Genomic DNA, 68,466 nt, shown 5'->3' with positions numbered 1-68,466 from the left:
TATTGCATTACAACGCTTGTAGTGCTCGTTGCTTCCCGCACTTGTATGCGCAATCATTATTTCCATCGCAGTACTGTGTTGTGCTGCTCCGTGCTGCGCTGCTGCCAGATCTTTCCTGCTATGTGCTTTTACATAGTGCCGTCGCTTTCGTTTTCATTGATCCATTTTTCCTCTTTTTACTTATCTGTTGCGACACTTGCCTAATAATGCAACCAGGAAATTGCAGGCGTGAATGCTGAGTGAACTTCTGTAGAAACCCTTGTCTACTTGATAAGACGCCGGGACAGCTGCGGTGTGCTCGCTGCACTTTCGTGAATCGGCATTCCTGCGGCCCGGTTTTCTGCGTCAAGATGCCATGCCTAGTTCTATTCTCTTGTTTCGAAGTAGTTCTGCTGTTGACGCTTTCATTGCTCATAATGCTATGTGTTACGGGTAAAGTCCAGTTTTCGGCGCGTAAGGAAAATCACAACGCATGTAGTGCCTACGAACATTTTGTACTTATTGTATACGTGCTCATTTTGTGCAGTGTGGTAAATTTGTTTTATGTTCATCCTGGAATAAAATTCAAATGTCTTGATTATAGCATGTTATCGCGTTTTTTCTTCTCTTAGAACAGAAGTACACAAACTGAGCAAGCATTATATAACCTTGATCTATACTTAAGGCACGCACGCCTACCTGCATATGTGCGACTCAATTAAACTTAGCAGTGGCGTTGGTAGAAATTGGTATCGGGGTAAGGAGTGGGCACGTTTTTTATATAAAAGGGGGGCCGGGGAGAGTGGTCAAGTGTCATTTTGGGCTCTGCATCCCAAGGCTGAAAAAAAATTCCGGTCATGGGGGGGGGGGGGGGGGGGTGTACGTTTGCCACCCGCTGCAATCAAAATAAACAACTGATTGCTTTTATACAGCAGTGGAAGGCATGATTACAGAATAAAGGTTCAGAGAAGATGCAAGATGCTTTTATAAACACCGAGGCGAATAATACGACAGTATGCTAAAGTGCGTTTCTCTAGTCACGAGTATAAGCTGGCGTTGACTTGAAGCACACACGCCAAGGGCTCGCCAACTTGCGTCAGATGGCAATGACATGAGCCCTCAGCGATCAGAGTCCTGCTAAGGCTATTTTGAAGTCAAATTTTCCCGCTAATGCCACCAAAATGACGTCACTTTCTGACCGGATCTTGCGTCACATCCTGTTTATTTTTTGTTCCGCCGAAAGTGTTCCCTCCTCACACAGATGGCGCTAAGCCCCATGAGCAGCTTAAGAGCCGCCATTTTCTGAACGTATGGGCTTCTATGGAAGCTTCGCTACCAGTTATATTTACCTTGGTAGAGGTGTTGAAAGCCGAGCCTAGTCCACCCGAGTGGCTGACTGTGCTGGAGAGTGTGGCGAGACTACCGCCTTTTTAAACCTTACACACTAGCAAGGTATGTGCTGGTGTTTTTTCACGTGGTGTAATTTTGTCGATGATTTACATGTATGTATTGACCCAAACCAGGCAATAAAAAAAAAGCGAGTGATCTGTGGACCTTTCTGTGTTGCCCACATTTGCGGGCGACTTCGTAATTACGCGTTATGCATCGAAAAAGCAGTCAGGGAGGCACCGGCAGGGAAGCTGTTGGAGGCTGTCGCGTTTCTTTTTTTTTTTTTTTTTTGCCTTGAGAACGCAAACATTGAAAGTACATCCGTGTTGGTTCGCATCTTGAGGGTTTCTCAGGAGGTCATTCCTGAAACGCTTCGAAACGTGCGGGCTGTCCTCAGGTTGAAATGGGGGAGAGGGGGGGGGGGCACTCGCGATATAGCTATACGCTAATGATCCTCTGGGACGCAGAGGAAACCTGCAAAAGAAAACAAAAACACTTAACAAAATAAATTGTATACCTGGCATTTTTTAACAGCAGAGCTGTTGCACCTGGCCGTAATGTGTAGCGCGTAACGTGTGTGGCGTGTAACGCGTTAAACATTGTCAATAAATTACCAATAAATTAGCAATGAATAATTAAAGTACCAATAAATTGCCGAGCGCTGGTGAGCGCGTGCCTCGCGGCGACCGCCGAGCGTTCTCAGCACACGCAAAAGTTTTAGCAAAAAAAAAAACTGTGAAACCTTAAAGGAGGCGGAGGAGGTAGCCTTTATTGTGGTAGGAAGACTCTACGTCAAGTGGGGAAAGGGGAAGTAGAAGGTGGGGGTTTGTAACTTGGGACATCTTATGCGTACAGTTCGACCCAAAACAGGTGGGCTCCTTAAGAATGCTGAAGAGCTAGGCCGCGTGGGGTGAGAAGAGCAGGCTCACGACTCTAGACTGCTCGCGCTAGACCGCTTTTTAGGGAAAAGTGTGCAATTAAAGCCAGCATGAAGGTTTCCAGTGTACGAGGGTCGATGTAAAGAGAGGTTGTATTTGGAGGAGGCTTGAAGGTTCTGTAGCGCGCGAACTTCGGGCAGTGCCAAATTAGGTGCTGGAGATTGGCGGGAGTGGGGAAGGCGCAGAAGGGACATCGAGGTGGTAGAGACGGGGTGTACCATTTACGGAAGGTCTCAGGGGTAAGGCTAGCATTAGCAAAATATTTGTTTATGAAAATTTCATCTGATCTTGGGAGCGGGGGCAGGGCGGATAAAAAGCCGGTTGGAGTCAGGGCCTTGAGGCGGTCTTTTTTTTTTTTTTCCTTTTTGTAACTTAGAAGCTGTATAGCTGGTGGTAATGTCTCAGTAGGTGGAGGAGCCAAGTCGGGTAGCAGCGGCGGACTCGAGGTTATACACTCCCGCGCAGCCGAGTGGGCTGCCTGGTTCCCCGGTGATGACTTCTCGTGTCCAGGTGACCAGTCGATGCGAACATGAATGCCGCTAGATTTTAGGATGGAGATCTGATGAATGATTTTGTTGGCGATGGTATAGACCCTATGCAAAATGCGCCCCGCCATCTCACGTCGACTCCGGTAACTAGGTCCGCCATTTTGGTACGGTCGTTTGAAACCGAAACCAATTAGCAAAAGATAGAATAAGGCGGGCATTGACCGCTCTTAGTGATGGACTACAATGCCGGAGCATTACTTCGTGCCGCAGAGCACGCAATGCGGAAATACCGGTTCAAATGGAGAAAAGGTACGTGAAGTTCCACGCTTTTGAACGAACTTTGTGACGCGAACTGTGCCCGCGCGAGCAACCTTTGTGACACGCTGGGCGCGGTGCGCTTGGAGCGAATATTTGTCGTTGGTTCGCTAAGCGCGGGGTTCCGTAGTCGCTGTCCGTATGAAAAATACAGCTGTGTTGGAGTTCTGTTGTGCAGCCTTTGAATTCTAAATGAAGCCTGAGCGTGCGCTGCATATTCACGCGACTGACAGCGGCGCTCGACCGGGAAAACAGTACCACACGTTGCCAAAATTAGGCTGTTTCTTTACTCGTCCCTGTGGCTCTGCGCCCGCTTCATTTCATTGTTAAATGGTAACGCTTAGCCCCTACACGAGCTTTTATCTTACCTAGGGCTGTAAACAAACTTTTCTTGCCGCACTACGCCGTCACGGCGCGGTTGAAAATTTCCTCTGTGGCGGGCGCGCACGGTATGGGAGTGTGTTGTTGGTTTCTTTACGTTGCATTTAGCCGCGTGTCGTTGCAGAAGTGGCGAACACTGTTTTATGATGGTCTAACGGTGGAAAATTCGAGCTTTTGCACTTGGTTCCCGATTTGCCGGGCTGAAAGATTTGTTGTTACGTCAAGATAACTTGGTGCCCATTGTCATTCCAGCAACGATGTATTTAATACACTCACTCCTCTAGTTTGTCACATGCTGCATGCATGCCTCCGACGTAATGATAGTGGCCATTGATGTAGGTAGCTGAGACAATTTTCAAGTTTTATTCAAAAAGAAAAAAGAAAACGGCCACAGTTGCATCAGGCCGCCGCGCATCAGCTTGAGTGCTTTTGCGTTTTTGTGGATATAACTGTGGATATAAATGGAACAAAAAGAAGCATTCGCGCACCCCTGCATGTCGCGGTCTAGTAAACACGACGTTGTCCAGCCTCTGCCTGCTTGCGAGATGACCACGGCGAAATGTGGCATGAATGCTTGCTGGTAGCTCATATGTGACCCTTCAGGTGCCATGCCATTCCTTGTTTCTGTCACTGTGGGGGGAGGGGGGGAGGAGGAGCGGGAGGGCAGCACAACTGGGGCAAAAAACTCATTCCCAAGGCTACCAAGTTTTCTCCCAAGCGCCTGCACGGCACTTTGTTGCTGCTCGCATTGCTCCTGTACTCCACGTGCATCGAACAGGCGCATTGGCAAGGGAATGGAGGGGCCATTTTATCGCGGGCTTCTCCAGTCAATGTTTTGGACACTCGCTGGCTTGATGCCCTGCTGTCTCGGACGTCCCCACTGTTGTGGCAGCTCAGTGCACGCAAGCTCCGGTGGCGCCTCTTAAAACCTTCGGCTTGCAAGAGGGCGAGTAGGTGCACAGCAGCCAGGATGTGACTCCATGCTCCACTGCAACCCGCCGGGCACTCGCACGATGCCTCCCCAATCGCCCCACTGTCCGTCTCAAAGGTGAGGCACACAACATAGGGCCGGCCACTTTTCTTCTGGGAGCGAAAGCAGCTGCACAGCACATGGATGAGGCCCAACCTTCAAGAACAGAGGGAGTATCAGTAAATAACACTCAGGGAAGAACAGGACTAGTCCGCTACAGTTTATGGTAAAGGGACAGAGCAGAAAGAAGTGGCCTCAAGGAACAGACTCAAAATGACCAGATTTTGTGTCTTGCTTAAAGGGCCCCTGAGATGGGGTTTTTTGGGGGGTCGATGGTATCGGAGCGCAACGGCTATTTCTTGAACTAATCGTGACGTGTTTGTGCGCTCTTGATTTAATCAATTTTTTACGAGCGTAAAAGCTACAAAAAACATCTTTTGTGTGTGGGTGCTTTTACACAGTCACACATATTTGTTTTATACCGGAGTGTAAAGCACTTACACACCGGGCCAAACCGGGCTTGACGCTCCTCCGTTCTCGGCGGAAGGATACAGTGAGCGCAGGAGCAACGACGCTTGCAGCCAGCGTGATCGCTCAGCACTCCGTGTCTGGTGTTAGAGTATCATCAGTTTTCTTTGCATTTGCTTTCTTGGACGCTGTACCCGAAAGGATTCTTTGCACCATCTGTGTTTCGAGCGTAGCCTCGACGTTGTTTCAGAGGTGGTAACGAACGGCGCGCCAAGGGAGCGCCGCGCCGACGACGAAGGAGGAGCTCCGCACGCAGCGCTTGGGCGACGCCGGGCACTGCTCGTGATCACGAGGCGCACGCTCAAGTGCGCTCACGCGGGCTGAATAAATCAGTTCAAGCCCAAACGCTGTCGCAGCTGATTCTCTGCGGCGGTCGCGACAAGGGCAAGAGCATGCTCATCCCGTAACGACAACTGCCAAAGAGTTTCATTTCATTCCTTCCCATCAAGTCATGATCGCAGGAAAGTGGGGTTTGCTGCACCGGCCTTCTGAATGAACCTGTTGCCTAGTGTCCTTAGCGCGCTTTACCGTTTACCGTGTTAAATGAAGCAAGAGTAGCCGTTTGCCGCTGAAAACGAAAGGATTGCACTCTGCGGTTTCTGCATTCCGGCTTACCTGATGATGATGATGCTGATGATTAGTGGCTTTCCCTTTGAATCGGGGCGTCGGTTGTCAGCAATCGACTTGCCTGTTTTATTACGTTTACATGCCCTACTCCCGGGTTAACCTATAGATTTGCTTCCTCCCTCCCATTTCTCCCTCTTTTCTGTTTTAAACTCATCGCCCCCACCCCCCTTTTTTCTCCCCTCGCTGTTCTAAATTCTCGTCCGCATGATTACTCCACCTGCGTACCCATCCCTTCCCTGCTTTTCCTCCACCACCACTCCAGTCGCCTCTTCGTCACCTCTATGGCCTTGAAGTTGAGGTTCCCCCTCGCCCCAAATCCCAAAGCCTCCGCCAGCGTCGTTTCCCCCTCACCCCACGGTGGCCGTATCTCTGTGCAGCTCCTGACAATGTGTTCTATAGTTTCCCGATCACTGCCGCAGCATGCACACGTTTCATCCTGCTGCCTGTAGCTACCCGTGTATGCCCGGGTTCTCAGGCACCCTGCCCGTGCCTCGAAGAGCAACGCACTGCCTCTCGTATTGCCATAGAATCCCTCCTTCTTAATTTCCCGTTTCTCTGTCCTATAAGTCTCCAGGGTTTTTTCCCTTCCATTCTCTCTGCCCACTTCGTCGTCTCTGCTGCCTTTACCTGCTTTTTAACTGTTGTGTAAACCCCGCTTTCCCCTACCGACTTTCCGTACCGCTTGGTCAGCTGTCTGGTCCTCCGTCTCCACCGCGTGTCCACGCTCCTCAAATACAGGTACTTAAACACCCTCGCGGCCCATTTTTCGTCCTCCATGTCACTAAGTCGCTCCTCAAACTTTATCTTGCTCTGCGCCTCCCTCGCCTCGAAAGACGACCAGCCCATATCCCCTTGTACCGCTTCATTTGTAGTTTTACTGTGGGCCCCTAGGGCCAATCTGCCTACCGCCCTCTGATTTACTTCCAGGCCCGCTTGGGTCTCTGACTTTATGCACAGAACCAAATTAGCGAAAGTTAATTCTGGTACCATGACCCCTTTCCAGACTCCCCTTACCACCTCGTATTTGCTGTATCCCCAGAGGGCTCTATGCTTCATTATAGCCGCGTTCCGTCTTCCTTTCGTCTTAAGGTGAGCCTCATGTGCCTGCGTGTAATCTTCGCTGTTGTTCAGCCATACTCCTAAATATTTATATTCTTTCACCCATGGTATTTCTACTTGCTGCACTGATACTGTTTTGTGCTCCTCGCCGTCATTAAAGACCATGATCCCCGATTTTTCTCTGCTAAAGGATAGCCCTAGGTGCGTCGCTTCTTCACCGCATATATCCATCAAGCCCTGCATACTTATCCGGTTGTCCGCCATCAACAATATGTCGTCTGCATACATTAGTCCCGGAACCCGTTGTTCCACCACCTGCCCGTTTTTCATGTAGGATAAGTCGAACCCCATCGTGCTGACTTCTAGCTTCCTTTCTAACCCCGTCATGTAGATCATGAACAGCAGCGGAGAGAGAGGACAGCCTTGCTTCAGACCCTTGTAGGTGTATACAGGCCTATTGTATGTTACCCCCTCCCACACTATTTGCACTTGGTTCTCCCGGTATAGCTCCCTGAGTGAGCTAATGAATTCTGCCCCAACTCCCTCGTCCTCCAGTATACTCCAAAGCCGCTCCCTGTCTACATTATCATGAGCCGCTTTAATGTCCAGAAAGGCTAACCACAGAGGTCGGTTTTGCATTTTCGCCACCTCTATGCATTGGCTTACCACGAATAAGTTGTCATCTAGTCTTCTGTCCTTCCGAAACCCAATTTGAAGCTCCCCCAATATCCTATTTTCTTCCACCCACTGCTCTAGTTCGAACTTCACTGCCTGCATTGCTAATCTGTACAGCACTGACGTGACGGTTACTGGCCTATACGAGCTTGGGTTTGTCCTGACTCCTTTGCCCTTGTACACTAAGTTCATCCTGCTCATTTGCCACGCGGCTGGTATTGCCTTTTCTTCTATCCTTGTTCTGATGGCTTGCAGTAGCTTTCCCTTGCTCTTTGGTCCTAACTGGTTAATCAACTCCATCGGTATCCCATCCGTGCCTGCCGCGGTATACCGGCTCTGCCAAGTAGCGACATCTGGCGAATTTGTCGCAAAGCAAATGACTCAAACGTTTGTTGCCCAGAACTGTTCGCTTACGCTTGAAATGGCTTGAATCTTAGACGTCTTAGATTGAACTCTCACAATACAATAATTTTTTTTAAAGAGCCGTATACTTCTACTGTAGAGATTAAAAAAATCGAAATGATGATGATGATGATGATTTAATGGTCATACCCTTTGCAACGGGTCGGCACTATGAGTGCTCTGGCCAACTAAAACAAACACAAAAAAACAGGGAAAGACATACAAAACATGGAAAGACACAAGAGAGTACACTTCGGTGTTCACAGTTTTGCATGTCGCGGTTGAGCACTCCTGCACGAGTGTCACACCAGACGATGCCACTGCACAATGCCTGCAGGCCACGCACACCGTAACCGAGCGCTCGAATGCGCGGTTAGTCTGACGCCTTGACGCGATTGTGCGCGACAGCCCACCATTGCGTTAGGCGCCGCTTTGTCACCCGGACACTCGATTCCCCTTCTGCGGTGCCGTCGCTGGCCTCTTCGCTATCGTCGCTCAGGTGGACAAACCCAAGCGCCACTGGCAGGGTGGCGCCCTCTCTGGGGTGCGGCGGGAGTTGCGGGCATTGGAGTACGATGTGTTCGATACCGTATAAACCGGAATATAGGTCGAGTTTTTTTCCAAAAAAATCCGCACAAAAGTCACCCCTCGTCTTATATAGCGGTCATTGGCAGAATGTAAATCGTTGTCTGGCAACAATGTGCAAGCGTAGTCCGTCGCCATCGCCATTTGTGTCGGACTGCTCTTTCGCACTATCAGGCCTTTATTTGATTTCGCTTTTCTTTAGTTTTTCGTCTTTTACTCGTCTATTGTACGTGCGTGCGTACATTTCTGTACGTCTCTGTACCGAGATGAGTGGCGGCAGTCGACGTCAATTCACCGCGGCGTTTAAGCTGACGGCGATTGAGTCACCGAGCAGAATGGGAATATGGCGTAGAAAAGTGTGCGGTACTGGCAGAGCCAGAAAGTTAAGCTGTGCGCGTGCAACCCCTTGAAACCGATTGTTCCGTGGACGTCAAGCGGTGCACCCCGAGTTGGAGAACAAAGTGGCGGACTTCGTCCGGGAAGTTCGCTCACGATCGCTCCGGTGGCCATGCGCGGACCGGCTCCGCGAACTGTACAATGAGTGGATAGCCGGCGACAACAAGAAGACCCATACGGGCCGGTTGCGACCGTGTCAAACTGGGTGTCCTTCTTTGGGCAGTCGCTGCCCGACGATATGGTTACACGAGCGTTCAGAACTGCTCCATCAGCAACGCGCCTGATGGCATGGAGGATGACAGTGCGAAGCAGTCATCCTCGGACGACTCTGAGAGCTCGGACGAGTGACTTCGGCAGGCACAGTGAGTGGCAGTGACGGACGGGTGTCGAAAATAAATATAGACATTGTGAGTGCGCTTCTCTGCGGAATTTTTTTTTGTCAACTTTTCCCACCTCAAAGTAGGGGATCGACCTATATACCGGGTCGACCTATAATCCGGTTTATACGGTAGTTTCTTTTTTTTTTTTTTTTTTTTAATTCGAAAGTTTGCCCTGCGGCATAATAGATGTAGGCGCTTACAGAAATACGAACAAGTTAGTTTCGTGTATAAAGTTCAGGAGTTGTCGGTGACACGGTCCATGCACCCAGCGTTGCAGGTCAGGAGGGCGGCCAGGGTGGAGACCGGTTGCACGAAGGTGCCGCAGGCGAACTTGATGCAATCCCGGGCAGGCCCAGAGCAGGTGCTGCACATTCACGTCCCCAATGGCAGTGGTGCAGAATGGACAGGTGGATCCGTATGGGCCGCGGTATTCCGATGGCCAGGAGGCAGTCACGGACGGCGTAAGGGCCACCCCAACGCGTAATCTCCGCAGCGCAACCTCCTCTCGGCGAGTTAAGTCGCCAGGGAGGTTTGAACCACACGGTGGTATGAGTGCTCGTGTGGTGCGCCGAAGATTTTCCTTTCGTCGTTCCAGGTGCCCGCGAGCGTCTTCGGGGAAAGGTAGTAGTGGCCGCATGACTGTGCTCGGGTGGCTAGCTGAGTCTGCCTCCGTATTGCCAGGCACAGATGAGCGGGGCACCCATTCGATGCGTATCTGCAGCGCCGTGCTTCTTGCCAAGCGATGAATGGCATCGGAAAAGGATGTCGATTGTGCCACGCGACGAATGTCATGTATGGCTTGCGTAGAGTCAGTCCGTATGATTAGTCGTGAGTACGGCCCCGCCCGGACAAAAGGTAGTAATGAGACCAGTCCATCATGTATTGCAGCTAATTCAGTAAGATACACGGGTGGCAGTGGATTGGCGGCATATGAACAGGTTTGGTCAACCTCCGGTAGCTGGGGACACACCAGTGCGGTGTGTACCATGCCATTTTTAGCGCTGGCATCTACATACGCAATGATTGCGTCGGTGTCTGTACAATGAAGATCAGAGACCTGTGCCGTGGCCTTGCGAGGGACTGGGCGACGGAGACGACCGATGGGTTTGTTTTTTGTCAGCTGTACTCGCAGCCATGGAGGGAGTTCCGACCCTTTCACAGTTGTATCTGCTACAACAAAGCCCATGTAATGGGCTAGTGCAGCAGCTGCACCGATGTTCGAGAGCTTACAGGTGCGGGCAGAACGGCGTTGATGTACCAGCTCATCGATAGTGTTGAGCTGGGCCTCGGCCTGTAGAGTTGGAACCGGGGTCATTCGGGGCAGACCAGTAACAGCCCGCATGGCATCTCGGTTAATTGCTTCGAGGCGATCCCAGTCCCTCATCGTAAGATGGTGGAACTGGGCCTGGTACACGAGTCGGGGTTGTAAAATAGACTGCACAAGGAGGCGAGCAATTCTAGTTCGCGACCCGCCAGCCTTTGTTGCTATTCTGCGTATCAGGTGGATTGTGCGTGCAGCACTCTCCTTTGCCCCCTTCACCCATGGAGCCGCAGATCCTGACGAGGCAACGTCGAGGCCAAGCACCCGTAGACTTAAAACTTCTTGTAGTGGTTGCTGATCAATAAACAACCGGACAGGTCGGTTCCCAAGTTCTTGGGCTCCACACATACGGCATAGCGCAGTCTGTACCTCAGGGGCCGAGTCATACCGCCGGCGGTACACCTGCGTTCGTAGTGCCGCCAGAGCCTTCTAGTAGTATAGAAGGCTCTGAGTGCCGCCATCTGACGCCGCCATCTAGTGGGAAGAATTAGGACCAAGTATTGCATTAACCAGAATTCACGCCACCGCTAAATATTTCGATATAAAATGAGTAAGATATATTGTAATGATTCCGCAGTTACCTATATTACCTTGCCCAAGACGATTTTGAAAGCATAAAAGAGCTATGCTAGTTCATAAAGGCATCTGAACCATTGGAAGCGTGGGAAGCTGGAGTAGGGGCGGAAATTTTGCTCGCTCATTCTAAAAAAAATTGTCATTGAACGCCCACCCAAATTTTAAGTACAGTGATATCAAGTGAAAAATACGAGATGGGCGAAATTTCGGGTCAAGCGCGGAAAGGACGAATAAGTGACCGCATATACACATGAAGAGATGATTCGGGTTTGTTTTGTTCACTCATCGGCGCTAAAGCCATGAATTTTACGGGGTGGGCGCGCGTCTTTCAGTAAATTGAATATTTCACCCGTAAAAGGGGGTGGGCGATGTTTCGGGGGAAGGCGTTCACTCGGAACTTTCCGGTAATCTAATCAAAACGCGAGCGTACATTTCGCCGGCGCAGGGGGCTCGCTACTACAGTCGGTAGAAATTCTAGCCTCTGTATCGCTATGTAGCGACGGTAAAAATAAGTCACCGTTCACGGAAACTCTAGCGCATGCAAGGTCGACTTCCGCAATCACCAGTCTCTCCTGCTCAAAGCCCGTAAAGACTGAAAACGTAGCTTAAAAAAAAAAGGGGACGTCGTCGTCTCATGTGCGACCCACTCGCTGAAGTAACCATGGTAACGACGACGCTCTAAACCAAACCGCCGCCGTCAAAAATCGCGGACATTCCGGCGGCCAACCATGAAATGAGTGCTTCGCCTCGGACGAGGTCGGACTATGTCGTCATCGCACGCCGCCGAGCCAACAAATAGTTCTGTCTCGTCGGGGTAATAACTTTTGTTAGCGTGAGCGAATATGCTTACTATTTTTGGACTTGTTTCTACAAGAACTATAGAGTAGATTTCTGACACAAACAAAAACACTTTGAAATCCATCTCAGGCCCCCTTTAACACTGTTGCAAGGGCAATAATCTACACCTCAAACAGCAATGATGTCAAAATTGTTTGTCAAGTTCGAGCGTGCAAGTATCTCTGCATGCTTTGTTAATGCATTTTTCAAGAGAAGGAAGTTTAACATTTAAAAACCTCAGCGTGGGTAATGATGTATACCAGTACCCGCATAATCGTGTTCGTCGTAACTTAAGCAAGCAATAATATGATTATCTGGAACTCACTTCCAGAATCTTTCGAGATAAACAGGTAAACATTCGGGCTATACCGATGACCCATCGAATTAAAGAAATCTTCTAGTTCAGTGAGTTCGAGCTAACGAGGTTTTACTGTAATATCTATTCGTGCACACCAAAAACATGCGCTTTAGAAACAGACACAACCACCCCACCACCAAAAAAGGAAAAGAAAGACACACAAACTGATTTTTCCGCAGAGCATGCGCAATAAATAATGAACACACACAAAAAAATTCCCCCGCATTTCCCCGAGGGGGAGAATGTGAAAGTGCGAATGCACGGTTGTCGGCCCGCTTGCGGCGCTTGCGCTCGGCCCCCGCAGCCCACCGCCTCGCCGCCTTCTCTTCCATCTCTTCCATCGGGTTTGTAGTATCACGTGTACACCACGCAGTTATCAAGCCGCTATAACGCCGCTGAGTCGCCAACGCACGCCGCTGACGACGTAGTTTGAATGCGTTAAAGATATAAGGCACGTTACTAACACTGATATCAGCGTGGGACATCCTAGTGGTTCCGGGTCGTGTTTTCCTAGCGGGCGACTTTAACTGCGTTGTAAACGCCAGCGACAGAGCAGGTGCTAAGGGTGTAGTGGATGCGTCGGCGCGGATTTTGAAAGCGGTCCTTCGAGAGGGCGACCTGGCCGACGTGGCCCTTCAGCGTGGGTGGTCAACCACCCGCTTCACTAGATGGCGAGGCACGTCACAGGCCCGCCTTGACCGGGTTTGCTTGACGGGGGACGCGTTGCCATTAGTGATCGATTACGCCGTAACTCCTGTCGCGTTCTCGGACCACGGCTTGGTGACATGTACCATCCGCGCTGAGCGTGAAATCAGAAAAAAAGCCGGCAGCCGTTGGCTGATGAACTCCACGGTCCTCGAACACGCGTCCTTCGTCGATCGCGTAAGAGGTGAAATTGAAGCAATGAGCACTGCACCCATTGATGGAGCTGCGTGGGAGCGCTTCAAACAGCACGTCAAAGATGCAGCAATCACAATCGGGCGACAGGAGGCGAGAGACAGAAGGGCGAAAGTAAATCGACTGGTGGAGTGCCTGCGCTCCCTTGTAGAAGCGGACGAGGAGAGGCCGGGGGAATTCTCTGAAGACATTCGTAACGTGAAAGACGACATCCGCACTGAGCTCGAAAAACGGTATTGGGGGGCTCTTGTGCGGAGCAGGGAGCAACGAGCGGAGTCCGAGGCACAACCATCGAAGCTTTTCGGCGCCTTCGAACGAGCAAGGACCACCACTAAAAGGATTCCCGAGGTGAACCACGCTGGTGGTCTTGCTAGTGGGAGCGAGGAGGTGGAGACGGCCTTCAGTGAATACTACGCAAGGCTGTTTTCCCCGCACGCTCATCTTGAGGCTCCTCCTCCGGAAGTCACAGGCGCGCTGCCAACGGTTGCAGAGGACGTAAAAGCCACAATAAACGAACCCATATCGGTAGAAGAGATCAAGCGCGCGATCAAGAAACTCTCAAAGAATAAGTCACCGGGGCCTGACGGCATAATCTCGGAATTCTATCAGGTGTTTCGTGAAGAGATCAGCCCGGTATTGGCGGCGGTCTTTGAAAACATCAAAAGCACAAAACTGCTACCACCCTCCATGCGGAGCAGTAACTTAGTACTCATTCCCAAAAAAACCTACCATAACACGCCACCCAACGTGGAAGACTTCAGGCCTATCAGTCTTCTTTCCACCGACTATAAAATCCTAGCCCGCATCCTGGCCCAACGCCTCGAGACAGCCCTCAGTAGTGTCGTGGGTCCTCACCAGACATGCGGGTTTAAGGGACGCTCCATCAACACCAACCTGCACCGCATGCGGACCATCTGTGAGGTGGCGGAATCAGGCAGTCACCCCTTAGCTGTCCTACAACTCGACCTTAAAAAGGCCTTCGACCAGGTTGACCACGCGTTCCTGTTCACGCTCCTCGGTCAATGTGGGGTAGGGGATACAATGGTCGAGTGGATAAAAATCTGCTACACCGCCATCACCACCAGCATCATCATAAACGGGGAGGTGGGGGCGCCCATCGACATCGGAAGGTCAGTCAGGCCCTATGTCCCCGATCCTTTTCGCATTGTATATTGAACCACTTTGCAGGATGGCAATAGCGTCCAAGTCAACCAAAGGCTTGGTTCTCGGCGACGAAGAGCTCAAGGTGTTGGCCTATGCGGACGATGTTGCGTTTGTGTGCTCCTCGAGAGAGCAGGCAGGGGAGGTCGTCGCACTGGCTCAGGAATTTTGTCGATTCTCGGGGGCCCAACTCAATCTTTTGAAGTCAGAGGGCGCATGGCTAGGGGAATGGCCCACCAAACCACAACAACTCTACGGAGTTCGATGGAGGGAGGCCATCACCCGCTACCTCGGGGTAAACCTAGAAAACCGCACAGCCACCGCCCCCAGGTGGCAGACGAAACTGGCAGCTGCTGGAAGGAACTTGGAACCCTGGAGAGCGCGACATATTGCCCTCTTATCTAGGGCACATGTCTGCAACGCCGTGGTATACCCAGCCATCTTGTACGCGGCCCGAGTCTCGACCATTGACGCAGGCTCAGTGGCCAAGTTACATCGGTTGTTCGCTGTTTTTGTCTGGCGATCCACGTATGAGCCCATGCGCCGCACCAACGTTTTCTGGAGCGCTGAAGCCGGGGGGCTTGGGCTCGTTAATGTAGAGCTTAAACTAACCGTGCAACGATTTTTGTACTTCCGAGATCACCGAGATGGCTTCCTCCAGGCGGCAGTGCAAAATGTAGGCGCTTTGCACCTCGCCCCTTGGCTCGCAACAACAGCGGAGCTCCTTAGTGGTGCCCGTGCAACAGGTTTTTACAGAGAAGTGGCTGGGGCGGTGGCCTTCTTACAGGAGCGATTCTCGTGGGAATACCTCTGCTCAGTGAAACCAAGGAAGCTGTATTGGGACCTCGTAGAGCAGACCCTCCCACCGCCCATGTACCGCCTGCCACCCCTTGGTCGGCCGAAAAGTGACGTCCTGCGGCGAGTACGGAAGCTCCCTATCCCGACTGGCTCGAAGGACTTTTTCTTCCGCTTTCACACGCGTATACTGCCTACCAAGGCAAGACAGGAGGAACGCGGGGTTTTTTTGCCGGGAGGGGCCAACTGTCTGCTGTGCGGAGGGAGGGAAACGGCCGAGCACGTATTCATGGACTGTAACACGGCGTTCTACTTCTGGGACGAGCTGCAGTGCTACTTCAACACGCGCTGGAGAATCACTTGGACAAATCTGAAGTTCCTAGACGCGGCCTCGGAACGCCCGCTCCTTCGCGACTGTGTCCACGTAATAGGGCTCCACTCGCTATGGAGGGCGAGAGTCGACGCCGTCGAATGTACTGAACGCCCCCCCCCCCCACGGCGTGGCGACACTTCGTCCAAAAGGCACAATGGGCAATTGCCGCCCTCGACGGGGATGAGGCAGACTCCGAGCTACGCGACGCACTGGATCGGGGAACGCGAGCACTCATGGATTTCAAGTCACAACAGCAGAGGAGATGGGACGCAATTTGAGGGCTAGCCCCGGGTAACGCTGGTGCCCAGTTATACCAAGAAATGGCTTTACCCAAGAGCTCTATTTTCTCCCTTCCATCTATCCCGTTCACTTCAAACTTTGTGCAATGACACAGTAGCCCTGTTGGCAATCTCTCTTGCTTAAGTTTCACAAACGCTCTGTGACTTCGCGGGCAATACTCCCCGATTGGCTTACAGTTACTTGGCAAAGCATTCTGACCCTCTCCTCGCATGATAGCCGATCGCCTCATTTTTATGTTTAAGTGAAGCCATATTCTGATGTGCTCGGAAACCACTGTAATCACTGCATACGGCTCTGTATACATTTGTAAATAAAGTTATTGTTACAAAAAAAAAGTCGCGTCCGTGGCTTAGTCGGTAGAGCGTCGCGCTGCGGCCGCAAAGTCCTCGGATCGAAACCTGGCGCCGGATGCTGTTTTTTTTTTTATAGAGAGAGGAGGACTGCGGACGCCGCCGCCGCCGCCGGCGGTGGAAGGTTTGGGGTCGCTTATAAAGTGCATTCGCACTTAAAAAAGAAAATTCAAGGCGTATGTGCGATTTTGTAGTTGACTTCGCCGCAAAGCACGATTGCTTTGCGGCAAACGCGCGGGCGGACGACCGTCACGGAAAACGGCCGCAACCTTTCCGTAAACATCATCGCCAAAAATCATCCCGTAAATTCCATGTACAGCATTTGAAAATACGTACCTAATCCACCCACTAGCGGTACGGTCTGGCGATTGTCGCTCTCCTCTTTCAGGGTTACTGCAACAGGGTCACCGCTACGCATTTGCGTGGTAAACAACGATGAACAAAGTGCTCTACAAATGCTCATACCGGTTAACTCGCGTCAAGTAAAAACAAAGAAGGATTTACTTACTGAGAGTCGCACGTGTTTGACCGCACCGATGAAGGCGAGCAATGCGCCTCGGTGGCTAGGCGGCATGCCCTGCTCCGCTGCCGCTCGGATGGGTTTTGGCGCGGCACCCCGAGTGGTATGTCTTCAGACACAGTTGGCAGCGCAGGCAAGTCCTTCGTCCACAATCCGCGGTCGAGAGCCGGCAAACACCGTCCAGTTTGAGCCATACCGCGTTACCGTCACCTACTCTTCCACAGACTTCCCGATCGGCGCCCGTGCCAATATGGCCGACGGTCTCGTTTACATCAGTGTTGCTAGATCACCAAGCAATTTCGCATAGGGTCTATTGGTCGACGTAGGACATTTTAGAGTCTGTAGGGCTTCGAAAGAGTCTGTCAGGATGCGTATCTGGGAAGGGACGGAGGAATGAAAGTCAAACATGAGGTAGTCAATGGCTTGAACAATAGCATGGAGTTCTGCTTCGAGGATGGTAGCACATGGAATATTAAGGGATCGTTTGCCTTGGATGGAAGGGAGGTCAGGAGAAGCCCATGCGGTGCCAACTAGCGGAGGAGAAATGCTCGCGTCGGTGTAAATGTCGATTTCGTGGGGCAGTTTACTGCTTCGGAGAGCGTTGATGCGGGCAGCGCGGACGGGGCGGGCGTTGCGCGGGACGGGATGGGTGGCCGTAGAGACCGTGACAGAAGGGCGGCTCCACGAAGCGAGAGGCGATGGCATGTCGGGGGGTTCAGGCGGCTTGAGGTTATCCCAGGCGATGATAGAGACACCTTAATGAGTTAATGTGCGCTTATGAAGGGATTGATTCACTTGCTCTTTAATTATATTTTCCAGTGGGGGAAGAGCAACTGCAGCTTGCAAGTTCTCCAGACGAGTATGTTTTGGTAGTCCGCTGATGGTGCGAAGGGTGGCTCGGTGCAGGTGTTGAAGCATTCTCATGGCCGTTTTGTTGAGGTCGTAGGTTTGGGCTGCGCAAGTTATGGTACCAATTGCGACAGCGTGGGCTAAAGTTTGGGTTGCTTTCTGGCTTGCTCAACCAAATTTGTTCGAGAGGCGATGTATGGCATGTTGAATTGTTTTCCATTTAGCTTTCAGTTTCTGTAACCATATTGACGGGTTGTTTTCGTGTCCGACTTGGATTCCGAGTAGTCGTATGGGTTTAAAACTAGCTGTTATAGGAGTACCGGCGAGAAGAAGAGTTGGGAGGTTATAGTGTGGAGGGGGTTTGTGGCCAAATACAGGTAAGAATTCGGTTTTTTCGGGGACTAATTCCAAACCAAGAGAGGCCAAGGAGCATTCAAGGCTATTTGCGGCGGCTTGGAGTTCGGTTTGCATTTCTTCGGAGCATGAAAAGTCGGCTGATTCAGTCCATATGGTTACATCGTCTGCATATATTGTGAATCGTGCAGCAGAGTCACCTTCGAGATTTCGAGCGACCCTCACCATGGCGAGATTAAATAGTATCGGGGAAAGTATGAATCCCTGAGGTACCCCGCGGTCAAGGTTGTAAGTGCGAGGAGTCCACCCTGGGTGAGATCCTTGAAGTCGTATTGGCCGAGCGTACAAAAAATTGCGAATCCAGATTTTTGCCCGGGTGCTTGGGTAGGCGTGCGCCAGTTCCTCCAGTATGGCACATTGGTTAACGCGATCAAAAGCCTTGCGTAAGTCAACTGCTAGGATCAAGTCGGGAGGAGAGTGGTTGTGATGGGAGCGATTGATCACTCCACGTAATAAAGAGCGAGAAAATGCCGCGCGCTCGTGAGTGCGCTCCTCGCGGCGACCGCTGAGGGTCCTTTGCTCACGCCATGGACAACAATTGAACGCTTAGAAAATTCCGCGCGAAAAATTTGATCTTGGGAAAATAGGCTACGGTCGAACAGCAGGCGACGAGCGGTAAATGACCGATACACGGTATTACTACGTACGTTACTAGCGCTACTCATGGCGCTACGTGAAGGTTGCAACTCTCGCGGATCCTTTATTTCCTGTAACGTTTGGCAAACGAAAGTATGCGTAGTACTTCCATCAAAGCGTATACCGAACGTCCAGAATAAAAAGAAAACGCGGGCGCGCAAAGCATGAACGGCCGACTCAAAACTCTACCTGCACGATAAAGTACGAGCTGACCGATTCAGTGCGCCTTAACTATACCAGCAGGGAAGAGTGCTCCGCGGCAAATACAGGGCTAGAAAATAGCTCACTTTGGGACCTTTTTAGTCCTACACATATTATTCGTTTCGTGGCTATGCATGCGATCGAGCTATAATATTACGGCGCGAAGGGAAGTCGACACCCGCAAGCGACTTCACGCAAGGCTCGAGTCATGCTTCCGTTGAGAAATAAAAAAATATATGTGTACGCTATTTCTGTGGTCGTCCTCGTATCATCTTTCTGGACAAAAAGTTACACGGCAGTATTTGGGCATCTTGGACAACGATAAAGGCCTACGTGCGCGTCGCTAACCCCGGGCTATCATGTACACAGCGGTATCCGGAGATCCGGGAAGCCCCCAACATGGCGGAAGCGCACGCGGTTCCCGCAAGAGGGCGCCAGTTTTTGCATAAGGTCTATAGGTTCCCAATTATTGTGTCTCTGAACTGAAACGAATTTTTTTAATGTCTAAGGAACATTCCTGTCTCGAGGTGAGCCCAAGAAATAAGTATACATTGAGTGGAACTTTCAAGTTCTTCTCTTCTTCCGCCGAGGTGTGCGCGAAAAAAAAAACGTGTAGGGACTAGAACTTTCGAAGTTCTTCTTTCGTAATCAAGTATTGTGTACCTAAATGTGTATTCATGGCTGTAACTTTCGCGCAACTTTAGACGGAGACATATACAAAAAGGGACACGAAGACCTGTATCTGTCTCCGTCTAAAGTTGCGCAAAAGTTACAGCCATGAATTCGGACTACCAACTAGCCCGCCTGACCCTGTTATTGTAAATGTGTATGTAGCACGTTTTTTTAAATGCAGAGCATTTCAGTAACTCACGATGTCACCCGCGTTGACGTCCGTAGCTAGGTAAATATAACTGGTAGCGAAGCTTCCATAGAAGCCCATACGTTCAGAAAATGGCGGCTCTTAAGCTGCTCATGGGGCTTAGCGGGCTTAGCGCCATCTGTGTGAGGAGGGAACACTTCCGGCGGAACAAAAAATAAACAGGATGTGACGCAAGATCCGGTCAGAAAGTGACGTCATTTTGGTGGCACTAGCGGGAAAATTTGACTTCAAAATAGCCTTAGCAGGTATCTGATCGCTGAGGGCTCATGTCATTGAATTTTTTTTTCTGCCTTGGGATACAGAGCACAAAATGACACTTGACCACTCTCCCCGGCCCACCTTTCATATAAAAAAACGTGCCCACCTTACCCCGATACCAATTTCTACCAACGCCACTGCTGGGTTTAATTGCGTCGCACATACGCAGGTTGCGTGCATGCCTTAAGTATAGATCAAGGTTATATAATGCTTGCTCAGTTTGTGTACTTCTGTTCTAAGAGAAGAAATAACGCATAGTCATGCTATAATCAAAACATTTGAATTTTATTCCAGGATAAACAAAACAAATTTACCACACTGCACAAAATCAGCACGTATAGAATAAGTACAAAATGTTCGTAGGCACTACATGCGTTGTGATTTTCCTTACGCGCCGAAAACTGGACTTTACCCGTAACACATAGCATTATGAGCAATGAAAGCGTCAACAGCAGAACTACTTCGAAACAAGAGAATAGAACTAGGCATGGCATCTTGACGCAGAAAACCGGGCCGCAGGAATGCCGATTCACGAAAGTGCAGCGAGCACACCGCAGCTGTCCCGGCGTCTTATCAAGTAGACAAGGGTTTCTACAGAAGTTCACTCAGCATTCACGCCTGCAATTTCCTGGTTGCATTATTAGGCAAGTGTCGCAACAGATAAGTAAAAAGAGGAAAAATGGATCAATGAAAACGAAAGCGACGGCAGTATGTAAAAGCACATAGCAGGAAAGATCTGGCAGCAGCGCAGCACGGAGCAGCACAACACAGTACTGAGATGAAAATAATGCTTGCGCATACAAGTGCGGGAAACAACGATCACTACAAGTGTTGTAATGCAATAGAGAAGGCACTGAGATAGACAATTAAAGCGACTCGTTTAAATGCGAGTGGTACTACGCTGAGAAATCCTAGAGTAATTGCCACCACTTGCTCCGAGCCAGCCTGAGGTGAAATAAAGAGATAACTGTGACATAACAAAGCTTTAGACCCATTTTTTTCGAAGCACCACCACGTCCCCTTACACAACCCCCGTGCACGTATTAACAGTACTATAGTTTTGCGTTACCTGTGGAAATTAGAGGTAAATAGTGCAGCGAAACGCCAGGCGTACGAGAGTTGCTGTTGCAACCTTGTAGAGCACATCGTTTCCGTAGGTACCGAGGAAAGCGCTTCGCTCCAACCGTTGGCAGCATCGTCCCGTAGTTCACCGTGCCCGCCGGGCACGGTACTAAACGTGTTCACCGACGATACAAGTCACCTCGCAACTCCACGCACAGCACAAATTAAGTGCACACCAAATTAACAAGGAAAAACGAATGCAAATGCGCACCACCAAAACACGCGAGGGGCGTTTCCTAGCAGACGAACTTTAGGAGCGCCTTTCCGAACACTACAAGGACTGCATGCAACGACATGTGCCATTCTTCAGAGGGCGCTACAAAAAAGTTTTTTGAGAATGACCAGCATTTTCATAAATTATTTACACACTGTGCCTAAATAAATGTGATTCAGAAATAAATATTGTTCGTAAAATATAAATGTTGTTTTATTGTTGAACAAAACTTGGTTTTTTGTTACTACTGTTTGTTCCCTCCTCACCTAGTCGCGCTTCAATCGCCACTCCCATAAGCCCCCATGCTGATGTCGCTGGCAATAGGTTCTGAACCGCTTTTCGCCCGAAGCTTCGCTACCATTTATATTTACGTTGTCCGTAGTCCGCATCGCTCCCCCTACACTATATAAAAAAATAATACTTACGGCGGCAGGTTTCGAACCCACGACTCTGTGGGCGGAACGCAAGGTACATGGTACTCTACCCACTGCGCCACAAAGCCGACACAGAATGGAAGGTCGAACACGCCTTATATCCTTGACTCATTCAACTGTCGGCCACAGGTGCGCCCTCTCCCCCGCGTCCTCATCGCCTCCTCTCCGCTCGCAACGCCCTCTCTCGCCGCGTTCGGTTCGGGCGCACAACAGGTGGGGACGTGCGCAACACCCTCTCTCGCCTCGTTGGGTTCGCGCTGAGCAACAGTCGGTTCGCGCGCAAGAACAGGTGGGGGCGCTCGCATCGTGCTCTCTCGCCGCGGTCGGTTCGCGCTTAAACCACATATGTCGTTCGCGCGCGCTCCGGTCGCTAACATCTGTGGCGTGATCGTGACGTCAACATCACGCGTTCGTGGGGGGCGCGATTTCGGCGCTATAACACTCGCTCGCGAGGGGCATTGGATTAAATTCGATTGGATTGGCTTGGCTTGGTTTGTATTTGGATTGGATTAAAGTGGATTGTGTTGCGTCATAGCCGCGCCACGTTGCGTCATAGCCGCGGCAGGGGGTTCACGGTACGTTTCACCATCGACTTCATCGACAATGCCTACGCTGGAAGACAACAATTACAACAACAACCAATACGTAATCCATACGACTTGCAGGCGCGCCCCCCGCGGAAATGCTCTGCATTTGATCGTGCCCCTCGCGAGGGGGATGTTTTTCCTATTGTACAATATTGTATGCCTAAATTTGCATATGTCATTTTTTTGCTTAGTCCAATACTGTGTACATAAAATGTATGTGCAATATATGAGTGTAGTACATGTGTTTTCATGACTTCGAATCGAAGACGTCCTCATATGAATTTTGAATAAACGCAAAGCAAAAAGAATGACCTACTGCCCCCTTTTTGTTTGGTGTCTGGCAGGCATTGAGGCAGAGCTGCCCTTCATAGAAGTTTTTTCGTCACATTTTTTAAGTTATTTCGAAGCTGAAACCGATCTTTTCAAATCATAATGCAAAAAAAATTTCGATTCAAGAAAATTTTGAGAATTGAATGTTTTTTTTTAGAAAAAAATGTGGAGGTGCAAGGTGCAAACTAGGGAATGGGGAATAGAAAAGTAATTAGGCTATATACCTAAAAGCATATAACGATAGAAAGGTGAAGCCTTCTGAGATTTGGGTGCACCCATTGTGGTGAAGGAGAAGGTAAGGCTTGGAAGAGTTCTGGCGACGCAGTTGTCCCTAGTTGACAAGGTAGTGACAGTGCAGTACAGCTGGTCAACATCGTCAAGGAAGAATCATGAATATGAAGTTTGAGCAAGGGCCAAATCTTCACTGGTTTGATAGACATGTGGTAGTTGGGTCAACCGCTAATGACAGGTGTAGACATTGGGTAGAACACTGCAATGAGATCTGGCTGCTGGTACCCTATGCCACTGCCCTTCCAGGGTGTTGCCTAGAAGACACATATGGAAGGTTGTGCGACCGGCAGCATCAGGTACAACACTGGGGCCTAATGTCGTAACTACACTGGATTTGTTGCAGCACTTCCTGCGTCACCATCTCATCACAAATGTGCACGTAGCACAAAAAATGCGTTGTACTGCAGTATTGCATCAAAACTCTGCGCCAGGCACTTGCAATACATGCCAAACTTAACTGTGTGCCTGCCCCTCTCAATTTCAAACATTTCAACAAAGATAGAAAAATAAAATGCACGGCGCGAACCTGTTTGCTCTCTGCTGCTAAAGGCATACCATTTATTGTCCGTCTAGTTAATAATGGTTACACTAAAATGTGTGCCGGTCCGCTCCCCCTGGCTGGTTTACAAGCTCCCCTATCCCTCTGTAGATATCCACAAATCTAATGGTCCTGTGCATAAAGTATTAGCTGTGCATAAATACATTAGCTACAGTTGCTTCTACCATATTGAACGCAATGAGGTGACAGCGGCGCTTCCTTGGCGAAAACAACCTGCCAAATTCTAACCTCTATTACTAAAAATATTTCCTATCAACACAATACATATTTGGATTCAGCAAGCTGACACCAAAACGACAAAATTTTGATACATCTTTCACATTCCAAAGTTTCTTCTATTTAATCCTACCTAACTGTGGCTTTAAAACGTTGAGAAGTTCATGTTCTGCAAAAATTTCCGCCCCGCATTTCGTGTCTCTAAAAGATATACACTCAGAGAATCAATCAATATGTACCACTGCTTTTCCTCACCACAGTATCTTGCACGTTCCTGCTTTACTCACATAAAGTATCAAGCGCTCTATTTCTAGAAATATGCATATTTGAATGAGCAGCACAACCGCTGAACACGATGGTTCTCCGAGAACTGCTCATCGGTAGCATATGATAGAGCACAGAAAAACTACAGGGGTAGAGATTTTCCCGGTGGAGCAACATCACAATGCCTACCGGAATTACGAAATAGACAAATTAAACGGCGGAGATAAGTCAGCTTCAACACTGAACTCACCGAAACACTATTCAAGCATTCAACCAAGAACAACTCGACGTGTGGCTCCGCGGATCCAACATGTTTACCAACGTGTTTATCAAATTTATTGCAGCAACTAACAAACTATTGAGCTACTTACTAACACAGATTAGCCAACAGCTATGCGGGCAGCTTGACAATGCTAAGCTTGAGGTATGCCAACAGAGACCAGAGTGATTCGAAAGGGACAGCGCAAGCCGCGCTGGTCGCGAAGCAGGCGAAGGCTCAAGCATGGCAAAGGTGTTCGAACAATTTTTATTTTTGTTGGCACGCGGCGTGCGAAATAAAAATAAAAACTGTTCCCACGGGGCGTGCGACATAAAAATAAAAATTGTTCCCACGGGGCGTGCGAATAAGGACACCCTTTGCGATGATGATGACCAAAGGCCTTTTCTTTGAATCGGGATGACGGCGTGCGCCGTCTAGCCTATCTTAGTTGTTTGAATTTAAGTTTAGTCCAGCAAACTCGGATTTCTTTTTAATTCTGCCCTACCGCTACCCCTGGTACAGTGTACTAGAAGGGGCAGTGCAGCGGCCGCCGCTCCACGCCCGACTCCCGCAACGTCGCCAGTAGCGGCGGCGCTGCGGTCAACCAATCTTCCTAGCGGGCGGGCCATGGGGCGGGCGAAGCGTTCGCGGTGCACGGCGGAGCGCGCCCGTGCGATGCTTTCGCGCGCTCCAAAATTACCGTTTTCAACAGTTTTATTTATATTCTCTGGTTACAACGACGAAAAAATTATATGCCTCTACCGGAGAGCCACAGCGCTCGCTGAAACACTCACGGCGCCGAGTGCGCCAAGCTGCATCCGCCGTAATAAACGCCGTAAAATTGGAAGCAAATAATAGCCCCGCAATTCTAATTCTTTCATCAAATGAAACACTTACAACGCAAGCTGCCCACAGTTTGTTGCATATTTTTAAGGCCAGCCTGGAGAATCCAAACATTTCGTGGATAAAAGCACCGAAGAATTAGTGGTAAGACCTGCAGGAAATCGTCAATTATGCACATGAGGGCGTGGGGCATGTATTCACGGAATAAGGAAGTTAGTCTTGCATGAATCCACAAAATCATTTTATTCTCAAGAGCTTGGTAGAAAAAAGTATTCAACACAAACACTGAAGCAGAAAGTATGCTAGGCAAAATGAAACAAATAGCAAAGTGACTACTCCATTCAAAAATAATGTTTTAGACAGGATGTTCGCAATTTTACACCACAATTAATCAAGAAAGTTGTGTATAGTACTGATATGTTAACAATGCATAGTAAAAAAAATGTTCACATACATATTACAATTACAGAAAATAGATACGAAACATGTTCACTTTCAGTCCCGCCGCGGTGGCTCAGTGGCTAAGGCGTTGCGCTGCTGAGCACGAGGTCGCGGGTTCGATTCCCTGCCGCGGCGGCCGCTTTTCTGATGGAGGCAAAAAGCAAACACGCCCGTGCATACAAGATTTTGCCGCACGTTAAAGAACCCTAGGTGGTCAAAATTAATCCGGAGCCCTCCACTACGGCGCGCCTCATCGCCTGCGTTGCGTCGGCGCGTTAAACCCCACAATCAATCAATCAATGTTCACTTCCATTAGTTAACAGTTTAAAGCTTCAGTAGCTGCACCTGTACACAAGTGCGGTGCGTTTAAAGGGGCACTGACACAAAAATTTAGCATCTTGTTTTTTTCGTTGCGATAAGTTGCTAGTGACCTACTTATAACCTGTAGAAACCTCATTTGCTTCAGCGTGCGACGGTTGTTTAATTAGAGGGATTTTAAATGCGGCCAGTCGCAGTTTCGGTTTCAGCGAGTGCCGCGAAACGATGGATTTTGTGGATTTTGTGTGAACAAAGCTGACCACGTGACCGTCGGAGGGATATCACAGAGCAGAGCCGCCGTAGCACTGTCGAATCCGCATCGACGGCAGTTTCTGCGAATGCCCCCACGTACTGATCTCGTGAGGCGCTTAATTAAAGAGCGACCGTGGATGTGACGCAGGCGCTGCGAGTGCAAATGCTACCGCGGCTAAAGAACGACGCGCGACGCTCGAGGCGGTGGGTGGCAAGACGCGCGCTGGGAGCAGCCGGCCGGTCTGCCTACAGGTCCGCCTACAGATGTGTTCGGCTCAGCACTGCGGCGGATATTCGAGTGCCGCTCTCGTAAGCGGTGCAGATGACAATTTTTAATGCAACCCGCCATCGCATCATTAACTCCTTTCTCATTTAAGCCACTATGGTCGGGACTTGGCGACAATTTCGTGCAGAGGTAACAAGCTATCACTCGAGCTACCTGCGCCGGCCTGGGCCACTTCGCGGCCGTGGCCGCCGCCTGCACAGCGACCGCGCGGCTAGCTCAGTGGGCTTTTCGTGCCTCCGGCGCGTTTTCGCATCCAATGGTAATAAACAGTAATAGAAACAGAGTGCCTGGAATCGCTGTAGAACTTTGGTCGCGGCCAGCTGCCCGATTAGCTGACGAAATCACGGCGCCTCCGCCGCCAACGATCGGGTCGTTCGTTCCCCAGCAAACCACGAAAGTCCATAGGATATCCACAAATGGTCACAATATCCAATGTCATTTCAGGACATTCATGTGATGTCCATACAATGTTTCACCCAAGATCATCTGCTTGCGGACATCCATGCGATATCACTGCAGGTGTGTTAGTATAACATCATTACGCGATATTGCTAGGATGTCCACAAAGTTACATTTTTCCTTACACTGAGAATTCGCATTCATAACGCGGTGTACATATGGGGCCCCAGCCACACAAAGTGTGTCTTAGTTCAAATCACCCCTCATCCCCGTCTTTCCTTAAGCTTCGAAATATTTTCTGGCCTGTTTCTAACTAATATTTTCAATGAAGAGCGGGTAGTTTTTTTATTTCGAATTTGAGCGAAATCTGGTTTCCTTTCTGTTTGATTCGGGAATTGCATTCTATATTTTAGGCTGCTTGATTTATGTGGATGAAGAACAAGCGGGACTGTTGATTTTCTCATTTCTCATTTTCTCCGAGCACTGGTACGCAGCCTGCATGAGTACGGAACCAGTATGGAGCCCGCTGAGTAGGCAGGACTCTTGTCACCCAAATTTGATGCTTTGGATGCGAGCAGGTGCATTGCATGATGCAACTCACGCGTCTGGGTGTTGTTTGTTTAGTTCTTGCGCGACGGAGTGGCGGGCCTCGTCCAGTAGATGAGGGTTACGGCCGCGTAATTTTGCAGCGTTTTACTGCATCGTGAATACCCTCGTTGGGTAAGCAGTCGAAGGCTTTGCGAATGTCCAAAAGGACGACAAAGGCCATGGTTTTTGGTAGCTTTCGCGTTTTATAGTGCAGAGACACGGTCAGCAATTGAATCCATGGCACTGCGCTGGCGGCAAAAACCCGTCTGCTGCTCAGGGTTCAAGTTGCAGATTCGCACATACTGTTAATTCGAGGCGTGCGAGCGCCATTGATTCGAGAATTTTGGAGGCAGCGCTCGTGAGTGAAATAGGACGAAAAGAGGAGAAAAGTTTGGGAGATTTGTTCTTTTTTAGGACGGGAGAGACAAGTTGGAGGCCAAATTGAGCAGGGAGGGTGCTGGAAGACCAGTGGAAGTTGCAAAGTCAAGATGGCGCGAGCGCTGCCTCTCGGCTACGTTTCCGATATCCTGGTATGTGATGCCGTCAGCCCCGGGCGCACTTTTTCTTTTTGCATTTTGAATGGCCCACACGAGCTCGGCCGCCATGAAAGGAGCTTCAAAAGCCGTGCTCGGGGGGAAGGAGGGAGCGGGCGCGCGCTTGGCGTCAGATTCTTCGTTTTGGGCTGCGGCAGGGTTTGCGCGAGAAAGCTCGGCCGCATTTTTTCCACTTGTATGGAGTGGGCGAGGAGGGGGGGGGGGGGGGGGGGGTTGTATGCCGGGGTGTCGGAGAGGGCGGCAAATGCCGTGCATTCGCCACAACCCCCCCCCCCCCCCCCCCCCCACCCCACCCCACCCCGAGCGCAGCATCTCCGTACTTGCTTGGCGTATCGTCTGACAAAAGCGGCGGCGGTGGAGAAGGACGAGGACCGGAGGAAACCATCCTCGCCCTCTCCGATGGGGAGCTGGGTTCCCGTGGTTCCCGCGCTTTTCGGTCGCTCACTCGCTCTTTGCTCGCCTGTTGTGACCACAATTGTCTCGTACTGAACTGCTCGAAGGACTTCGCGTCTCAAGAGACGGGAAATCGACGGCTGTGTTCGGTTCCTGTCTTCGGCTGCACCACACGGTTCTCAGATCACCGATCGGCTTCACTTAAAGGACCCGGCCGTATACTTCTATCTCTGTTCAAGGTATTTCTTCTTTGCGATTGTGATGCTACTCGCGACTCCAAATTACTGCTTGGTATTTTCTTCCAGTTTTCCATCTGAGACTGCCAGTGAATACATCACAAAAACTTCATCCCAGCCCCTTGATCAACGTCTCCAGTAGCAGGTAAGAAACTATCATAATGTCAGCAATAAGCTGAAGCTAACCAAGATATACGACATTTTCTTGCAGGACAACTAGCGTTTTCTCCAGATTCTGCCATTCCAAGAAGGGTACCTAGCATTTCGTTCCTTTTCCCTTTCTTCAAATGTATATTCTGCCGCCGCTGCTGCGAAGTTTGCTGCCGCTCTTTCTGCTGAAGAAACAAGATTTCTGGATCAAACAAGATTTCAACTGGCGGCCCAACTTCTCAGAAGCAAATTTACAGAAGACGTGAACATGAATCCAAGCACGTGCCTTCTTTTGCGTAATATTTTAGCATGCAGTATAGTAGACTAAACCTTTGCTTTTCCGGCCTGTTTCTTAGGTATTCTGGCAGCTCCTATTTTCTCTGGTGTTCTGTTTAACTTCATGATAACTTTTATTTAAAATCTTTTGTGGGTTTATTACATTTAAAGTTTATTCTTTGCTTAAGTTTTGCACGGCTTCAAGTTGAATCACATTGTTTATTTGGCACTGTTTTTATTCAAAAGCCGAAATCTTTGCTGTGTTTTTTCTCTTGTCTCATTTTAGCTGCACAGTTAAGAAACGATTCATTATGCACGCCTGTTGATGGTGAGTTTGTATGTAAAGTATCCGACCCGCCCGGTTGATTGCAATTTTCTTTTAGCCTGTCACTCTTTCAATAGGCAGAATGGTACGTGTAAGCAGCTGTTTCAATAATAGCTATTTAACAAGCGTTTAACTTGTGCTGTTTTTATTTTTTTAATGTTTTCTAGGTCTTGGACTTCCAGCAAGGTTCCTCTGGTGGATATTGAAATGATTTTGAAATAAATACCATTTTTCTTTGCAATAAAAATTGGGGATAGTTTCATGTCACTAATAATAATATATAAATAGTTATATAATAATAGTATAAGGTCCTGAGAATGCCTCCACATGGCATCAAATGGACATTATATGATGTCGTCCGGATATCTGTGAAATGTCCACAGAAAGTTTCCATGAATTTTAAGGACATCCTGTGGATATCCAGACGAAAGTATTTGTGGATGTCTATTCCGAGGCAATAGGGACATCGCCTGAATATCCTGTGGACATAACGTGGGCGTTCACGAATATCCTCTGCACATTGGATATCAGGGAAGTTACATTGAATGGACATCCACAAGATGTTTTATGGTTTGCTGGGACGCGTTCTCGAGAGCAGAAGCTCCGCCCTCCGGCCCTCCGATTGGAGCGGCGAGCCGGGCGAGCCCGCGTAAAACGCCGGTTGTGCGGAAGCGGCAAACACAAACTCGTGACGTGTTTGGATGTTGTTTATTTACAATTGCGCGTGGTCCTCTGCTGGCTGCTCGGTTGCGTTTCGCACACTTCAAAATTGATTTTAAATATGTTCTAGGCTGTATTCGCCGCTGATATTTTGCAGATGATGTATATGTGTTCCCACCAATCTATCTCCGACGTTATCTCGCCTTCAAAATTTTGTGTCAGTGCCCCTTTAAAGGGCCCCTGAGATGGGGTTTTTTGGGGGGTCGATGGTATCGGAGCGCAACGGCTATTTCTTGAACTAATCGTGACGTGTTTGTGCGCTCTTGATTTAATCAATTTTTTACGAGCGTAAAAACATCAGAAAGCTACAAAAAACATCTTTTGTGTGTGGGTGCTTTTACACAGTCACACATATTTGTTTTATACCGGAGTGTAAAGCACTTACACACCGGGCCAAACCGGGCTTGACGCTCCTCCGTTCTCGGCGGAAGGATACAGTGAACGCAGGAGCAATGACGCTTGCAGCCAGCGTGATCGCTCAGCGCTCCGTGTCTGGTGTTAGAGTATCATCAGTTTTCTTTGCATTTGCTTTCTTGGACGCTGTACCCGAAATGATTCTTTGCACCATCTGTGTTTCGAGCGTAGCCTCGACGTTGTTTCAGAGGTGGTAACGAACGGCGCGCCAAGGGAGCGCCGCGCCGACGACGAAGGAGGAGCTCCGCACGCAGCGCTTGGACGACGCCGGGCACTGCTCGTGATCACAAGGCGCACGCTCAAGTGCGCTCACGCGGGCTGAATAAATCAGTTCAAGCCCAAACGCTGTCGCAGCTGATTCTCTGCGGCGGTCGCGACAAGGGCAAGAGCATGCTCATCCCGTAACGACAACTGCCAAAGAGTTTCATTTCATTGCTTCCCATCAAGTCATGATCGCAGGAAAGTGTGGTTTGCTGCACCGGCCTTCTGAATGAACCTGTTGCCTAGTGTCCTTAGCGCGCTTTACCGTTTACCGTATTAAATGAAGCAAGAGTAGCCGCGTTTGCCGTTGAAAACGAAAGGATTGCACTCTGCGGTTTCTGCATTCCAGCTTACCGGCTCTGCCGAGTAGCGACATCTGGCGAATTTGTCGCAAAGCAAATGACACAAACGTTTGTTGCCCAGAACTGCTCGCTTACGCTTGAAATGGCTTGAATCTTAGACGTCTTAGATTGAACTCTCACAATACAATAATTTTTTTTAAAAGAGCCGTATACTTCTACTGTAGAGCTTAAAAAATCGAAAACATGACGTTGACGCCGCCATCTAGTGGGAATAATTAGGACCAAGTATTGCATTAACCAGAATTCACGCCACCGCTAAATATTTCGATATAAAATGAGTAAGATATATTGTAATGATTCCGCAGTTACCTATATTACCTTGCCCAAGACGATTTTGAAAGCATAAAAGAGCTATGCTAGTTCATAAAGGCATCTGAACCATTGGAAGCGTGGGAAGCTGGAGTAGGGGCGGAAATTTTGCTCGCTCATTCTAAAAAAAATTGTCATTTATCGTGCTCCTGATCATCATTTAGCAAGAATGTAGTGAACAACATCAACTAAGATTGCTTGCATGAAGCGCCGAGCACAGCGCATTTGCTGTGCCGTAAAGTTCCGGAAGAACGCCCACCCAAATTTAAGTACAGTGATATCAAGTGAAAAATACGAGATGGGCGAAATTTCGGGTCAAGCGCGGAAAGGACAAATAAGTGACCGCATCTACACATGAAGAGATGATTCGGGTTTGTTTTGTTCACTCATCGGCGCTAAAGCCATGGATTTTACGGGGTGGGCGCGCGTCTTTCAGTAAATTGAATATTTCACCCGTAAAAGGGGGTGGGCGATGTTTCGGGGGAGGGCGTTCACTCGGAACTTTCCGGTAATCTAATCAAAACGCGAGCGTACATTTCGCCGGCGCAGGGGGCTCGCTACTACAGTTGGTAGAAATTCTAGCCTCTGTATCGCTATGTAGCGACGGTAAAAATAAGTTACCGTTCACGGAAACTCGCGCATGCAAGGTCGACTTCCGCAATCACCAGTATCTCCTGCTCAAAGTCCGTAAAGACTAAAAACGTATACCTTAAAAAAAAAAAAAAAAAAGGACGTCGTCGTCTCATGTGCGACCCACTCGCTGAAGTAACCATGGTAACGACGACGCTCTAAACCAAACCGCTGCCGTCAAAAATCGCGGACATTCCGGCGGCCAACCATGAAATGAGTGCTTCGCCTCGGACGAGGTCGGACTATGTCGTCATCGCAAGCCGCCGAGCCAACAAATAGTTCTGTCTCGTCGGGGTAATAACTTTTGTTAGCGTGAGCGAATATGCTTACTATTTTTGGACTTGTTTCTACAAGAACTATAGAGTAGATTTCTGACACAAACAAAAACACTTTGAAATCCATCTCAGGCCCCCTTTAATACAGCTTCTACATCCCGCATCGTAACCACTGCCGCTTCTGCTGCAAGTTTCCGTAGTACAAACGTTCTCGAGTGGGTAACACCGTCGCGGTTTACAGTAAGAAATACTGCCTCTTCTACAGTCACATCCCTTGTGCCGGCGTCCAGTGAGAGCAAGACGTAAAACACGCTCCCTGTGCACCTTGCATCTCATGAAAAGTCCCGTACTGGTTGGGCAATGCCGCTCCACTCAATGACGCACCTGTCACAGCGGCTCCGTCACTTGTCGCCGGCTTGTCAACATATGCTCGTCTGCAGAACTCAGTAGTGCCTTTTTTTCACGGCAGGACATCCTCTTCGGGTTTCCTCTTTTTGTCGTTTCTTTTTGAAGGCAAGCGTTTACTTAAACATGGAGCAACATTCGGTAGAATCGTTGGAACAGCGCCCGGTGCGAGGGTCGGGCTCCCGCGCTCAACACGCACCTCTGTGCCGTTAATATGATGAACATTCCTTGACAATGAACATACAACAGTCCTTGACAATGAACATACTCCTTCTCAAAGTGTAACTCAATCCGGCGTGAGCCTCCTGTCGCTTCTGCGCAGGTTGCGTTCCCATACGCTTCTTCTCCCCGAGTCAGTGCTTTAAACGACAATTTCTGCGCTTGCTTGATTCGGGAGTACCCTGTGTTGCATCTAGGTGCGAAGCACTGATTCAGGCGTTGCTTCTGCGCCGTTTGTGAGCCGTAGTAGCTCACATTCACAAGCAAGGCTGCGAAACGCCGGTTCGGAAGATTGGGCGAAACGGAAGATTGGACGACAGCAGCGCCGCCGCTCCGTTCGCCACCAGCGGTGCCGGCGTACGTATGCGCCGCCGCCTCCGCCCGCTACACTGCCCCTTCTAGTACCCTTCTAGTACACTGTACCCCTGGCTGGGTTGTTATTTTATCGACTTCCCTGCTTTTTGCCAACAATACTCTAGCCGCTGCTTAGTAATACCTACTGCTGACCAGTTAATGCTTCCATCAATTGCGAAGCCCAGTGCCTCAGGAAGTAGGCATTTCCCCCCAATTCTATCCGGCTGGATCTTTTGCCATCCTATTACTATGTGGTCGATTGTTTCTTTATCCCTGCCACATACAGCACATGTCTCATCCTGTGACGAATATTTGCTTATGTAAGTTCGAGTTCTCAAGCAGCCAGCCCGCGCCTCAAAGAGCAACGCACTACCTTTATTGTTGTCATAAAAGTTCTCTTTAGGATCTCTTTTTTGCTTGCTCTGTAGATTCCCAGCGATCCCTTCTTTTCCATCCTTCTTTTCCAGTCACGATGGATGCAGCGCCCCTAAACGTCTCGACCCCTTTTTTTGCCTCACTTTTAATACATGGGCCCTATGGGCGTTTGAACCCATAGAGTTTCTTAGTAAGTATACGTTTGAACCACTCTATCTTTTAGTTCACTCTACTACAAATCTATATTGTTGTTGTTGGTAAACTTTATTGACACACAAAAAACAAAGAAAAAGACCCCCAAAGTCCGGGGTTCTGAAAGGAACAAAATTATCTATACAGACGGGAGAACCTGACGAACGTGAGCCACCAAAGCTCGCCACCAAATCTATAAACGTACACGCTGCGGCACCACCGCTCCCTCCCGTTTGAATTTGGCGCTGCCGCGTCCTAGAAGAGTGCATGCTCAGAGAGCAGCGGGGTGAGATCAAGTGGGAAAAAACCCATCGAGAAAGGAAAAGTTTTTTCTTTTTTTTTTTTTTCGCCATGGAAAAACCGCTCCCGGATCAGACGGTGACACGCTGTGGTGGCTGTGGTTGAAAACATGGTTGAAAACAGCATCCCGTGAAAATAACGTTGCGACTGGAGAGACACCTGCCGGTTCTGCGGGCAGTCTAGCCGGACAGCCGTCTAGCTAATCTAGCCGGCTACCGAGCGCTAACCACGTGGGAAGCGCTTCTGCAAATGGACGCAATGGCGGAACAAATGGACGTAAGTCGCTCTTTTGTCTTTCTGGCTACAGGCCATGAGTGGAACAATCGAGGCTGCAGGGCGGCCTGCTAGTGGCCTGCAGCCGAGTGGGAAACTTTTTGAGTGTTCATTTGCGGCGGCAGCGGGAACTGCACTCCCTCCCGCAACGCGAGCTCTCCACGGGCGCGAATGAATGATCTCGCAAAAGGCATCGGGTGTCTTTTTGCGGCGGCCGAATTCGGGGATCGCCTTGGTTTCCCGGGCCCCCAGGTAGTGCTGCGGCAGCTGCGGTTCTTTGCGGTTGCGCTGCCGTTCTTCGCTGTTGCGCCGTGCGAGTGAGGGTTCGGCGTGGCCACTGTCGGGGGCGATTCCTTTGTTTTGCTTCGAGTTGCCGCCGCCGGCATTCAACGCCGTGCATCGGCCGGCGCGCCGCCAGTGTCCTCTGTTGCGCCGCGCCCGCAGAGCAGTCACTGCGTCGTGCCAAGCCGCTGACGGCTCCGTGGACATCCTTGTGGCGGCTCCGCGTGTGTTCGCGATGTCAGTTGAGCGTGCTGCTTAGCGGCCATTTCTTGCCGCCGCCCTTTGGACGGCAGAAAGGAGCGTGCCGTTGGAAACGGAATTCGTTGTTACTTTCTTGGGTGAGAAAAGCGAGCACACCGAGTCTGCCGCAATTTTCAAGTTCATTGTCCCAGGGTTTCTTCCCTCGTGGATCACGGTAACGTGGGACTGTTCAGAGCGGGGAATATCGGCGTAAAATGTAACGGCCTTGGGCGCCGCGTGTTACCCGTGCGTCACCGTCACAGCGATTACGGAGCCATCGGATGTGAATGAACTCTTCGCGGCGCCGTACCGTCAGTTTTGCGCCGCCTGGTTGGCCGCTGCGTGAGAGCACCAGTGGCCGTGACTGTAGCTTGAGCAACACGTGGTGTATTTTCCATGACTTGCTTTTGTGGCCGAGTCCCAAGGGCTTGCCATCGGTGTCTATTTTTCTGTAGCATTTACGCTGGCCATTTTCCACTAACGGTGGACTTAAACTTGTTCCTTCTGAAGTAGAGGGCCAAAAGTACCTCCTGTAGGGTTTTGCATTATTGTACGCTGCGCTTTGGGTTGCATGGTTGGAGAGGACACACGAACGCAGTGGACAGCGCGAACGCAGGCTGATCCCCCATGCAAATGTTGTCCTGGTTTGTGCTGCTTGTGCCCATGCTGTCCACTTAGTTCGTATTGCTTCTCTAATTGCCGTGTAACTCTAAGCGCTGCGTACACCTCCTTGTGCCGTCAACTGTCCGGGCCAGTTTTGCATTACAGCGGTGTGTCGCCGCAGTGGTTTTTGACAGCGCGGGATAAACAGCACACTGGTCGACCGCGGCGCCCTCTCACTGCATTTGCCATTGAGGCATTATAATAAATTTTTATTGCGAAATTATGTTATTGCTTTTTCTTGCCTGAATCGTATTTCTTTTATAGCAATTAAAAGTAAAAAAAAAAAAAGCCTGTGCTTGCACTGCACTTGTAGCGGATGATTTGAGGCGTTCACAGACCTTAAATTTATTCATAGCGAAAAAGGATGCGAAGCAGCAATTTAGATTTTATGGTATAAGTAGGCACTGGTGTGCTGCCTGCCCCTGAGGCTTTCATCACCAAAAGGACGGCAGGCTAGAATTTCTTGGGACTATCTTTCCTGCGCTCCAGAGTAATTGGTGGTGGACCCACGTGGGTGCCTGTTGTGCCCTTCGAGGCCTGTGGAACTGACCCTTTTTCACTAATGGCTCGACACTGGTACTGTGCGGGTGATCATAGCCAATGCTTTGGTCTTGCGCCACTTGTTCATCCGGTGCATACCCGACGAAATGTTGGACCGCCTGGGGAAACTGTAACCCTGCTCTAGTAATTGTCAAAGAATTTGCCCAGAATTACCTGGGAAGCGTGTTCATCTCAAAACACTCGAAGTAGCCCCTGTGGAGGCCCAGTCTGGTTCATCTCGTCCTTAATTTGTGAACATTTTTAGCACTATGTAATGTTTTAAACATGTGACGAGGTGCGGGGTGGAAGCTGTGACGCCTTTTGTTATTTTTTTTTGCTCTGCAATTTGTTACTTTGTTTTTATTGCATTGGCGGTGAGTGCGAAAGCACGCCTCCGTGACATAAGCTTAGGGATTCTCGCAATTGTCATCTGCTTCTCTCGGGTGTCGCTCTCCCTGCTGTTTCTTCATGCGCGGTTTACTTTTGATGCTTGTCCGCACCAGATATTGCGCATGCACCACTTTTTGTCATAATAAAAGGCTTAAAATCACATACGCTAGCTCAAGGCGGGATTTAAAGTATAGCTTTTGATAACTTGAAGGGAGAGCATTTAAACTTTGACAGTAAACAAGGACGAGAAAGACTACAACACAGGTCGAAGCGCAGTGTAGTCTTTCTCGCCCTTGTTTACTGTCAAAGTTTAAGCGCTCTCTATGCAAGTTATACAGAACCAACTAGCCCCTACAGATGCCCTATAGCTTTTGATGCCGCTGTGGAAGAAACAACATTGCTGGCATCGCCCCATTCTGTGAAGCCAGTCCTGTGCGGAGCGCGAAGCGTCGGAGTGTGGCGACAGCTTCTCTATTCAGCAATCTTTCAAGCAAAGGGAACAGCCAGAGTCTGTTCTAATAAGCGAAACCGGCGAAAATGCAAGACCAAAACAAATTCAAGGCCTTCTGGGCATTGCGATTCCCTGTAATCGTACGTAAGGTAAAACAGTTTTTGCAACCCTACCGAACACTCCAACATATTCATCACATCACTTTACGTTGTGGTGGCATGGAAGTATGCCGACAGGCACTATAGGGAGCAAAAACTGTAGGTTGAGTTCCAAGTAACCTACTCTGTATAGGTGCGTGCTGGTTTTATACCTGGCTTCTAACCAGTATGGGGGCTTATTGAGCAAAAACGAGCCTCGTGTATGGTAAAAATACAGTTACACCATGTTTGCTCAGACCTGGAGGGATATTTCGGTAGGTTTCCCAGTTATAGTAAAAGGGCATCGAGAGCCGCCTTCAAATGCGTGTGGTAGCGCCGCGTTTGGCACTGCTGTTTCCACAGAAGAGCTCCGACTAATGTTTCCTCAGGACAGTGGAGTTAGGCGCAATTCCGAAATCTCGTTGCTATCAATCGAAATGAACTGAATTAGCGTCTCGACTGGGGCCAGTTGGTTCATTCTAAACTTAAACAACAGCGCAAATGACAAGGACTAAGAAAGAAGCACAGATAAGCGTTTGTTTCAGCAGCGCTTGTCTGTGCTTCTTTCTTAGTCCTTGTCATTTGCGCTGTTTAAGTTCAAAATCGAAATGAAATAGGCCGTACAACAGTTATTTTTCCATCAGAATAACGGCTGTTGTTGTTTTAAGTTCAAAATCAAAATGAAGTAGGCCGTACAACAGTTATTTTTCCATCAGAATAACGGCTGTTGTAGCAATCCTTGGCATTGCGAGTAAAAAAGCGGGCCCTGGTTTACAAAGCTAGTTGCACGTACGATATCGAAAAGCAGCTTTGGTTAGCCGGCACCTCGGCTGTCACATCGCTCTCTTTGAAGGGAATAAACCGCAGGGAATAATTCTTACTATACATTACGCGCAAACAGCTTTGTGAATATCAGCCCAGTATTTTTCGCCCTGCTGCACATCGAGAACCTAATTGTAAAAGGGATCTAAAACTAAAACTAAAAAAAAAGGGATCTAAAGTTAAACGATGCGCTAAAACTTGAAAAAAATTACGTGTCTACCGCTGTTTTCTACTTTCACTGTGCTGTTGAAACATTTCAATTTCAAGTAAACTAAGTCTACCGCTCTAGAAAAATAAACGCTTCATTTGGGAATGGAAAAAAAAAATCAAGTTTATGGGAGGAGCAGTTTTGTTAGCTTTCGTACTTCGCTGAGACGACGGCTGATATTTGTGTGGATGCATTTGTTACCACGAGCAAGGCTGATTTTTGTTCCTTGTGCGAGTGAGGCAAAAGACTCACAAATGTTTATGCCCGCGTGTACAACAACTCTAGTTACGTCGCAAAACTTTGAACAGGTCCAAGGGATGGAGGCGGCATTTGCCCAGTGCTTATATTGCAAATATTGGACGTGGAAGTTCAAGTGGTCAAGAATTTATAAAGCATTTTTTTTTTATGTAAGGCAAGTGTGTGCGTGTTTTTTTTTTTTTTTAGTCGAAATGTTATTTCCAAGTAAAAAGAATTTTGCTAGCCCAGGAACGTTTGCAAGCATGCGTATAGTTTGTAGGCTTCTAATTTCTTTTATTGCGCTGAAAAAAGGGTGGATATTGCTACCTATGTGGTTAGTTTCAAACGTGATGGCGACGACAGTACAGCGCGGTAGTGTAGCAGAGAAACCCGGGCGAACGCATCCCTGCGCCCAGCGGAGCACCGTGCAAGTGGCCGGAGAAGCGCGAGCTCCACGGACAGGTTCCCCAGCCTCCGTCACAGGCCGCTCGGAACTTGTTTCGGCGACTCTCCGCCAGGTGCAAACGTCATCAGCATGGAGCTACTTTGAACGACGGTACCTCGAGTGCTGTGTGCTTACGAAGCTTAGGATGTCGCCAAGGTGATTTTAAGAGCTTAGACTGCTTATTTGGATCAAATATGGACAAAAAAAATTTTGAGTGCAATTGGCCTTTAAGGGCCACACATATTGGCAAAAAGTACTTCGATGTGATCACAAATGTATAAAAACACAATTTCCCCCTTTTCCCTGACTCAGGATAGAAATTTCCGAAAATCCCGCCTTAGTGAGCCCCTACGCCATGTGACAAATGTACTTCCGTTATTTCAAGTGTCTAGGTGTAGCAATTTTGTTTGAGTGCTGATGAGTGGGGCACTTCTCTTTATCTTGGATTTTTCTTTGTCTGCGTTACCCTAAACTTTTCCACACTTGGGTAAACATGGCAGTGGTAAATGTGGAGACAGCAGTAGCTTGGTGTCCAAGGCAGTCCTTTTAAGGCGGCTGTTTTCCTGTGTTGAGAGGGGTGATTGAAGGCGGGTGGGAACAGAGTTTCTCAGCACCTTTGATGCTTTCTTGTGTGAAATTCTACTGCACGATGGGACGAGTGCGAGAGAGGACAGTCTCGGCTAAATTTTTTTGAGAGGTCGCCCGATGCTGCATGCAGCAAAAATCGAGTGGAAACCAGGGGAAGGAGAGAGAGGGGGGCTTTAAGGAGTCCTCGAGCACGGGCGTGATCGACAGCCCTGAGGGTCAGCCGAAGCTAGCCATTATGGCCGGTGCTCACCCAGGTGCTCTCCCAAAGATTTCAGCGGCACAGATGGCTGCTTGGCTGAAACATTGGAGGAGGAGGAGCTCTTTCAAATTGTTGCGAACAAGTTGTGCCTAAACGGGGGCAGTGTATGCGCGAGAATATGCGGCTGGCGGCGTCACACTCTCTCCTGGGTGTGTTCAGATAAGGACAGCCAAAGTGGTGTCTGACCATTTTTTGTTTGAGATGAAACTTGAATATTGTGTAGAACACTGCATCACCACCATGGAACTGGCATTAGTTTAGTGAGTAATGCCATTTTTGATTTAATAAGAAAATATTTCGAGCATGATCCGGCCGGGCTACTTTCCACAAAGCTTGGTGTGGCAACTTTAGGCAGAAATTTTTTTCGACAGATTTTGAAGTGAGATAAAAGTTTACTTTCTAGGAACTAAACACAATGTTTTTCAGAAAGCAATTTATATCCCCGGAAGCCTCTAAGTCAGACAGTTGAAAAGATGAAAAGGCAAACTTTTTGCAGTTAGAACTTCGCATGTACCAGGTAAAATGGAGAATACCCCCTTGACCACGACTTTCGCATGTCAAAAATTCTCAGTTGCAGCAGCGTACTTACTGGCATGTAAATGGATCAATTACTAATTATTTGTGATTAATCAGCGTCACAAACGTAGTATGGGTTTATGAGACGGCTAAGGCAAGGCGATAAAAAAATATTCTTGAAATAGCAACTTTACTCTGCAAAAGACACAAGCTGGAAAAAACAATTATTTTAATGCGGTACGCAACAACTTTAACAATGGGTAAATATGACTACTCTGACGAGTTTTCTTTAGATATGTCATTTTATTTTCCTAAAATTTTTAAAAACAGTCAATTATTTTCATTTTTTTACTGCAAAGTGCTACTGAACTGTTGATTGGACATTAAAAAAGGTGTTTAATGTGGCCTCATTTTGAGCTTTCTAGAATACTCAGTTCCTTAGTACCATTTTCACTAAATATTGCAAAAATTGAGGAATATTGTTTTTTTTTAATGGCTTCGAAAGTTGACCCTTTTTTCCACATTTTCATTTTTTGACGCACGTTACGGAGTTGTATTTCGAAAATGTTTTCTTCTAGAGCAATGAGCAGGCTATGAAGTATTAAGCAGCCCCTGGTAAGCAAGTCTAAATTAAATAACCAGACAGCTTAGACGGCCTACAACAACCAGACGGCCTACATGTAAAAAAAATTTTTTTTTAGAAGTCCACTTTTGAACGACATTGCTCTCGCTACTAAGTTTGAGAAATATTTTTTCAAACAATATAAACATGACACGTTCAATTTTTCTGAATGCAGCCGAAAAGTTTGGAAATATTTGGTAAAAAAAATTTAGAGCCTTCGGAAAAATTTCCACTTCGTGTTACAGGTGCCTAACGTTGCCACACCAAGCTTTGTGGAAAGTAGCCCGGCTGGATCGTGCTCGAAATATTTTTTGATTGAACCAACAATGGCGTTACTCACTAAACTAGTGCCCGTTCCATGGTGGGGATGCAGTGTTCTACACATCATTCAAGTTTGATCTCAAACGAAAAATGGTCATGGCACCACTTTGGCTGTCCTTATCTGAACACACCCTCCTGGTCCCCCAAGGCACGTTTTTCTTGTATTTTCCTGCACTAGGTGGCATCGGAGCAAACAGTTGGCAGGCGTGCTTCACGGGCACTGGTGTCGGTGTTATCCTTGCATCCAAGATTCTTATTTGTCTTGCCAATCTGCTGGTGCGTGTATTTGTTACCCCTGCATGAGTCCCACCTGGCTGGAAGCGAGACGCCGACCAGCCCAAAAAATTGTCACTGATGTTTCTGCTTCGAGCACGGAAGCGAAGTGGTTCGTTTAAAAGGTTGCTGCAAAAAGAGTGCGCAGATTTCCGTCATTGCGATTGCCAGTGTGGGATGTGGTCCTTGCGGCGATTACTGGAGCCCGTTTAGACGAGCCACTTGTGCGGACGTGTTGAGTGTGAGCGAGCCTTGCTGTTTCTGGCGTGCACAGCATGGGCGCCAGCCGCGCCCTAAGCCCCTGTGCTTCCTTTTCTAGGAGATGCGCTTAGGCTGCGGCTCAGTGAACGGCACCCAGGTGAGGAGGCCCCTCTCTCGCTCGCTGGGGGGTGCATGCTGCCACGCAGGGTTAGTGGCCCAACAGGTGAGCAGTCTGGGGCGGGGCACAGGGGAAGGTGCGGCACTGCAGAGCCGTTTGAGCCGCTCCGATTCACCGGTAGGCTGTGTTCCTCCAGCCCCGTTTACCTTGTGCTGTGACTCGTGTGCGAGCAGCTTTGAACACACTCCTGGGATGCCGCATTTGCTAGCGTGACTCTGACTGCCACTTGGTCAGGGGACCGCGGAGGAGGGTCGCCGTGCAGCAACCTTGCTGTTGGGTTCCTCGCTTGGCTGCACTGCACCTTCCAAGGAGGCCCAACCAGCACCTGCTGAAGTTCTGGGTCATCCCTGTGGCTGTGCGGTGGTGAGGCGCAAAGCGCGCCTTACTGCGAGTATTTTGAAAGTGAAGCAAGGGACTTTTCAGGCTTAAAATGCCTATGAATTACCGCAGCGACAACAGACCAACTATGAGAAAAAGCAGGCAATGTCACGCACTGTCTCGGGCAGTAACTAGTTACTAATAACGTGTTACCGGTAACTAGTTACTTTTTATGGTAACTGTATCGAGTTACTTCTGAGATAGAGGAACTTGCAACGGTTACTTCTTTATGCAGTGACTGTAACAGGAAATACTGTTACAGTTACTTCCGTTTCTTTATAAAAATTTTCCAACAGCACCACTCATTAAAGGCCGACGTATTCCACTCATTCAGACTTTCTTCTTTCTCATGCCCTCACTACTTTTCTTTCATCTTTCCGCAGTACAGCTACCCTCACATTTTATGAAAAAAGATCGCCAATCTTCCCTGCAGGAAACCAAAGTCGGATTTCAGTCTTACAAGTGATTTCTTGAAACTTTTCCTTTGTCTTGAGTGGAGCGGAAAGAAGAAAAAGAAACTGAAAATTGCACCCCCAAAAGAGGGAAATGCTAACTTTGAGGAACAACTCAACCTAAGTTACAATGAGTTTTGCAAATAAATTCCCCGACGTGTGCATCAACAAAACAGTTGGTGCAACAAAATGAGGCTTACACGATGATTGTTGGCATTGTGCTTGGGTGTGCCCCATTGTTAAGTTCCTTTGTCGGGGATTTTACCTCGTGCAATTTTAACCACCTAAGTGCATTCATACGTTTCTATTAAACAAACTGTATAATTTGCTGTGTGATCTATACTTAGTGTTGTACGCAGTAACGGAAAAGTAGCGACGTTACTTTTTCACACTTTCTGTAACTCTAACATTGTTGCTTTTTACCAGTGTCATGCCCATGACTGGTCATGCACTAGGCACCATCTCCTTTCAAAATGTGTGCCGCACTGACGACCGGGGCTGTTGCTTCAGCGAAGTGGTGCACTGCATACAGCTTTATTGCAGTCAGACAGCTATACTGTCAGAATACCGCAGTTTTCTCGCCAGGCTTGCCCAGCCTAGCTGAAGCTGTCGCCGTGCACGACCACTGTTACAAGAGCAAACCAGCCACTACTCGGTTATGCGGCGAGGCTTTGTGCACTGCATTGGCTAGTCGTGCTTGAGCGGCGCCCAGCTCTTGGGCCGCGGTGTGTCACGTGGGCGACGGGCCCAATTTGCGGGCCCACCTCTTTGCGTGCAGGGCTGGGATCCTGCTCCAAAAGCGTGCTAATTTGACTTATTGCTCCGAAACAGTCGCGGCGTGATGGCGGCTTCTACCGGGAGTGAAAAGGAGACTGCCATTTTCGGGGGGGGAGACGTGCGCACATGTTGTGCAGTGGACCATGGATTTGGCTGGCCGACTGTTGTCGACGGGTGCACGCCTTGCCTCCCCCGCTTCTCTTTGTGGCGACAGAGCACGCTTGTGCCAGAGTTGTGTTGCCTCACGCTTGCAGTGCGCAAACCCAACTCTTGCCTCTCCACCATGCACATGTCCTCTACGTTTAGCAAGAGGAGGAAAACATGAAATTCGCTGGAGCAGCGCTTGGCTCCACGATTGGGTGATTCGAGAGGTCCACCTGACCAATGAAATTTGCTGCGAGGGATTATCAAATTTCTGAACAGCCCAGAGGGCTGCCCAGCGAAGTGGTTCCTTCTTCAGTCCGCGCCGCCTGTGCTCTGTCCACCAGCTGAAGCTGGGTAGGCAGAGGGGGGCTGGACAGCAACATCTCCCATTGCACTGGTTGGTTAGTTGACGGGAAGAGAGGAGGGTGCTCAGGGCTAAAATCGCACACCGCGATTATGTGGCTGAGGAAAATTTGCGTCCAGCGTCGTAGTGATTCGGGTGCATTAAGTGAAGACGCGTCTGGTGTGGGAAGGAGATGCATTGCATGAGCTGTAGGGTGGTTTGTTCCCTGGAAAGGCCAGGGGGAGGCCTTGCCGCCGCCGCTTCACTTTGTGGCCACTTCGCTTTGTGTCTTTCGCAGCCAAATCTAAACGTCCAATCCCGGAGTTAACGTTCCTACTTGTGAACGTCGTTGCACAAAAACAAGGCATTACACAAATATTAGGCCAAAAATCAATACATGAGTGACATTTGCAGTGTTCCTTTATCAGGGGTGAGACAGCTGCGCATATTGCGCACTTTTGATTCAAATTCGTTTTCCTGCGCCAGGCTGCTCCAAAAGCTTAAAAATTTGTAAAAATTGCGTCAAACTGCTCCAACACAGTCTGAGAGCCAATGATTTTAACGCTCCCATCAGTTTCAGTGGGGAAAAAATGCTTACTGAACGCATAATTTTCCAGCACCCCCAAGGTGATGCTGTTTGTAGAGGTTCAATTAATTGATCACTCAATAAAAAAAACCGCATAAAATTGTCCCCAAGATAGTTTTTTTTTTTTCGAAAGTCACAATGTCGGGTTGCGAATGGTGTATTCTGCGAGTTTAAGTTTTGCCATGGAAAACAATTGCAAAGTCCTGTAGAAAAAACACTTATGTGTACTCAGGCGACAAACTACTGGTGCAAATTGATTAAAAAAATGGCAATTTTCGGAGTGCCGTATCTCCGGAACGACATTACTGGGCGCCGCCTTCTTGGTGTGGTGAATATTGGAAAACATGGCCGTCGGGCAAAGCAGTTGCTTGTGGTTGAGGCAGAGTGCTCTTTGCCGATTTCTACCGTGGTTGTGGTTGTAGCTGGGTTTACATTTAGTTGTTTGATCTGTTGAGGGAAGTTGCGCAACTTGAAGGACGGGAGTTCGTCAAAAACACTGTGGGGCCCGCGAATTCGCTGTATTTTGACCTCGAGTGCGAGGCGCAGTGCAGGCTATCAACGCACGCTAGTAATAATGGTTTATCTATCTGAAGTGAAATTTAATGCCAAGAGGGAGGTGGCTAAACATACCAACATTACTCAAATTGCGATCGTAGTGAACGCGCACCTTGGGGATTGAAGTGGGAGGGCTGGTAGGGTGTAACGACTGTCACCTCGCTTTGCGCAACTTTTGCCGTGGCTCTACGCTTGTGCGTAAAGCCGAATCTGGGATTACTTCGGCATTCACATGATAATAAAAATTTTTTACGATTGCTTAGTTTCTGATTCAATATTTTCAACAGCACTCCACGCTACCTATGCATAGAGCCTAAGAATTTAAAAATACTTTGTAAAAAGGTAGTACAGTTTGTACTTGTGATACTCTAGTAGAAAAAACTATTGAAAGGCTGTTTTAGTGTTATGTACGTGCGAAACCGATTGAAAAGTGCACTCCCCCATGTTCCCCCCAAGTTGCCAAAATTTTGAATTTTTAGGCTCCTAAAGTGACGTAATAAACTCGTCATTCTTCTGCTCCAAAATCGAGATTCCACTGCTCCAAAAACTGCTCCCAAATCTGATTCAGCTGTCTCACCCCTGCTTTATTAAAAATTTACGGATGCTTGCTTTTCGCGATATCAAATAAAATACTACATCAACTGCAGAAAAGCGTCGCCTGCTGTTGCCCACGCTACCTGGTGGAATTGAAAAAAAAATCAAGCAGCAGTGAAAGGTTCCACTAGATGGGTTCCGCATTCCGCTTGGAAGGCCCGGGGAGTGGGGCAATGGGGTTCCATAAACGTAGTCGGGTGCCTCGATTCATGTGCGTCTCTGCCGCACAGAAGTGCTGGCATCGAGCAGTGGAATGCATTTACTTGTCAGGGGTGAAAGTCGACTATCGTCTTGCGTCGACATTTGCAACGAAAAAAGCAGATACGCGGCGATTTGTGTGTGTGTGTGTGGGGGGGGGGGGGGGGGGGCTAAAAGCTTCTCTCAGTGCTTTTATGATCTGTGTGGCCCCTTTATTCTTTTTTTTTTTTCTTTTTCAGTGTAATTGTGTGTACTTGTAATTTTTCTCTGTTCAAATTTGATCCAAATAAGTAGTCTATGCTCTTAAAATCACCATGACGAAATCCTAAGCGTAGCGACGTTTGCACCTGGCGGAGAGTCGCCGAAACAAGTTCCGAGCGGCCTGTGACGGAGGCTGGGGAACCTGTCCGTGGAGCTGTCGCTTCTCCGGTGACTTGCACAGCGCTTTAACGACAGGCGCAGGGACGCGTTTGCCCGGGGCTTCTCTGCTACACCACCGCACTGTACCGCTGTCGCCATCACGGGTTTCAAACTCACCGCATAGGTAGCAATATTCGTTTTTTTTTTTTTTCAGTGCAATAGAAGAGATAAAAAGCCTACAAAATATTCACGCCCTTGCAGACGTTCTGGAGCTTGCAAAACTCTTTTTACTTGAAAATAATATTTTTACTAAAAAAGAAATAGCGCGACACGCACACTTGCCTTACATTTGTCATTCCTATGCATCTATTGCTGAAACAAATGTTTTATAAATTCTTGACCACTTGCACTTCGGCATCCAATATTTGCCATATTTGGGCTGGGCCAACGCCACCTCCATCCCTTAGACGTGTCCAAAGTTTTGTGACCTAACTAGAGTTGTTGTGCATGCGGGTATAAACATCTGTGCGACTTTTGCCTAACTCGCTAAGTGAAGCAAAATCAGCCTTGCTCGTGGTAACTAATACATCCACACAAATATCGATCGCCACCTTCGCGAAGTGCGAAAGCTAACAAAACTGATCCTCTCATAAACAAAAACTTGATTTTTTTTTAAATTCTCAAATGAAGTATTTACATCTGTAGGGCGCTAGATTTAGTTTACTTGAAAGTAAAATGTTTTCTACTGCACATGTCTCTAGTGAAAGTAGAAACAGTGGTAGATAGGTAACTTCTTTTGTGTTTTAGTTAGGGGTGTGCGAATATTCGAAACTTCGAATATTCGATTCGAATTTTTTGGTATTCGATTCGATTCGAATGACACTTTTATGGTTCGAAATATTCGAACCACCCAAAACTAAAAAAAAAAAAAATTCAGAGCGTGTCTTAGCAGCAAAGTGGCGAAGCATATACACGGCGAACGGTACGTGCTTTCGCAGACTGTATCGGTGTTGTTGTTTTCTGCTCGCGAAAACGCTCTGCGCACGCCCAACGCGCGCTGACACCGCCGGAAAACCACCCCCACGCTGCGCGCGGCGCGGCCGGCGGCGTCAACATGGCGTCAGCTCCAGCCGCGAAGTGGCGCGGGCGCTCGAGCGACTGTTTCTACCGCTCTTTAAAATGCGGCTCAAGGGAGACACGAAGTTGCTTGTGCGGTAAAGGAGCTGATAATGCATGCGAAAACGGTACTATAAAACATCATCCGCGGCGCTAGAAAGCGCCCGTAAAATATTTGCCGGGGTGCTAAGCCTAACCATCTCCGGCGGAGCCAAGCCGGCTGTCTCGTTCTCATCGCAAGTAGTCTGGCTCCTCCATTCTGCCGCGCGCGTCGTGCGTCATTTTCTGACCGAGGTAGGCGCTACCGCGGGCGCGAAATCGTCGATGCGGGCGTGAAAATACAGCGCTCGCAGAACCGACGCGAGCGAATCGCGTGCAAAAACGCACCATGCGGTTCACGCTTGACTGTTGCGGCGTGTAGCGAGCTTGGGCACAGTGAGTGGGGAGACGAGCGCGACGCTTTACGTGCTCCAGAAAGGACTGCTTTGCGACATGGGGGTTAAAAAAAGGCAGAAAAAATCAAGAATTTCTTCACGCGAAAGTAAGAGAAGAAATAAACGAAAACTTTTTTCAGCGCTCAATTTTTTGGTCTGTGTTGGTTCATACGAATTTCGGATGATGCGAATATTTTTCGCCGTCCCGCAAGATTAGTATCATCGAGATTTTACTGTATCAGCGCGCGGCAATGTGCACGGGCGCGGGCATGCTAGCCACTAGTGTCTCAACTGAGCGGCTACTGAGTGACGAGCAGGAGGTTGTCACTGCTCCCCGAACATGTCGAGCAGTTAACCTTTCTCCATGTTAACATTTAAGTGAGTGCAGACCTTAACTTGTTGAGTGCAATGATATTGTGTAATTTCTAATTTTACTTTGTATGATTTGTTGTGCAATAAAGTTGCAGTTTTTGTGTCTCTAGATGGTGAAAACTTTAATTTTACAAAAAACAATAAGTATTCGTATTCGAAAAATATTCGATTCGATTCGAACTTTGTTTTTATTATTCGAATTCGCTTCGAAATTAAAAAAGTGATATTCGCACACCCCTAGTTTTAGTGCATCATTTAGCTGTGGTAGCCGGCTTATAGTTTTAAATCCCTTTTATACGATTCTCGATGTGCAGCAAGGCAAAAAATACTGGGCTGATATTCACGAAGCTGTTTGCACGTAATGTATAGTAAAAATAATGCTTGATCTCCACCCGCGTGCGGTTTATTCACTTCAAAGAGAGCGATGTGACAGCCGAGGTGCTGGCAAACCAAAGCTTCTTTTCGATACAGTACGAGCAACTAGCCTTGTCAATCACTGGCCCCCCCTTTTTACTCGCAATGCCAAGGATTGCAACAACCGCAGTTATTCTAATGGAAAAAGAACTGTCGTACGGTCTACTGTATTTTGCTTGATAGCAACGCAATGTCGGAATTGGGCCTAACTCCATTATCCTGGGTTTAGTGGGAGTTCTTCTGTGGAAATAACAGTGCAAAACACGATGCTACCACGCACATTTGAAGACGGCTCTGAGTGGCAGCTGGTTCTAGCAGGGCCACTTGCATTCCATCACGTACGTCACGTCCGGCCGCCAGTACTGGCCGCCTTTTCTGTTCATTTTCGGTTCCAAAAACGCCAATGTCGCGAATCGTTTGTGTTGCTCGCGTTCATGACTGTACTATTAGGTGACATTATTTTTACGTTGTCGAAAGTTTGAGTGCAGTTGGCCTTTAACAAGTGGTCAAAGACAACTGGCTCCAGAAGCTGGAAAGTGTGCTCCAAATCTTCCATTTGGCTGCTCCAAGTAGCCACCACTGAGTTGGGGACGGCAAGAGCTCACATCGCTGAAGCGATAGACTCGCATGTCAACAGGTGCACGTTTTGTAAGATTTTACTCGTGTAGTTGGTTGTTGTCGGTGCAGCAGTGCAAAACACCACAGAAACGGGTCGTGTCACGTCCCTTTTGGCGCTGCGGTGCTGAGTGTTTTTCTTGGGGCCGACTCAGCGTGCATGCACTCCTTTCGGCCCACGGCGTTAGCAGGGCCCTTGCCGCCGTTGCAGGTGACCCCGCACAAGTTGCCTGAGCAGCAGAACCACGTGGGCGAGTGTGCGGCAGCGCCGGCGGCCGGCGGAGGCGGGGGGGCGGCGGGGGAGACGTCCCTGGCTGTGGGGGGCGGCGTGGCTGGCGGGGGGGGGCCCCGTGTACTGCTGGCGGTGCCAGAAGGAGATGACGGGCATGACGACCTTCCTGCCCGAGGAGATGACCTCCAAGGACTACTACTTCGACTCGTACGCCCACTTCGGCATCCACGAGGAGATGCTCAAGGACGAGGTGCGCACCGCCACCTACCGCAACTCCATGTACCACAACAAGCACCTCTTCAAGGGCAAGGTGGGCTGCACGTTCGACCACTCTGGTTGCATTTAGTCGCAAGTGCCATTCTGCTTTCGGCATTTTCCTTGCTGATTTTCTCACATTTCCGGTGAGACTTACAATTCTCGATTGGCTTGACGGCAGCAACTGTGCAGTGCACTGGGCTGTGGACAGGTCATCTTACTGTAGTTTGAACAGGGGCGGATCCAGGATTTTTCTGAGAGGGGGGTCAGCTGCTATCAGTGATGACGATGAGCAGGAGGAGGAGGAGGAGGAGGAGCCTTATTTATTCACTGAAATTTCGGGAAAGCAAAAACACAAGGAATATAACAAGTCATCAATTCACCTTTTTCTGCGACCTGAGTGGTCATCTTCTTGGAGGTTTAAATTCAAAAATTAAGGGAGGGGTCAGGACATCCGGACCCCCCCTCTGGATCCGCCAATGAGTTTGAAGAGCAAAAACCTAGCCTGGACAAGGTTTTTCCCAGGAAAATGTGGCTTTATTTGGTTGTACTAAGTTTAGTAATGTCCAAGTCAAAATTACTCTGCACCAGCTCATCGGGGTCCACATATTTGTTTCGACACTGCTGACTTCGCTCCACTTTGTAGCTGTAAGCTGCATATGCCTCTGCAACTGGTTCGCCAGTAGGAAGTTGGGGACATTGACTATTTTTCTTATTCAAGCTGTATTCAACTCGAGAAATGCATATTCGGAATTTCACAAATAATAAGCAGCGACTGAACAATCTGGAAAAGCGGCAAACATTTCATTTCATTTATTCAACCTTACATCGAAGTTGGTAGTTTCATAGCAATGTAACAATATGAAGGTACACACTGATTACAAGAAATAAAGAAAACAAACGAAAAGAACACTCATAACGAAACAAAAAAAAATACATGACAGGCGACAAATTCTGCGAGTGCAGTAAAAACACAACCATAAACGCAAGAGGTAAATGTGCTGTTGTGACGTATCATTTGGATTTTGAAAACTGGTTAGTTTTTTGCGAAATGTTTTGCGGTCTCTGCGAGAAACAATATTGTCTAGCAGTGCATTCCTGAGTGTTATGGCATGGGGATAAAATGAGCTGCTCATCGCCATTGTCCGGCATTTTATGGTGATGAAGGGGTGCGCTTGAAGGACAGGCGTTTGAAGAGAGGGTGTCCCGATCTGCTGAAGTAAAAGCAGGAGGCAGGTGCAAGGAGGTATGACAAAGTATGTACTAGTGCGGTCACGCTGATGCGTCTTGCGACGCAATGAAACGAGCTGTGCAGTTTTGAACGGCTTCCAAATCATCGGCGAGATAAGCTTGTGAGGGATGCCAGATGGACGGTGCGTACTCGAGCTTTTCTCGAGATATGCGAGTTTCTTTATGTCAGGAGATGCAGATCGCAAGTCACGTTGTAAGTGGCCTAATGTGCACAATGCTTCTGGACTAATGGTTTCAGTATGTTTCTCCCATGATAGTGATGCCGTCAGATGAACTCCTAGATATTTGTGAGTGCATGTGAGGTCAATGGGACCTGAATTAAGGCGGACGTGGCTTTCAAAATCAACTTTCAACTTCAAAATCAACATGGCTTTCAAAAACTGATTTCTATGAAAATTGGCACAGCAGCTAGAAATGCTTCTGAACACTATAAAAATTTCAAAGTAATATTTTTAACAGTTTTTTATTTATAAAATTTTCTTTTTGTTCAGCTTGTACTGAGCTTGAGCGGCTTATAGAACACGGTACAAAACTTGTTCGAAGTGCTTTGCACTCCCAAATGAATGGACGAGGTCATGACAGATTTTTTTTAGTTCTCAGTTTTTTGGAGGTTAACGCACAACAGCCATATTGGCTATGATCGACTACAGTGTAGACCATTTATAACGTAACCGCTTATAGTGCGGGACCGGATATAACGTGGGTTTTTGCGACCACCGGTTTGCCTCCCATAGAACTCAATGCATAAGCATACCGCTTAAGATGCGGTTGGCCAAAGCACAATACCGTTTATAGTGCGGTTTTTCGGCGGGTCTGCTGATCGACCGGCGCAGCTGGGGCATCGTTTTAGGGTAGCAAAAGAAAAAAGAAAGGATGAAATCGGCCATCTGACGCAGCGTGCACCCCTTGCCCTCCTCCAACATAGACACCCAAAGAAAAAAAAATAGGCACCCTTTAGTTCGTGCGTACCTGATAACCACAACTGACCTTGCTTGATGCACCTCGGAAGATAGCGACAGACTCCCCATCCGCGCGCGGCAAGTTGATTTTATTATTCGTGAACCGCATGGCCCGTTTTCACGCACGGATCGTGCACATCGGCGTTGCGCGAGTTTTTTTTTTTTTTTCCGTGCTCGTATTGACGATTCCGCGCTCGCGGTGACTTCTTCGCGTGGCAGTGGGAGGAGCCTGACAACTTGCACCAATGGGGAGACGCGTACCTAATGGTGGGAGATTCGAAGCGCTCCGAGCCGGTTAGCCGCACCAGAGAATCACAGATGTTTAGGCTTACCACCGCGGTATTTTTTGATGGGCGCTTTCACAAGCAGCGTGGATGGCAGTTTATATTCCATTTTTCGCCCACATTATTAGCTCTTCTCTTGCATGAGCATCTTCGCTTGCACCCCGTGCGGCATTTCAGCGAGCGGTTAGAAGCGGTTGCTGGAACTTACTGGAACTGCTTGCACCGCTTCACGGCCAGTGCCGACGCCATGTTGCCGCCTCTTACCGCGCCGCCCACATCACGCCAGTTGTATCCGCGCTGGCGTGCACTCCACGTTTTCGCGATACCAAATCTACCACGCGGTTCTTTCCCTTTCCGAACATTCGAGCCGCGCGAAGCCGAAGATTTCCACCACCAGTACGTTGCGCTGATAAACAGCCGCCTTCGACATCGTGAACACAACGTGGGGTAAAAAAAAAAAAAATCCCGCTGGCATTCTTATCACGTCTTGCGGCATCTGTTCATAGACGCTAAAAACGCAGCCATGGTCTTTCAAAACAAACACAACGGAAGTTAAAGCCGCGCTCGCCGTTTGTGAGACTGCGCTTTTGCCCTGCAGCAGCGGCTGATGTTAAAAATAATACGAAATATAGACCGTGCTTTCGTTTTTAAGTGCTGTGCGTTTGAGTGATGATAAATATAGGTTGACTTGAGAGATGGGTGGCGATGTGGTTGAATTTGCGCGTGTTTTGGTTATAGTGCGGTACCGCTTATAGTGCGGATTTTTGCGGCTCCCGCGACATACGTTATAAGCGGTCTACACTGTACTTGAATAAAAAATTCACAAAAAATAAGTCTGGAAGTCTGAAAAACCAAGAGTGCCACGGCCTGAACTGTTCACCAAGTAATGCAATGCAAAAAACGGAATCAAAATAGGCCCATCGGTTACGGAGAAATCCGTGGAACAAGTGACAGGTGGCGAAAAAAACTGTTTTGAGAAAACAGCTTCCGAAGTTGCAACATCAAAGGTGCACTTATCAAAAGTCGTCAGGGTGGTAGCCTTTCATGTCCTTTTGAACTGAAATTGGAGTGCCTTTTACAGCCTTTCTCCTTCCACAAAACATCATTTTCAGCTCCTCTGTGAAGAGTACACACTTTCAATGCAAAGTAGGTTGGCTGGTTCGTATCGCTGTATCGCACTGGGCAACTTCCCTTTGCAGTGTTGCCACCAGGGCAGCAAGTGAAGCACTCTGTTATTTCTTTTTAAATTAAATTTGGAAACTGACTTTAAGCTCCTTCCATGTTTGATAACCTTGCCTGGAGCAGCAACTTAGTACTCATACGTGCAGGTGTTGTTCATTACCAAAACTTTACATACCACAAAAATGCAAATGAGCTAATTTGAAGCTTGGTATAATATTCTGCATAACTCCAACTTCGATGCGTGCACTTCTTTTAGTTTTTTTGACATTCAGGGCATCCAATATTTCTCGCAGCACAGCCAGTATGCCCTAAGCTGTAGGTGTATGCATAGGTATTAATAATTTCCCTAAAAAAATCACTGTTAAATGCTGTGACATTAAGGTGCATTTTTAATGCAGAGAACAGCTTGTTATTCCTATGTTCCTAACACAAACCTGTTTGCATGACTACTGGAAGTGCACAGGAAACGTTGTGCAAGGAAGGCGGTAAGGCGACATATCATACTTTGATTATCCATGATATGGCTGGTCAGGTCGCTCTTGAGATTAAATTTAACGTCGCAGGCACTAGTTACAATTACTGGCGTTCAGTCGTAACCGGTTGTGCAGTCAGGTGATGCTCCATTGCGCAGCGGCTATTTCGTGCGCACCACAGTGTTTCACGCGTCGACACGCGTCCCAAGGCTAGCGCGCCCACTGTCAAACATAGCAATAACAAAGAGTGGAAACGTCGCAAATCCGACTAGAAGTTCGCTTCGCGAACCGCTAGCACAAGTGCGCACACTGCGTGTCACCCTCCGGGGTCTGGCGACGGTAGTCACGCGCGCCACGAAGCGTTCCGAGCCACACAACTTCCCGTAATCTGGCTCGTGATCTCAGGCATTCCATTCCCATTGTGATACCGTCCATGTTGAATACCACAGACTGAACAGAAACTTAAAGCAGTGAATATGAACTTCGAAACGCGCACTACGGTGTTCAGGCGGCCGTCATCTTGTGCTGCCGCAGCGACACCCAGTCAAGAGGGTCGTTTGAGCGTGCCCCGACCGGAGGGCCAATAGCGCTTCAGCATCTATTTCTAGCTTTGTTTGTGAGTCTTTTTTTTTCTGCCATTTGTGCGTTTGTGAATGAACAAAGATACAAGAGACGTTTGTAAATTGAGAATGAACGAAGATAAAAGAGACGAGCGGAACCGGAGAGACGATCGCTTGGCCAGTGTAATGATGCCAAAATGGGCGCTCCCAATGGCACCGTTGCGGAGCTACAGCGCTCTGAAAATCCCCCCGTCCCCCCCCTTTTTTTTGCGCTTGGGTTTTGTAATCGCATCTGGGAAAAGTATCTTTTTATGCCACTTTGCAATGCTTTTCAGTGGAAAAACTCTGCAGACGCAGAGAATAGGAAACATATAAGCCAGATATGTGGCTTTCAAAAAAACGATATTTTGGTAATTTCTCCGAAGTTGAAAGCCGCGTCCCCCCTTAATGCAGTAGGTTTCGTGTGTGGAGGTGTGTGTACGCGTGAAGGACATGACTTTGCATTTAGTGAGGTTTAGAGCCATATGCCATTTTTCACACCATGAAGCGGTGGTGTAAAGGGGGTTGCTCAAGAATGAAGGGGGTTACAAAGAACACAGTCATCTGCAAACAGGCGCAGCTGGGTTTTTATGTTACTGGGAAGGTCATTTACGTAAATGAGAAATGATAAAGGTGATAAGCCGGCACCGTGGGAAAGTGACGCTGGTAAGGGCTGACTAGTTAAGAAATGTTCGAGCCATTTTACAAGGTTTGGGGGGATACCAAGAGCGAGTAATTTGATGAGCAGGTGATCGAAGGCCTTGGAGAAGTCTTAAGAATATTGCATCAATTTGAATGTGATCGTCCATTTGCCGCTGTAGGTCATTTGGGAATTCAGCCAGTTGAGTTTTGCAGGAAAGATGCTTTTGAAAACCGTGTTATAAAAGGTAGAAAAAAGTGATTGATTCTAGGTAGGCCATAAGATTTGATGCTATGATATGCTCAAGGATCTTAGATGGAACACTGGTTAAGCTAATCGGGTGGTAATTAGTGGGGCTTTCGCGCCTTCCCGCTTTACGCTTTAAAAATTGGGACTATTTTAGCTTTCTTCCAATCATCTGGCAAGGTTCCTGTGTAGAACAATTTGCTAGATAGTTCTATAGTGTTCAATAATTTAGAATTGATGTCATCGCAGCCGCCCAAGGATGATATTTTAAGAGAGTGGATTAGGTTGCATACGCCATCCAGGTATACTAGTATTTCAGGCATGATCTGGGAACAGAAATCCTGTATAGGTTCAACAGGGGAGGTATTGGGTATGTGAAATACAGACGTGAAAAAGGTATTCAGAGCGGCAGCTGTTTCCTCGGGGCTTATCGGTTCATTATCAGAGTCGGCAAGATTTATATGGTTAGTTTGTGGCTTTGCAGGAAGAATATAACGCGCCAGAATATATTTGGGTTTGAACGAAGGATTGTAATCAGGTCAGCAGAAGAAAAAAAAAGATTATCCTTGGCCGCAATAACTGCCTTTTTGTATTCAATTTCACACAGGCGACGGCGGTTCCATGCTTCTGGGCTATTTTTGCTTTTCGCTGTTTTGTGGAGTCGTTTTTTTTTTTTTGTGTGAGCAATGATTTTAGGCGTTTATTAAGGGGGCGGACTGGTTTTAGAGCCATTTTTTTTATTTACCAACCAATTTTAATGAAACTGCACTGCGTTATAGAGTTTTTTGTGCTTATTTCAAATCTGCTATTAAATTTTTTGTAAGTTGATTATATTTTGAGTTAATTAATGATTAATTGCCATTATTTTGGGTCACAGTTACAAAATAACCACTTCATTCAGAATGGCAATTACCACGTGGCTAGGCAGACAAATGACTAAAGAATACTACATAGGAAGAACTTTTTTGATTCAGCTATTTTTGGTCGTTTTACAACACAGGGAACTTCGCTTCTCCCGCGCTCTGCCAGAAATGGCTCGCACGTGGTGCCAATTGAACACAGTAAAAATTTTCCAAAGCCTCCATTTCAAAAATTTGTTTCCAACATTGTATTCTCCACACATTTCGGTATCAGAAACAAAAAGAATTAAAGTTGTACCTGCTCTGGTTGCCAAGATATCTGAGGATGAAATGCTAGCTTTGCATTGCAAGAAAAGTTCCGTTTCACCATCGAATTCTGCGCTAACTGAGCTGTAGAGTGCACTTTAAAATGCTATTATATTATAATAACAACAAAATATGATGCCTTTTGATGAGGAAATTTACAGACTGATAGAAAAATGTCCGTGAAGGCCAAAAATGCCATTTTTGAGAAAACGCTTTTTTTGACCGTTTTTCGGCCTCAAAGACCCAACTGCCCCCTTAACTCTTTCGCTACCGCAGAAAATTGACCAATTTTGGGGGGTCCAAGAAAACATTTTTTTTCCTGCTAAAAAATTATTTAGGCACTAATTGCAGGAGCACAAAATGCAGATTATTTAACGGCCTTTCCAATAACACCAGTTTTTTAAAGGTTTTCATATATTATAGTTGTGAAAAAAAATATCAAAATCAAAAGTTTTGTCAAGTTGTCGAAAAAAATGATAAAAAAGGAGTTGTGTATATCAAACCACCGGTAGTAGAAAAAAATTAGAATATACATTTTGCAGGGAAACATTTCAAAAACACACCCTAAAAAAAATGTCGACTTGCGCGGAACAGTTTTTCAGATATAAAAAAAAAATGTTAGCACGCACGGTGCTCGCGTCATGCGGTGAAGCCCAACCTCTAATTCAAACTGTGCAATTTTGGGTGGTTCTTTGGAATAAATCTGGTGGTTTGACGTTATCAGAGGCACGAATTTGCCCCCACTTAACGTAAAAACATCTTGTCAATGGCTGACTTTGCATTTACAGCGAGCACAATATTTGGGACAAGCACGCGATGCAGAAAAAAACATGCATGAAGTTGAAAACGGAACGCCGTGGCTGATGTTTGTTGTCGTTCACGGTCAGTTATCTCTCAAAACATAAAGCTGAGCTTTATTATCATCTTCTTACTCGCAATTGTAGCCTTGCTCGCAAAAATGAGGTACGATGAGCTAGAATCGCCCCCTGCGATCTTTGGCCGAGTAGCAGTCGCGCGCTAAAAAAGATCAGCACAACGAGCCTCCTCTATTGCAGCGCCACCTAACATTTTTCAAATGAAACAGTACAAAAACTTATCAGAGACTCCGTCTGAATAGACAGTTCAACTAAGCAGCAACATTAGACACCCGGATATACCCTCGCATGAAAACGAAACTGGAAGGCGAACAGCTGGCAGTGTAAGGCCGGTTTGAAGCGCTGTCCTCGGCGGAACAGATATCTGGCGACTGGATGTGACCTTTTGACTTGCATCTGAAGTTCTTATCGCAGAAATCGGGTTAGGGTGGGGGGAAATGAGGAGCGGCGTGCTTTGTTCGAGGATCAGTCGCGGACGCTTCAGGCGCCATGGCAGTTAGCCTTGAAGTTGGGTAACTGCGTAGTTGCGCTAAATATGAATTTCGCGATGCAGAAACGAAACCGAAACTGTTGTAAACTGTTTGGGAATGATCCCGGGGTAAGTATAACAACCAGAGTACTTAGGACAACTTGCGCAAAGGCAATAAAACTGCCTAAAATCATAAAGTAGCTTTGCAACCAGGCACTGCTTGACATTTTCAGCCGATTTCTGGGATTATTACTGTCAGAGCGTGAACCTGACGATTGAAAATCGTTTGCTAGTTCCCCATTCACGCCCTGATAGCAAAAAACAAGCGCTGGTGCAGAGTAATTACGAGTTGCACGCATTCTTCGTTGGTAGCCTTGAGGCGCGATGACCACGCCCCTTTTCCACAACCAGGTGATTCAAAAGCGTGTCAAAAATCACGTTTCCGTTGCAAAAATGAAAACAAAACTGATTTTGAAAGGCCATTTTCTGATCTAACTCCGAACAGCTTTACTTGTTCGAGAAACGCCTGGAACGCTATGAAAAGGCGCTCCCAAAAGTATCGATCAAATTGATCGATTTTGATAGGCGCGGTAGCGAAAGAGTTAAAGCATGGGTTATTTGAGTTGGACTTCACAATTATTGTAGGAATGTATTTCTTTTTGAAGCTCAGTAATGCACTTTTATAAAGTTCCCAATTATTCTGTAAGATTTTGCGAAGTTCTTGTAAAAGCGAGCAAGTTAACTCAAAATTTCCCCTGTTGTAGTATCTTGGTTGTACAGACAGACAGACAATGAACTTTATTGAATGTCCTGAGGAGCACTGTAGGTGCTCTTTTTTTCGGTGGAACTGAGGGGGCTGTATGAGGAAGATTGTGGTCGCTAGTTCGCTCGATACGTCATCAGGGGAACTGGTGAGCAACAGATCAAGTGGGTGTGGTTATTGCTTGATGGAGGTTGAAATGAAGTACCAATTCCAGGAATTGTTTGGATTCGCTGAAAGACGATTGATTAGGTGTTGAAAGAAGCCAATTGATATGCGGATAGTTGAAGTGACCGAAAAGAAATACAGATGGGTCAGGAAATTTATCTTTTATGTTTATAAGATAATCACAAAAAAGTGGACGACTGCCTGGTGGCCTTCAGCAATTGCCAAACGCTGATTTCACCGAACAGTTATGTACACAGACCCACGTGAGTTCTAGGTTAGCATCATGGCAGGTGAGTGAAGATGAGAGGTTGCTATTGATTGCCACAAGAACCCCTCCTCCTGTCCTATCCATGCGGTCACTATAGTATAGCGTGAAGTTCAAGCAAAACTTTGAGGTATTCACTGTCGTTCGTTAGCCAAGTCTCAGAATTATTACCACGAGGAACGAATTAGCGGGGCCTTGTGAAGGCTCATGATAATTGAAAATAATGGTGGAAGAGATGAAGGCAGCTTACTTAGCACCTAGCAACGTGCCAATTCTACGTGCTGCTCCCTAACCAGCTCTTTTGTTTGTTTTCTGAATCGGCTAGCCCCAATGCGTGGTCCTCATCCATGTCGGGATTTGGGGGTGGCAAGAGCCATCCAGATGTGATGCTGTTCTTGAAGCCATAGACGGCTTGTCTTGCATTTTTATGCAAAAGTTTTGTCACAGAGGATGGGAAGTGCATACTTTTATTTTGAGCACGTTTATTACTCTGCATATGATCATTTATGAGTGCATTTACCTGACGTATGTATTTATGCAGCAGTTTATTCTAAAAGGGTAGCTATTGTTACTTGGTGTTTTGCATCTTGCATACAGCTCCACAGCCACTGGCGATTGGCTCAGCCCTTGTGGATCTCTTCCTCCCCGCAGGTGGTGCTGGACGTGGGCTGCGGCACGGGCATCCTGAGCATGTTTGCGGCCAAGGCGGGCGCCGCCAAGGTGTTCGGCATCGAGTGCTCGGGCGTGGTGGAGCACGCCGAGCGCATCGTGCGCGAGAACGGCCTCGCGGACGTGGTCACCATCGTCAAGGGCAAGGTGGAGGAGGTGACACTGCCCGGCATCGACAAGGTGGACATCATCATCTCCGAGTGGATGGGCTACTGCCTCTTCTACGAGTCCATGCTCGACACGGTCCTCTACGCGCGCGACAAGTGGCTGGTGAGGATGGGGAGGTTGATAAACTGTTACAGGGGTAGGGGAAAAAGCCTAGCAAGGTACCAAGTTCAGAGTGCTTTTCAGTTGTAGTCCAAGGAACACACTACAGGGAATGACATTCTTCGAAATTTTCTTGCACGCTTCTTTTTTTCTTTCACAGAGAACATTGTTTTCACGCGATCCCCGTAGTACATATCTGAATCTGCCATAACTATCTCGTAAGAAAATAACTAGGCCCTAAAATGAAAATTCCAGACTGTCTTGAACTCTTCAAGGATAGAAATAAAACAGACAGGGTCAAAATCCGCCCGTGGTTGCCATGCTGTTCTTTCCACAAGCAACGAAGAATTTGTAAAGAACAATAATGAGAAAATGGCTCGTTAAGTTTTCGACGAATTCATGATTTTCAAACTGCACCAGCAGCATAGCCCTTGCTGTCCTTGCTTGGAGACAATCTCACAGAACTTTGCCCTTTGCTTTGGTGCGTCTGGGATGCCTTCCTGGTTCATTGGGGGTTTTCATGTACAGGCCTTCAGATGGCAGAAGCATCAGCTGTACGCCGGCTGTCCCACCAAGTTTACTATGGGCTACTAGGGTACCTATACTTTACTTGATGCTTGCTTAATGCGTAGCTGTTTCCAAAATGAAGAGTAAGGCACGGTTTATTTTTATGTTAATGTGCCAGCAAACTTTCAACTGATTTCATGGTGTCATGAGGCTGTTCAGTGTTAAAGGGACCCTGCAACACTCTTTGAGCAGTGCAAGTAAACCTGCGTGACACTTGGCTTACACTACCAGAAATACCTGAGCCAAATATTACACTTGCATGTGAAGCGGTGAGCGCGCAAATCACCATGAAACACGCGGAAAAACCAACCGCACTGTCTTCAGTTCTCCTCATTATGCACCCCTGGCATGGCCTAAGCGACGTCATTGAGGCCATGGCTGTCCAATCGGCTGTCACTGGTCAACTTCGCGGCTAATTTCTCGCTAAATTCTCGATCTGCCATTGTCAGTGCTGTGTACGAACCTCTTCTATGCCTGTACCTGCAGGCACAGTTTTGCTGTTCCTTTTGTGTTTTGAGTGCGCGGAGTTTGAGTGATGACCTCAATACTTTCCTTTCAACAAAACCACTCGAGAACAAACGTCTATTGCTTCAAAAACGCCCTACCCTCCCGAGCACGCGCTTGCGAGCAGGCACCCATGCCTGCTTTTTTGTCCACGTTGCGGAGAAAAGGAGAAAATTTCCCGGCGTGTGATGTATCGAAGGCCGTAGAAGAGAACGCCACGAGTTGCCCTTTTCTCAGGGAGAGAGCGCGCAGCTTCCGTTGCGTTGTTTGCGGTCGAGTTTGCGGTCTCAAGTGGGAACAAACAAAGTTCCCACCTGAGATACATGTATCCGCCACCGCCGCAATGTTCCACCGAACCAGCCCCAACTGGGTCTCCGACGAGACTGTCCCGACTCCCGCGTGCACACGTTTGCGCCGCCCGCGCCCGCGCGCCTATCCATGCCCGCACAGATAGGTGGTGCCATCTCTCAGGGGACGCTGACGAACAAGCGGAGCGTTGGACCGGTTTCAGCGCACAAGTCTCTCCTGAAGCGTGCGCTTCGGGAGAGACTTGTTTTTAGAACCATCGAATCACATGGGGAGCAGGATTGTTCGAGGCTTGTGGCGTTAGGGTGAAAACGCTCTGCCTGTAAGATGCGGCACGAAAGATAAAGAATGGAGCACTCAGATAACAGAGCCCAGTGCGGCCGGCAGTAAAAACAAAACGTAAACAAACCCAATGCAAGGTTCGTGACAATACCGTAGATGCACGATGAGCGCGGCTGATAGCAGACGGCTAGATGCCACAATAAACATGAGCTTATTCTTCCTAGACTGCCAAAAGTGGCGATTTTTACAGATTCCTTAAAGGAGCACTGACACGAAAATTTTATGTTACACTTTAATTGCTTTTATCGATGCTTAATGGTCTGGCGAACCTGAAACAGCACTTCAAATACTTCAGCGCGCGATAGTTAATTACATTGAACGGCCTGAAAATCGTTTGTTTCAAATTCCCACGCTTTCATCCCGAACGGCGCATATGACAGACTCCTGGCCTGGCCTCACCGCTGTGTGCGGACATCACCGGTGCCCGCTTGAGAGGGTGCTGCGCCCGCTTGCTGCTCGTGGGGCCGCCCGCGTGAAGTGACGTCACGATTTTTTGACAAGTGCTGTCGCGTCACTTCTTTTGGCTTCACAGGGAGATGTCACGCTGATGTCCATTTGCCACTCCGCGCGCTGCTCCGTCGGCGCGATAAATGAGATCCAGTTGAACTATGAGGAAGCGAACTGTGCAATAATATTAACGCTGAAAATTGGTGTCAGTGCTCCTTTAAGCGCCATACGTGCCACCGCCCTTGTCCCTTCAAAGAATGCAGCTGTAGGTATGCTAAAGAAATCGACTGTGCTGCCTTACATTGGGCGTTTGTTGGATACCACGCCACATTGGCATTCCAGAGAATGAAACTGTCAATAGGGCAGCATGATACCAAGCATTGTGCAATAACTGAGTTTGAGATTCCTTACCAGGACCTACTAAATACTATACGAAAGTCATTTACAGTGTACTGGCAAGCTGCATAGGACAGAGAAACTGAAACTATAGGTATAGTTACACCTAGTGAAACCATACCCATGTGAATAAAGAAGTTGCAGACACAGAAACCTTTTTTTTTTTTTTTTAATTTTATGTCGACTGCGAATAGGTCACACTGCTAACAACACGGCTTCCTGATTCCAAAACAACCGAAATTCGTGTGGGACTACTCTACTGTAGTACATGGTCTAATAAGCTGCCCACACCTTGAAGCAGCACGCATCAGGCATAACATCAGACACCACGCATTACATACCTCTGGTATTCCTTTACATTCTATGCTTTTACTTAGTGATTGGTGTATGTTAGTAATATTTTTCAATTTTTTTTAGGACACTGGCTTTACAAATTTGTTTTAGCTATGTATGTCTTTGAGTTCTTTTTCAAAATGGTTTTAATCTTCGCAACACCTTGAATAACATCTGTTAACCTTTACCCTGTGTTTGGCGCATTATAACAGAAAGGTTATTGTGCCAAAAAACATCATCATCATCGTCACCAAATACAGGCGGTTAGCAGCCTCTGGCGACTGTGCCGCCCGCTTTATTTCAGAGCACGACTCTTCACTGAGCCGTTTAAAAGCATATTCACATATTTACGAATTATCTAAACTATCACTGTTAAATATCAATCAGCAGAACAAAAAACGGGCATAAAAATACGAAAGGTAAAGTGGCTACGATTTGAGGCATAGAATATTTTTCGCGTCCTTGAAGCACGCGTTGTGGTGTGTCATGCTGCGCACCTGTTTATCTCAACGAAACACTACTGTGCCATTGATATAAATGCGAAAGCAGTGTATGGCTGTTACGCGCTCAATCAAAACATGAAAGGGTTTGTACTTGTCTCACCGAATGAAATGAATGTCATCAGAATGGCCTCAGCGCTTCGAGAGCGCTCACACCACTTCTTTTCCTCTGGTGCACCCACCCCCTTGCCACTACAAAACAAGGCCTTTTCGGTGAATCGCTAGGACCGTATAAATTGTTACTGTTTCATGCGTCGAGAGCACGACTACAGACGAAATGGGGGTTCAAAAGTGCGCCTCTTGGACGAATAGTCTCTGTGGTTGACCATCTGTTTCATGAGCCAGTGCCTGGGTCGGAGTGGCCCCAAGAGGAGGTTGCGTGTTGGTGCATGCGCTATAAGAGGTTCTCTGTTTGGACGGATGCCTTGCAGAGACCCGGGGGGCTGATGTTCCCGGACCGGGCGACGCTGTTCCTGTGCGCCATCGAGGACCGGCAGTACAAGGACGAGAAGATCAACTGGTGGGACAGCGTGTACGGCTTCAACATGAGCTGCATCCGCAAGGTGGCCATCTCGGAGCCCCTGGTGGACGTGGTGGACCCCAAGCAGGTGGTCACCAACGCCTGCCTGCTCAAGGAGGTGGACCTGTACACGGTGCGCGTGCAGGACCTGTCCTTCACGTCGCCCTTCCACCTGCAAGTGCGCCGCGACGACTACATCCAGGCCTTTGTGGCCTTCTTCAACGTCGAGTTCACCAAGTGCCACAAGCGGACGGGCTTCTCGACGGCCCCCGAGGCGGCCTACACCCACTGGAAGCAGACCGTCTTCTACTTCGACGACTACATGACCGTCAAGAAGGGCGAGGAGATCGCCGGCGTCTTCAGCATGAAGCCCAACCCCCGCAACAAGGTGGGTGTGCAATGGTGGCTCCAGCAGGGCGTGGTAAAGGAGGCGGCTGCCGACATTTCCCGAGCCGTCCTCCTGGCCAGGCAGCTTCTTGAAGGGTCCCCTTTCCGTCCTCTCGGAACGTGGCTGTGACTGGGCTCGACGCGCACTTGCCTGGCATTCGTTGCGGCTCGGCAGCAGATGTTGGTTGGCGTGCCGCCCTGGCATCTTCGTAACCACAAAAGGGCTAGCATTGGCTGTGAATGGCTGAAGGGAAAGAGGCGAAGAAGACCTGTGCGCGCTGTTACCGTTAGTCGCGAACCAGTACCAACTCGGCCAGCCGTCCATTCTGTTGATGGAGGTGGGGTTCGTGACCGATTTTAGGGGTCGAAGAAAACATTTTTTTATGCTAAAAAAATTGGTTAGGTGTTAATTACAGGAACACAAAATGCAGATTATTTAACACCAGTTTTTAATATTTGGGACAAGCACGTGATGCGGGAAAACGGGCATGAAGTTGAAAACGGAACTCCATGGTTGATGCTTGTTGACGTTCACTGTCAGTTATTTCTCAAAACATAAAGTTGCGCTTTGGCGGAGTAGCTGTTGCGCGATAAAAAAGATCGGCACCATGGGTGGCACGCATTCTTCATTGGCTGCAGTGACCACGCCTTTTTTTCACACCCGGGTGATGTAAACGTGTGTCAAAAATCACATTTTTGCTGCAAAAATTAAAACAAAACTGATTTTGATAGGTCATTTTCGGAGTTAACTCCAAATAGCTTTACTTGTTCCTGGAACACTATGAAAAGGGGCTCGCAAGGTATTGTTCAAATTCAACTACAGTGGAATCTCGGTCATGGGGCGGCAAAAATATTCGTATCACCCGAAAATTCGTATCATCAGAAAACGAGAAAAAAATGGAAATGTGCCGCGCATGCGGCAGGCGGCGGCAACGTGGCGGCGGCTCTTGCCGTGAAGAGGTGCAGGTAGCTTCAGCGACCGCTTCTAGCCTTTTGTTAAAACGCAGCTCAAGATGTAAACTAAATTGCTCATGTGGTGAAAAGGAGCTGACAGTGTTAGAGAAAGCTGCACTATAAAATATCCGCGCCAAATATCCGCCGCGGAGGTGGCCCAGCCAGCTGCTGCGCGCGCTTTCAAACTGCCGCCCTGAAGAGCGCGCCTCCCCATTGGGCGCAAGTCGGCAGGCTCCTCCCACTGCCGCGCATCATTTTCCGAGCGAGGTAGAATCGGTAGAATCTGACACAGGGGCGAAACCGTCGACACGGGCTTCAAAAGAACGTGCGCTCATCGCCGACGCGACGCACGCACACGAACTCGAGCGTGAACGGCATGCAATTCGTGCGCGTCGGCGTTGCGCGTGCGTTATTTTCACGCCTGCGTCAGATTCTACCTCGCTCGGAAAATGATGCGCTACGCGCGTGGCAGTGGGGGTAGCCTGCCGACTTGCTCCATTGGGGAGACGCGCTTTTCACTGCGGCAGTTTGAAAGCGCTCCGGACAGCCCGCTGGCCCCGCCGGAGATGTTTAGGCTTACCACGGTAGCGGATATTTGATCGGCGCTTTCCCTAACCTTGCGGACGATGCTTTGTAGTGTCGTTTTAGCCCACATTATCAGCTCCTTTACTGTTCAAGCAACTTCATTTGTTTCTTAAGTGGCATCTTAAAGAGCGATCGGAAGCGGTCGGTCGAGCTACCCGCACAACTTCGCGGCCGGTGACGCCGCCATGTTGCCGCCGCGCGCAGCATGCGGGTGGTATTCGCGGCGGCGTCAGCGCGCCTGCGCCGTGTTTTCATGAGCAGAAAACGCTCCATACGGTTCACGCTTCAACATAATCCACGCGCAGGTGGCGCAGGCAACACAGCAAGGCGACAACAGGATAGGTAGAGCACGGGGCATAGACGTAAGCGAGGAATGCGGAGAAGGCAAAATGGCGAGGGTATTCGCCGTCAGAAATGAGGGAACGCTTGATTGCCGCGGTTTAATCAAGTATAATACAAAAAAAAAGGAAGCTAGAGGCACCCGAGCTGCAGCCAGCGGAAATGAAAGGTACAGAGAGAAGAGATTGCAGCGGGAGATAAAAGAAGGGAGGGAGAAAGAACAGGCGTCGAGAGGGCGAAACGTTCCTTTCGTTGGGAACAGCACCTCCCCACGAGGAGGACTACCGCGCACAACCAAGGCCGCACGGTCGCACCAACACTCCCGCCTCCCGTCCACGCCGCAGTCGTCTGCTCGCGCGTTCGTATCACCCGCACCGGAGTGATAAATGCGTACAGATCATCCGAATTTTTTTACATTGCACACAATGCATTTTGGCCGGGGAATTTCGAAAATTCGTATCACAACGAAATTCGTATCAACCGAATTTGTATCACCGAGATTCCACTGTATTCTGAATAGGTGCGATCACGAAAGCGTGAATGGCCCAGCGGCATTAAGCTCGACATCACGCTGTGAGGTCCACTGTCAGTGCCAGTTGTTCCCTGCAGCTTGGTGTACGGCAGGTCGTTGGCATACCCGCCGCGCGGTGGCTCAGTGGCTAAGGCGTTGCATTGCTGAGCACGAGGTCGCACGTTCGGTTCCCGGCCGCGGCGGCCGCTTTTCTGATGGAGGCGAAAAGTAAAAACGCCCGTGTGCTTGAGATTTCGGCGCTTGTTAAACATCCCCAGATAATCAAAATTAATCCGGAGCCCTCCGCTACGGCGCGCCTTATCGGCTGCGTTGCGTCGGCACATTAAACCCCACAACCAATCGAGGTCGTTGGCATGTTGTTGGGCTTGATGTTAGCTTGTGTAGTGTTCAAAGAGAAGGAAAAGATTGACATTGCCAAACTGAGCGACCTAACATGGTGGGAAGTGCATTCTTGCGTAGAAAAAAAGAAGTGCTTATATTTTATCAGTTGTTGGTATTCTAGGGCAGCACTTTTGGTGATAGAATAGTGCACGTCCCAAGCGACTTGCGAACAGGTTTTCACTTGTGTCGTTGCAGAGGGACCTGGACTTCAGCATAGACATCGACTTCAAGGGGGACCTGTCGGAACTGTGCGAGAGCTTTGCCTACCGAATGCGCTGAGCAGCACTTGCGGCACCATAAAGCAGTCCACCACTCGGCCCTGCCTGCCTTCTTTGCCACACTTGCAGGGGCCAAGAAGCGAGGCAGGCCTTGTCCGACTGTGGATTCATTTCAAGGAATAAAACGGTGGTGTGCACACTGTTTCACTGGCTGTGCTATTATTTCATGCAGCGGTTGCAGGATGTGCTACTTTCCAGTAGTGCGCCCAGCTTCTTGGTTGAAGCAATGCTGACAGTTGGAGAACCTTGCGTTCGGCGTTGCCTGCTTCAAAAGCCTAAGTATGGCAGGAGAGGCTGGAACAGCTGGGGCGTAAAATGTAAAAGCAGGTTGCATTGAATGCTCATTCTGGGGGGATCCCTCCACGGGGCCCAGGTAGGAGGCCGGCAAGAGACCAAGGCAACCTCCTGGGCGCTTCCTTCCCAAGACCGCCCCAGCGCTTGGATGGGCCCCACGTTGCGTGAGCGACCAGCCCTGCCGAAACTGACGTTCGGGAACCAGTCTCCCACTCTCCACAGCAGCCTCCCTGTCCACATGTGCAGAGGTGCCATCTCGCGAGGCTGGGGTCGGGATGGGAGGCTGCCATGGTTCCCACAGCGAATAACAAGGGGACACTTAGCAATTTCTGATAAGAAAGGCTCGTTTTTGCAAGCTTTTCATGTGGCATAAAACAAGCACAAAGAAGCTAGGTATCCTGCTGCTCTTTGCTTTCGAGGATCAGCGTTGGCTAGTCGAGAGGGCTGTTGAGCGGTCCGGGCTGTGGGTATGGGGCATGAAAAAATTAGCCTGATTCATAAACCCTCTTTTGCATGCCTTCATCACATGGTGGGTATAATGTCCGCTTAGCACTTCCTCATGGGTGCAGCTCGTGAGCACCTGCACTGCACGCCCAAGAATCTTTAGCAGGGTGGAACGTGCTTTGCCGTTGCCCTGTGCACCGTCTACAGCCAAGTGTGTGGCGGTGAAGAGTGCTCATCGAGAGGATGAGCCGGAGCCTGGCTGTTGAGGACCAAGCCAGCCTTCTGGCACAGCATGCATCACCAGTGGGAGGTGTTCTGTGTGTACTTTTTGGTAATGGTGCTGTGAACGCCTGTTGGCATTGGAGTTCCTCTCCTGACGTCAGTGCACCGTCCTAAACACGATTCCTGTACCATCATCGCTTTTTCCTACTCAGTCGTCGGAACGGAGGCAGCTCTCAAGCAAGCCAACTTCGACCTGATGGCAATCGTGGTTGCTGTGGTGCGGATTCACTGCAGAACATCCTTAGTTATCCTTTCGCCTACACCGATAAAAAACCTGCCTTCTCACGGATTCTTGCCAAACCCTTCACGGAATGGCCACCATTGTGGCCCGTAGTAGCAG

The 68,466-nt window shown here is 48.5% G+C and overlaps 1 protein-coding gene across 4 annotated transcripts; it reads left to right on the top strand.

Annotated features, from left to right (window-relative positions):
* The first annotated feature begins 34,125 nt into the window (after nucleotides 1-34,125).
* Art1 (arginine methyltransferase 1) lies at nucleotides 34,126-67,253 on the top strand. Of its 4 annotated transcripts, XM_077705083.1 has the most exons (7): nucleotides 34,235-34,267; nucleotides 41,578-41,616; nucleotides 49,187-49,271; nucleotides 49,309-49,517; nucleotides 59,451-59,738; nucleotides 63,562-64,038; nucleotides 67,024-67,250. In XM_077705083.1, the coding sequence occupies exons 1-7, from the start codon at nucleotides 34,241-34,243 to the stop codon at nucleotides 67,105-67,107; spliced, it is 1,209 nt and encodes a 402-aa protein (XP_077561209.1). In that variant the 5' UTR covers nucleotides 34,235-34,240; the 3' UTR covers nucleotides 67,108-67,250. The 4 variants fall into 4 exon arrangements, with proteins under 4 accessions (XP_077561208.1, XP_077561209.1, XP_077561206.1 ...); XM_077705080.1 differs by having other exon boundaries at nucleotides 41,578-41,682; nucleotides 49,187-49,517; nucleotides 67,024-67,253; XM_077705082.1 differs by lacking the exon at nucleotides 41,578-41,616 and having other exon boundaries at nucleotides 34,126-34,267; nucleotides 49,187-49,517; nucleotides 67,024-67,253.
* Nucleotides 67,254-68,466: the final 1,213 nt, after the last annotated feature.

Source organism: Haemaphysalis longicornis, unplaced genomic scaffold (assembly GCF_048455015.1).
Source record: "Haemaphysalis longicornis isolate Haplotype H1 unplaced genomic scaffold, Haemaphysalis longicornis Haplotype H1 scaffold_3, whole genome shotgun sequence".
Classification (NCBI taxonomy): Eukaryota; Metazoa; Arthropoda; class Arachnida; order Ixodida; family Ixodidae; genus Haemaphysalis; species Haemaphysalis longicornis.
This window is presented reverse-complemented; position numbering and strand designations above follow the sequence as displayed.

Coding starts and splice junctions, on each gene's coding strand:
- Art1 (XM_077705080.1), top strand. CDS start 34,241: ATGGACGCAATGGCGGAACAAATGGAC. Junction 59,739..63,561: donor ACGCGCGCGACAAGTGGCTG/GTGAGGATGGGG, acceptor GATGCCTTGCAG/AGACCCGGGGGGCTGATGTT. Junction 64,039..67,023: donor AGCCCAACCCCCGCAACAAG/GTGGGTGTGCAA, acceptor GTGTCGTTGCAG/AGGGACCTGGACTTCAGCAT.